This window comes from Sceloporus occidentalis, unplaced genomic scaffold (genome assembly GCF_023333645.1).
Source record: "Sceloporus occidentalis isolate IW3139 unplaced genomic scaffold, rSceOcc1.0.p SCAF_13, whole genome shotgun sequence".
Classification (NCBI taxonomy): domain Eukaryota; kingdom Metazoa; phylum Chordata; class Lepidosauria; order Squamata; family Phrynosomatidae; genus Sceloporus; species Sceloporus occidentalis.
The window spans coordinates 14,255,556-14,310,966 of NW_028316993.1; the positions used below are offsets into that span (position 1 = coordinate 14,255,556).

The window sequence follows — 55,411 nt, forward strand, 5'->3', positions numbered from 1 at the left end:
TGGTACAATACACTGTAGGCTAGTCTGCTGCCCTTAGCTATGGTGCAGGACACAATTCTCTGCCCACAGTAGTAAATAAGGTTCAAGTCGGGTGGAAGGGCCAGCCTTCCTATTATACTGATTAATAGATAATAGTATACATAATAGATAAATAACAGTACTTTGAGGGTTTGACTTGGATTCTGCGAAATCAGAGTTCGAGTCCTGGCTCATTCATTGAAGCTTCCTGGGTGACTTTGGATGAATCACACTCTCTCAGCCTCAAAGGAAGATAAAGGCAACCTTCCCCCCCCCCCCCCCCCCCGCCATGAAATATCTTCCAAAGAAAATCCTGTGATCGGTTCACTTTAGAGTTGCCATAAGTTGGAAATGACTCGAAGGCACATAACAACAACAACGACAACAAATTGGAACAAAGGGTGTATTTCAAATAAAGGAATGCAAAGGCACTCTATTTACATAATCCTTTGCCTATTTTCATATCTTTTGTAGAGGTGGAAAAAACACAACAATGCACATGACAGTTCGGCATTTAATGTAAATTAATATTAATAGATCCAGAGTCTTCTTTCTGTACAAACATATACAAATAAGGAAAACATGTCAACTTTTCATATTTACAACATAATTAAGTTATTTTAATTAATTAGCTCTTTATATATATACAAATATATATATATAAATTATATATATATATATATATAAAAAAAACCCAGCAATACCACAGGATGCTTTCTACATTAGTTGTGTCTTACTTACAGGGAAAAAAAAATACAGTACGAGGTTGTGTTTGGTAAGTTCATGCCACAGGTGTAATGTACACCTGGAAGCACCATCAGGGTCCATGGTAAGATAAAATAAAAAACAAAACAACACATGCACACAGACACACACTCAAAGAAAACGCAACAGTACTGCGAAGCCTTGCCCCGCACTCCGTGCCAGTGGTACCAGGTGAAGTGGCGACAGATAGCGCACATCCAAATAATGTCATGGCTCAAAATGAATTTTGCAAACTGATTCTGGCAGGAGATGCACTAAGTTGGGTGCTGATTGCACCCAAAGGTAGGTTCCTCTAGTACCAAATACTGTGTGTACATAACGGCCCAGTGCTCCATGGATCCCCAATAAGGCACAACGTTTCCCGGTATTTGCTTTCCAGAGCAATCTGGAAGGATGTCATCGAGCGCTCCCTCAAAGGAGCAAGTAAGAATCCCTCTTGCATGGTGGACACCATGTCAGCTCCATTCCCCATTTCTTCTATGGATCCCAGTGCATGAAAAGTGAACCAAGGCAAGCCGGGGTCAAACAATGCTGGCCAGTTCTGTGGAGTCCGACTCACTACTGCTGTTGCTTTCTTCGTCCCTGGGGAAGCAAAGGAGTTGCAAAGTAAGCAAATGGTGTGAATATATGTCTAAAACAGTAAAAAAGACTGCTTCCAGACTTTGGAATTCCCTCCCAAGAGAGGCCAGGATGGCTCCATTCTTGCTCTCCTACAGCTCTCAAGTTAAAACATTTTTATGCCACCAGGCTTTTAGAAATTAACTGGGCTGGACTTCTAATGCTTTGCAGCATAGTTTTTAATGTTTGTAGAGCATTATAGTTAGAATCACCCAAGTCATAGTATTCCCCATCACCATGCATGGATGCGAGAGCTGGACAGTGAAAAGAGTGGCTAAAAAGAAAATCAACTCATTTAAGATGTGATGCTGGAGAAGAAGGCTGAGGATACTGTGGACGGCCAAAAAGACAAACAAATGGGTCCTAGAACAGATCAAGCCTGAACTCTCCCTGGAAGCCAAGATGACAAAACTGAGGCTGTCATACTTTGGCCACATCATGAGAAGGAACAACTCATTGGAAAAGACGATAAGGCAGAGGGAAGCAGAAAGAGAGGAAGACTGTATGCCACCAAAGAGGTCATGGTTATGAATCTACAAGATCTAAGCAAAGCAGTGGAGAATAGGGAGGCTTGGAGATGTCACCTTCAGGCCATCATGAGGTGAGGTTGTCTTGAGGGCAAGTAACAACATACAGGCTTTTAATGTTTTCAACTTTATAAGGAGAAACTGCGTGGTGTAGTGGTTTGAACAATGGATTACAACTCTTCAGATCAAGGTTTGAATCCCTACTCAACCATGGAAACCCACTTTGGGCAAGTCATGTGCTCTCAGCTTTAAGGGATGGCAAAGGCAAACCCCTTCTGAACAAATCCTGCCAAGAAAAACCCTGTCTTAGGTTCACCATAAGTCAGAAACGCCTTGAAGGCACACAACGACAATAACAACATAACTTGTTCGGCTGAAAAGAGGGGAAATATCAAAGGACTCAAGCCAGCAGGCAGGATCACTCAGCATTTTATATTTAGCTCTCCAACTTCCCCGCTCACCCACAGAGTGCCACATCAGAGAAACTAGATACTCGGTTGTCTCAGGGCCACACCTTCACTAATTTAAGCTGAAGTAATAAAATCAGGATGTCATCTAATGCAAATGTCCACCTCTCCTTGCAAGATTTGTATCTGCTGCCACACAAGGCAATGGCGGTGGGGGAAACCTAAAAGTGCTCTTTCTTCCTGGATATTTACTAGTGTTGAAGTCATGGTTGAGAGAATAAAACATTTTATTGCTGCACCTGAAGTGCTGCTTCAAGTGATATAGACTTCTGAAGCCTTTGCTAGCCAGTCCAAAAAACTATGGGGTGGATGGCCACTGTTCAAAAGAATTCAGGGCTGCTTATGGTGCTGGATCCTGAACTGACTGCACACCTGTACATGAATGCTCTCCTGCACTGCCAATCCAGTTACCACCGATAAAGAAATCCCAGCCACCCATTCCAGACTTGTCAATTGTTCATCCTTCTTGTGGTCCCTTGTGCTTTCCCTGCTTCAAGTGACAGAACCAGGGTTCTCACCTTAACTCTTGCAGGGCTTTCTTATTTTCCCTCCGCTTTTCTTCATCGATGGGGTACAGCTTGAAGAGGAGGAGACCAAGGACTATCAGAACCACAGGAGCCGCCGATACCAGCATCTTCAATGTGAAGTTCACTTCTTCTGGTTGGGAGCAGCCGCGGGTCTTATAGCCAGCAAAGCTGTGAAGGCAGCAAAAGAGTTATGGAACAGCAGAGTCAAGCTTTCGGTGCTCAGCAATTCAGTGGCTTCCTCCTTTTGATTTCATTAGATGAACAGATAATGCAAAAATAGGAGAAAACATGCAAGTGGACTCATTTCTTAAGGGACACTCAAAGGATGAAAGGACTGTTCTTTCCAGTAAGGTAAGCAGGAAAGGCTCTGCTTATGGAGCTACTACTCCTGGCAGGGCTTTCTTAGTGGTGGTACCATGGTTATAGAAGTTCCCTCCATTGGAGACCCAATTGTCCTTTACGCTCCTGTCTTTCAGGCACGAGTTAAAATAAATATCCAACCCTACAAGCCTTTGGAGGCTTGGTTTATCTTGCACAGCCGTTTATTCATTTTGTTTCCGCTATATTTCAACAGGCATTTATTACTTAAATAGTTGCAATCTGTGATTTAAACCATATTTATTATACATAATGTTAGCCGCCCTGAGCTCTTAAGAGAAAGGGGTGGGTATGAATCAAATGATATTCTGATTTATTACTTCGGTTATTTTAGCAAGAACAGCAACAAAACTTTATATAGCTTGTAAGAACTTTTTCTGAGGCAGAAATCTGGACTGTCTGGACACGATAATTCTGATATTCCTTTTGGCCTGCAGCAGAAGCAGCCCTGCTCTGGTCCTCATTTTAACTCCCAACCGCCTGGTGACTGATGTCAACACGCCCATTTTAGAGATACTGAGCTGCAACCGGGAGAGATAAGAAGCGCTGCCTAGGGCAGTTCTCAAGCAAATGGAATCCGTGACAAGGCAGTGACTCGATCCCTCATCTTCGGGGCATTCTCCTCATTCCAGCCTGTTTCCTTATTAGCACCTCCGGTATCAGCTAGCAACAATTCATCAGCAGATTTGTCAGCGGAACACTTTCTTTTTTAAAAAACGAAATACAAGTAATTCAAGACCTGCATGTTGCAACACCCACAAGAAGATGGGATATTCATTCTTCTACAAATGCTACCAGTCCTCAAGGGAGTGTCAGCGTCGGGGAAGAGACTTACTCTAAACTGAGTGTGGAAATCCCCAGAGACACTCCAGACGCAAACTTGGTGAAGAAGACATAGAAGGAGAAGAAAATGGCTTCGTGGCCGCCGGAATCTGGGTGCTGGAGGTTGAAGTCGTCAATGACATCTGGCAACATGGACCTAAGTGGCGGCAACAAAAGAGGAGCAAGCCTATTAATTGTGTTTCAGTTTCCCCAGTGATCCTCACCTTCCAAACTGGAGTTGGAAAAAAAAAGAGAGAACATACCCAATTGCAAAAAACAAAACACAGTTGGCCCTCCTCATTTGTGGCTTTGACTTTTGCAGATTTGGTTATTCATGGATTTGATTGATAGGAATTTCTAAGTCCTCCCGTGTGACTTTATTGGCAACTTCTGCCAAAAGCCACACTGGAGGGTCTAGAGATTCCTAGAGAGAACACTTCTCTAGGCCTTTGTAGGTCTATTTCAGCACAATTTCATGGTCAACTTCTGGAAGATCTTGACCACAGAATTGACCCGGAGAACCTAGAGATTCCTAGAGAGGTGTTTTCTCAAGTCCTGTGCCCCTCACCATTGCCAATGTGGAGGGTCCACTGTAAAACAAAAACCCATCCTCCTGAAAACTAAAGAAAATTGCAGAACACACCACATTCAGTCCATGATTTGGAAATATACATTTTGTAGCACTTGGACTAACTGCCAGTGAGCTTCTGATGCCATTTCAAAATGTTAGTGTTATCCTTTAAGGCCCTAAAAAGTCCACAACATCTGGAGGACCAAAGTTTGGAAACCACTGGTTTAATAGCTTTTTAATGGTATTATCTGGTGGGTATATTGGTTTTTAAGTTGCTGTGCCCTTGGTTGCTCCCAAGCCACATGGCATAGTGGTTGGGAAATATGTATACCTCCTGATGAGAGGCAGGATACAAATAATAATAACAACTATTATTATTATGCTGGATTGAAACTCACAGCATTCTTCACTATTGGCTATGCTGGCTGGAGCTGCTGGGACTTGCAGTTCAGAAACATCTGGAGGGCCTTAGAATTCCCACCCTTTGGGCAGAACCTCATCATGAAAACTAGTATTAGAAAAGCTAGAATAAGTTAAAATAGATCATATGATTGTGTTAATGGTAAGGTTACTATGCAACTATTATTAGATCCCTCAGATAGGATAAAAAAAACCCTCCTATCTAAACAAATATTCCACCCGCAAAATGTAACAAACCAGGTGGAAAGTTAAAAAACCTGCCATTTATATCTTTTTAGGAGGGGATACGGAGAAGAGAGAATGTTTAGTAGTGAAAATAGAGACTCAGATAAGCAAGAAACAAAACAAAACAAAAACACCCCACATGTTTTGGAGGGATACCATCATTTCCCAACCACATTTTATAAGAGGTGGAGAGCTTCAGCATACTATTATAGGAATTTTAAATAGACACAACTATAATCAGTGATCTGTACCAAAATAAATAGTGCTGGAAAATCGACTTACCAGGGTAGAAGGAAGGCTGCAGCAACGCTCATCCCGGCCGCAACAGCCACTACGTAGGTGACAATAAGGTTGCTTTCCATAATGACTACCAAGATGAGGAAAGGAGCAGCAGACTGTGGAATCGGAGAGGAAGGGAGGTGATCAGAACAGAGGAGTACCGATAATAAATGTGATTTTCAAAAAAATTAAGAGCTTGATCAAATTGTGAGTTGGTTTGTCATCGTGGTTGGAATTCTGTTGCTCACTATCAGCAACTGCAGACCCATCAAACCAACACATAAGTAAAACCACCAATTCAGTGGCTCTAACTGGGACACGTTTGACACCACTTTAACTGCCACAATTCAATGCTACGGCTATTCTGGCAATTGTAGTTTGCTGTGGCACCTAAGCAGAGCTACACAACAAACCACACTTCCCAGAACTGCATAGCATTGAGCCATGGCAGTTAAAGTGATGTCAAACCAGATTATTTCTGCAGTGTGGATGCAGCTGTAGTTTATCCCAAGACCTCCACTACATCTTGTCGCAGTTGAGGCTGCTACAAGATTGTGTTGGTTTCTCACTGCTGTGGGCCTGGTAGATCTCAAGTTAAAGAAGGATGTTTGAAACCCTTCCAGTGTCCTTTCAGGATGGCACATTTTTGCACTTTCTCTCTGTGAGATATTTTACTCACTGATATTCCAATGTAGACGGCGGTCTTCTTTCCGAAGCGCGTTAGGAACCATTGCCAGAATGGGATGGTCAAAGTGGCAGAGAGCTGCAAGAGAACAACAAGGAAGGAACAGAAAGAGCAATTAGTTACTTAAGTCATCTTCAGCCTTTGCGACCCTCTCTGATCTCCATGGCTGCCTCAAATGCATATTTAAGACTTCATGCCTACATGCAGCATTGGTTCACCTGGAGTAATAATACTTCCATACCATTGAACTGGGAAGTATTATTATTACATCTCTGTGTAATCCTGCTCATGACTTTCATTTTCCCAGCTCTTCCATCCTCAGTGATATTCTTTTCCAAAACAAGCCTCCTCATTCTCCTTCCCTATTATTGTCTGGAAATCTCTTTCCAGAACATCTGCCTGTGAAAAAACCATCGCCTAGCTGCTAAATCTCATAACCCCCTTATCTTTTCGGACCTACCACCTTCCATCTTCACCCTCGAAGTTCCTTTAGCTTTGCTTCTCTCTCAGTTTCTCTTCCTCCATAAAATCTACATTGCAGGCTTTCTAAGGCAGGGACTCTTGGGAAGGCGAGTATGAAATTCTTTGAGATATCTCTGCAGTATTTCATTTACTCATGAATGTAAAATATTTATTTATATAAGTGGGCCCTATATATAGAGCAAAAGATTGCAGGGTGGTGGTGCCCAATAAAATCAGCTTGACTTCTTTTAAAACAGTCAAAGATGATTTGTACTGATTAAGAATGTATTCAAGCAATTCGACAAGTTAAAACAAGACAATCTGAAAACAGTTAAAACAGCGCTGTTGCCAACTGAGACTCTATGGAGTATTTTAAAACCAGGCTGCCACGGCACAGAGAAGGTCTCCTTTTGCACACCTTCCCATAGTGCATGGACACCAAAGAGAGCCCATCCAGAAGACCCCAATCCTTGAGTTGGTATATATAGAGAGAAGAGAGACATTTCTTCATATATGGACATCTGCGACACACTACAGAGCTAGCATGGTGTATTGGTTTGAGTGTTGGACTATGACTTTGGAGATCAGTGTTCAAATCCTTGCTCAGCCATGGAAGCCCACTGAGTGATCTTAGTCAAGTCTCAAATTCTAAGCCCCAGAAAACCCCATGATAGGTTCATCTTAGGGTCATCATAAGTTGGAAATGACTTGAAGGCACATAACAACATAGTACTTGGATGGGAGACCATCAACCAATAGTAAGGTTTAATGGTAGAGACCACCAATAAATAGTAGGCTCAACTTCAGGGGAAGGAACTGGCAAAAACACCTCTGAGTATCCTTTGCCTAAGAAGACCCTATAAAATTTTGGGGGCTGCTGTACGTCAAAGATGACCTGAAGGTATATACGCACACAAGACAGCTGCTATTTTCCTTCTGGAAATTAAATAGAGGCTTCTTTGTTTCTACTCCTTTGTTCCTCCTTGAAGAACAAAGGAATCAGGCCTGAGAAAACAGTCCAAACAAGGAATCCCTGGAAACATTGCAACTTCTGCAACAAAAAGTACCGACTTCTCCACAATAAGTTCAGTCAACACTGCGTTCCTTCCTCCTCCCCATTCTCAAGGCAGTGGCTCTGACCTCGCTTGGTCCCAGATCAAGATAGGAATGTGCTTATGGCATGAGCAAAAAAAAACCCTCTCTTCCTCCTTGGTTAGGAAGGGGAGAGGGAGGGAAGAATGTCTGTTACATAACTGAGGTTGGCAGAAGTTTTTGATTCTGGAGGAAAACTGGACAACACATTGCCAAGAAAAGCTTGGATCAGGCTATGAAAAAATGCTCCACAGCCTTTGCCACCTGCAACAAGTCATGGTCAGTCTCAGCATCTAGCAAAGTTAAGCATCTGTACTGGAGTGCGTATGTGCGTATTCATGGCTTCCTCATTCAAGCTTCAAATCCAGCACAAATCCTGCCTTACCCAACCTGGATTAGTTTCTGGATGTTTTGGCCTCTAACTTCCATCATCTCCAAGCCATGTGGCAAATGATTAAGGATGATGGAGGCTGTGGTCTAACACAACCAGAGGGCAGCCAGGTTGGGGAGGTTTCCTAATCTATGCCCCATATTCTTCTCTCAGCAATCGTGGCCCTTGAGGTCTCTTCCAACTCTAGGATTCTATAATTGATTTGAAATGTGGTGCTGGTAAAGAGTTCTGTGAACACAGCGGACTCCCACAACAAGACTGACACATGGATCCTAGAATAAACCAGGCCTCAACCTTTCAGGTGATTGTACCTTAGGCATATCATGAGATATAACTCACTCACATAACTCACTGAGAAGATGACAGAATTCAAAGATATGTTAGTCGTGTTGGTCTGTAGAATCAGTATGTAGAGAGATCTTGCAACACGTTTGAGATTTATTGAAAGAAGGACCTTGGCAGCATGAGCTTTCATAGATTAAAGTGCATCTGAGGAAGCAGCCTTTAGTCTACGAAAGCTCATGCTGCCATCTTCCTTCTTTAAGTGAGTCTCAAAGGTGCTACATACTGAGAAGATGACAATTTATTTTAGCAAAGGGAGGACTGCACTACAGACATGGTGGCCCTGAGTTTGCAAGTCCTAAGCAAGGGTGTTGATGATCAGGATTCTTGGTGCACTCTCATTCCTAGAACTGCTGTTAAGTCAAAGCTGGTTTGGCAGGAAATAACAACAACAAGAGAAGTCCCAAAAAGTAGCATTGCCAAGATCTGTCCTGCTTAAGCAGCAAACTGCTGATGCTTGAGCCTATACGTACGCCTGGTGCGTGCAGAGGATGGCATCTCCGCTCTTTTGTCCAGAGAGAGAAGCCAAGTAGGACTTCTTGGCTTGTCTTGCTACAGGTTGAATTACTTCTCTAAATGCATGCAGAAGGAAGGGTGGGTGGTGGGATTTCCCGTCTCTCTCCCCCTCCATCCTGCAACAACTTTCCAAGCTTGGCTGTGTATTTCACGACCCAATGCCCCCTACTGCTTGCTCCTCGCACCATTCCCCCCTCCGTCCCTTGTTCAGGATGCAAAAGCTTTCCCAGACAAATCGGCTCCATTCCTTTCATTCAATGCCTTTCTCCGATAAACACTTCAGCCTCCCTTTTTCTCATGATTAAGGGCTGGGGGGATGGTGTCGGAGAAGAAAAATGGCACAACTTGGACAAAAGGCTCACACGGCTCCGATTCTTCTACCTCTTTTCATGGCTGGCTTCAAATGCAGACAAAGACGGCACTGTTCTCCGCCAACCGGCTCGATCTTTTCAGGAGCCACCACGTTAAGTAACTGCTCTTTCCTTCTTTCAGGCGGCCCATCCCTTCAGCGCCTTCCAGTTTCCTCGCAATGTCAGACAGTCTAAGTACATCTATTGTGGTTGTTTGGGAGTCTGTGCCTTCTTGCTGTACAGTTCGCATAACCCCACATGTCTATTCACGCACTGCAGCAGTTCAAAAATCTCACAGGGTGGGAGAAGTGAGCCACAGGAGGGTAGCATTGTGGCCAAGGTTTTGGGGTCGGGATCCAAACCGTAGCACCTGTGAGACTATCAATGGAATAGTTGGGAGAAAATGCTCCCAGGCCTGTAATGTTCAGGATCTCCATGCTATTTCAGGTGCTGCATACCTGACGCATGATCGTCTTGTACAATAATTCTGATTGTAGTTTGGATGCAGGACTCAGGACACTGTAGAAATAATGCAGTCTGACACCACTTTAAGTGCTGTAGCTCCATCTATATTGCAAGCAGTTCTAAGCTGTGATGAAACTACATTTTTGTAAGTAGTGAGTATTTGAAGGGAAATAATGTGTGCTCCCATCAACAAAACTTGTAAAGAATTCCCCTCTCCCAGATCTGGATTGCTACATAATAAGTACAGGCCAGGGACATATGCATCTGAGGACTCCAGTCTAGGACAGCTCATGCTACCAACTTCTATCTTTCAGTTAGTCTCAAAGGTGCTGCAAGATTTCTTTGTAAACTGATCAGAAAAGGAGCAAGAAAGAGGGTGAAGAATAAGCCATACGTACCATGATAGCAAGTAAAATGTTCTGGAACTCGTTGCGGAATCCTAAGGTATAGGTACAGAACAAGGCAAAGTTGCCTTCCAGCAGCTGGAAAAGAGGAAGAGAATCAAACAACATTAAGATTTCTCTACATTCACTTTTAGAGTATAGATGTTTGTCTTGGTTGTATCACCACAATCTGCAATGGGCTGCTCTTTTATTTGGGGTAAATAAATACAACAACACCTCTCCCTGCACATAGAAAACTAGCATGTCAGAGAAGAGGTTAGACTACTAGCCTTCTGGGTGTGGGGAATTTTTGTATATATCCTCCCCACTGTATGTCGGAAGAAACATGGGCCAGAACACTGTCTTGTGGCTTTGGCAAGAATGAATCCATAGAAAATATTTGTTTTCAAGATACAGGAAAATGCATTTAGGTTCAGCATTTAGAGCAAGGACAGGCAAACACTTGGGGTCACAAGTGTCGTGAAGCAGACTTCGGAGACCTGACCCCCTCCACCACAATATCCTCTTAAGTGTTAAGACCTTCAAGGGAGGACATTCAGCAAATGTCCATTCTAGAATAGATTTATCATATGCAAGACTTACAAACACAATGGAAGGGCTAAGTGAATGTGGGCAAAGGAAAGGTGGCTGGGAATTGTGATTTTATTTTTTCCTCGTCAGAATAAAACAATAGGACAGTATCACTTTGAGCATCAGGAAAGTGAAAGGATATTGCCTCTGGCACTAAATACAAGTTGAGTCTCCCTTATCAGAAATGCTTGGGACCAGAGGTGTTTTGGATTTTGGAATTTTCTTTTAAATGTTGGAATCCTTGTATTTCCATATAGATACATAATGCGTTATCTTGAAGATTGGACCCAAGTCTAGACACAAAATTCATTTTATGTTTCATATACACCTTATACAAAAAAAACCTGAAGACAATTTTATACGTTTTAAATAATTTTGCGCATGAAACAGCATTTGTGTGCACTGACCCATCAGAAAGCAAAAGTGTCACTATCTCAGTGATACATGAAAAAAAAAGTTTTGATTTTTGGAATTCCAGATAAGGGAGACTCAGTGTGTAATAACTCTGTATCTGTAATAAACAGGTATCTCTGGTGGGTGGAGAGAAGAAGAAAAAATTCCTTACCATGAAAGCCAAGGAGGTAAAGAGGAAACCAGCAATTAGCTTGATGTAGGGGCCATGCTTCATCACCAGCTTCAGGCCCTCAAAGAAGGACGCTTGCTCAGCTGACTGCAGCTCCGAAGACTCTGAGGAGCAAAGCAGAAACAGCAGATAAAGATAATTTCCCAGTCAACCTATTTTGGGTTTTTATTTTTAAGATAAGATTTTGTTGTTGTTACCCGACTCATGATGGATGAGACATCTCCAATGCTCTGGTTAGGTCCTGCAAATTCATACTTGCAACCTCCCTAACTGAGTCTAGCCATCTAACTTGCAGTCTTCCCCTCTTTCTACTTTCCTCTACCTTTCCCAGCATAATTGTCTTTTCCAATGATTCATGCCTTCTCCTGATGTGACCAAAGTATGACAGCCTCACATAGATTATCTTGGCTTTCAGGGAGATTTCAGGCTAGATCTGTTCAAGAACCCATTAAGATTCGGTACACAGCTAACCTGCCTCAAGCTCCATGGGAAGCTATGGAGCTTTTGATGCTCCTTAAGGCATGAGAAGGAACAGGTCTGTTGGTCCATAGAGAGACCAGGGCTTCTAGAGGAGCGCCAACCATGTTGTCTTAAATATCCCTTCCAAGAGGGTTCAGGTATCGGTCAGATTCCTTATATCTCTAGGCATTCCCAACCTCTGAAACGGAAGCCCACCACTGTCTCCTCAAATTTTGGTAAAAAGCATTTCATCTGTGACCATGGGCTTTGCAATCCATGCAGAGGAAAAGTTTTTATCTCATATAAACAGATGCTGATCGGAGATAAGAGCAGGTGCTGGTTGGAGATAAGAGCTTTTACTGGCACTATATGGGAAGAAAATGTCTGTTTCCTAAGTCTTAGATGGGAAAAGCTAACAGGCAGCGTGCCGCACATAGGAAAGAGAGCACATTCTTTCTCCATGAGCATTCCTCTGCTTTTGTATGTGGGGTATGTGTGCAATTGTGGGTCTGACAATATGAGTGAATGTTTCTGAGGGAGAACATGATGGTGGTGGGACAGGAGAGGGTCAACATCACCCTCAGACTGAAGAATTTCTCCACCAAATTTAGGTGAACAAAGCTGACTGACAACTTCTCCAAGGGGCCCTTCATTAAGGCTGGACAAAACAAAAACAAGGATGCAGGCAAACCTTTCAGAACAAGGGATGGGAGAAACCTTCCTCTTGCCAACAAAACCTCCTCTTTCAGCTAAGCTGATGGATTGCGAAGTTCTTGGCAGGGCTTCTCCTTCAAAGCAAGCAAATGACCCATTCTTGGCTTTGGTGTGTTTGTGCTAAATTGTACCGAAGTGACAATATTTGCTAGCAGGGAGAGCTGGAGCGTGGCCTCCAACACACCCCTTGGGTTTGCACAGATCACAATGGGGCAGCTCAAGAGGAACTCAAGCCACAACGGGGCCGGTTCAGAGCAGACGATGCAAAGAAAAGGCAACCAGGACCAGCCTCTCCACAGTGGCTGGTTGGAACCAGACAGTTGGGGCTTTCCAAGAAGAGGCCGAAGTCTGGTGAGGCTGGCTTTATGCAAAGTGTCATTCCTGTCCTGCTTGACCACTTACTTCCTTGGGGTCAAACCATTTATTAAGCGGGAGTGGCCACATGAAGGACATCACAAAAGGCAAGAAGGAGGAAGAGTTGTAGGTGATCAACAAAGGAACCAGTAGGAAGAAACAGATTGCAAGCCACCTGTACCCATCACAAAAGGGACAGGGATCTCAAGTCAGTTATTAGTAACTGACAGCAATTATATGACATTTGTTGTTGTTGTTACTGACTTAAGGAGACCCTAAGGCGACCCTATCATTGGGTTTTCCTGGCAAGATTTGTTTCGAAGGAGGTTTGCCATTGCCTTCCCTTAAGGCTGAGCGTGTCTAAAATACTTCACCTAAGTGAGCAGGATGGTTTGCTTGCTTGACCAAAATTGAGTCTCTCTCACATCCAAACATCTGAATGAATTGGAAAAAGGAGAAAGGAGATGGAAGCCAAAACTGTTCCCAACATTTTAGCCACGGTTGGGCCATTATACATGAAATGGGCCCATGAAGGTCATAGGAGAGTCTGTAACTAAATGGAAGGGAACCTGGTTTGAATGGAGATGGTCATGGGTTCATTCCTTGGCCGCATTTGCACTGCAGAAATAATCCAGTTTGACACCACTTTAAATGTCATGGCTCAATGCTACGGAATCCTTAGATTTGTAGTTTGTTATGACACCAGAGCTCCCTGACAGAGAAGGCTAATGTCTCACTAAACTACAACCCCCCATAATTCCACAGCATTCAGTCATGGCAGCTAAAGCAATGATAAGCTGCATTATTTCTGCAGTGCAGATGCAGCCCTTGTCTCTTGGTAGCAAACTGGGGAAATAAAAACCTACCCGATCCCTTGGAGAGATGCTGCCAGTCAGAACAGCAAAGGGAACCTAAGTGCTACTATTGAAGTAACCAACGTTTTTGCTCAGACCCAGCCTTTTCAAGAATTTGGAAAAGGTACTTTTGGGGATTACAACTCCCTGAACCAGCATGGTTTCAAAGTAACTTTTCCAAGCTCTGCTCTTTCCCTTTCCAAGCCTCCCCTCCGCCGCACAGTTGTTTAGGCTGTATGGTGCTGATGTGGGCTGCTTACCTCGTCTTTCCCGAACACCCGAACACAAGACGACAGCACAGAGAATGTATATGCCACCAATGACCCCGGCAGCTATCATGTATGCATTCCTCTGGAAGAAAGATGGGAAAGGCAAGAGGGGTTCAAATGAGATGCAAGTTTTCAAATGGTGACAATTCAGCTGGCAACAGAGGAGACCGAATAGCTCCCAAATGGCTTTAAGGCGTTCTGCATACCGTGTCTGTGAGTGAGCCGGTGTCATGGGTGATGTTGACCTCCTCCATGGCCACCGAAGAAGAGTTCTCAATGTTCAACAGAAGCGGGTCTGCAATGCATGGCGTGTTGACTTTGCCCACAATCTGCCCCTGGATGGCGGTTCCCAGGACGGTCCCAAGCACTTCCACCGTCATGCCTGTTGGAAAGAGAGACATAGACACGCCACGGTCAGGCGAACAAGTACAGGCATAACTCAGTGAACAAAGCAGATTTGTATATTAGTAAATTTGGCACCAGAGGCAATAAATCATATGGAAAAAAATACAGATAAATTCCTACATGACACACAATAAACTGGAGAGCGGTACAACCTGTGATAGCAAAAATGTTGTTCCAGACAAACATGCACATTAGAAATTAAATAAGTCTAGGTAAGCCATGCATAAGCAGATACATTTTTCTTGAACCTTTTGGAGAACTTCTGAAGGTTTTGGACAGGTGACGCCTTTCACTAGCTTCCATGTTTCTTATAACAAACCTATAGATCTGTGCTTTTTAACATATTGAGAGTAGATGGTGTGGAAGGCTCATCTGCTCTCCATTTTTGCCTTCTGTTATGCTGTTCATGCAAGGGATTATGGATGCAGCTGGTGTCTATCTTGCCTTTTATAGGTAGGCACCCATGGCTATAGTAAAGATTAGCTAGAGCAGAACCCTGCTCTATCCCACCTCAAGCTTTTTTAAAATGGTATTGTTTACTGTAAATATACTGCTGCAACTTGACACGAAAAGCCTGTTTTTCTCTAGCCCTCCTTCATTGTCCTCCTAATGCTACTAAAAAACTTCCAGTAAGACAGAGGAAGGAAAGGGGGGGCCAAGTGGACTTAAAAAGGCTTTGCAAAAAGGGAGATTCACTGTCTAGATATACCTTGATATTAAGCAATCCTCACCAGCAAGGATATATGTAATAATAATAATAATAATAATAATAATAATAATAATAATAGTTGTCTTAGTGGTCACTTAAATCCCTTTCTGGTTTAACTGTCTAGTGATAGATAAATATTCTCAAGGACCAGTGAAGAATATTTGCCCTTTTCTCCTATTTCCTAGGTACTCAACAGTTTCACAACCCATTAAAAGATGGAGCAATGAAGGCAGAACCACTAACCACAAGAGAAAAGAAGCAAGACTGCTTGCGAAACAGCAAACTCTTACAAACTTTTAGAATGAATCTATGCCTGGGTTTCTGCTCTGAAGGGAGAAAAAAAGCTGTCGTGCTCATTGCAAAATAGGATGGAGTGTGGGACTTATAAATAGGACTGTCGGGTTGGATGACTCTTAGGTAAGGGGCTGGAAAACTTGTCCCATGTGAGCATTAAACAGGAGGCCAAAAATCCTGTATTGTTGGGTACTGATAGAGCACACTGTCCTTAAATTAAACACCCAATGGTTACATAAGATTGCCTTGTGTGTCCTGTCAATTCTTGCTATTTTGGAAATGTGGCAACTCTAGACACAAAACAAGAGGGTAGTCTGTATTGTATTGTAGGCAGCATTCTGCTGACACAGAGTTGCATGGGAGGACCTAGAAATTCCTAGAGAAAACACATCTCTAGGCATTTGTAGGTCCTCCAGCATGATTCTTTGGTCAAATTCTGGCAGATGTTGACCACAGAGGTATACTGGAGGACCTGGAGATTCCTATACTGGAGATTCCTAGAGAGGCGTTCTCTTAGGTAAAAAGAATAGTGTTTTTTCATTTGTGGGTTTTCCATATTCACAGGGGTCCTTCCCCCCTAACCCTAGTGAATGTGGAGGGACCACTGTATTGGTCTCTGAAGCAGAAGACTCCCAGAAACACATATCCCTTGGTTTAAACCAGAGTTGTAAGAAATGAAATACTGTACTCATATATTTGCCACTTTTCCATGGTAGCCCAAAATCAGCTGCAATCCAGTGGTAGAGCCAGCCTTGGTGTGTACATTAAAAAAACCTTCTGAAGCAAAAAGTGAACAATGGATAGAACGACTTAGAAAGTATAATGGTATATAGCTCCTTGCATGTGTTAACACCTACATGCCATCATCTGCATACTGATAAGACTCCCAAGTGTAGCGTCCAGAGTCATCTGCCCAAACTCTCCAGCCTAGGCATGCAGGTGAGTTGGGCATAGGAACAGGGTTCATCATGCTCTCCTTCCAGATGTGAGCCCCGTGAGACCACTTTTGCTCCGAAAGAGATGGAAGAAGGGGAAGGAGGACACAGGGTGGCAAAAAAGAGGATAGGAAGCATATGGCGGCAGGTTTGAGGAGAGGGATTGGCACAAAGAGGGCAAAGGTCCTTACGGTAGGCTGTGGCAGAGTCCCGCTCGCTTTGCTCCCTGCTTATGAACATGGTGAGGGCCGAGTATGGAACATGAAAGCACTGCAGGAGAGAACAGAAAATAGGGATGGTTGAGGCAAGAGACTTACTTTCTGGTATTTCACCTGCAATTGAAAGATATAAAAGAATATACACTGATGCTCAGAAGATGTATTTCTCCCCCAGAGCACCAGAAAATACATTGTGCAAGGGTTGTATCCAGATCATGGTTGCACCAGCAGCATTCTGCTCTCAATATGTTCTCCCTAGGAATCACCAGTTTCTCCTGAGAAATTCTGTGGGAAATTGACCACAGTGTTGCATGGGAAGGCCTAGATATTCCTAGAGAAAACATTTCTCTAGGCATTTGTACATCCTCCAGCATAATTCAACTTCTGGCAAAATGTTGACCTGGAGTTGCACTGGAGGACCTGGAGATTCCTAGAGGTTGCACTTTTAAAGATATTGCACAAGTGTGCCCGTCAAATTCACCATTGGAACTAACATCCGTCGCACAACAGTTGCGTCAGCCTGGTGCAAGTTATGCCATTGGTTGCACCACGGTGTAACCCAGTATACTGGTAGCATAGCATAAATGTATGTTCCACCAACCCTCTATTGGATTTTGGCCCCCCAAAATCAAAAGCAGCAGTGCAGGAGGCAGACTCACCGTCACAAGGGTCTGGAAAATACAGTAGAAGAAAAGATACCACATCATTTGTCCCCTCGAGATGTCAGGCACAAACCAAATCAGGAAGTAGGAGATCACAGCAAAGGGAGTAGAAAACATAATCCTGTTGGAAGAAAGGGGAAAATGAGGGCAATACATATACTTTGGACTTTGGAGAAAAAGAAAGACAAAATGTTTTATGCAGTGGGCCCTTGGTATCCGCTGGGATTTGTTTCAGGACCCCCCATAGATATCAACATCAGTGGATGCTCAAGTCTTATTAAATACAATGGCATAATAAAAATGGTGCCCCTTATATATCAAGGTTTGCTATTTGGAATTTATACATTTTCTGAATATTTGCAAGCCGTGAGTGCTTGAATCCATGGTATTCATCTGTGAGATGTTAGAAGCTGTCACACAGGCAGAAAAAAAAGGGATTTCCATTAAGGAAGGAAATGTCTTAAGTTTAGAAAAATTTGTTTCTGGAGAGTTGTATTTCCCAGAATCCCCCAGCCAGCATGCTGGTGGAGGGCTTCTGGAAGCAATCCAGAAATCTCTTTTCCAAGCACTGAAAATACAGGCAACCATGCCACCCCAAGTTCTTGGGCTGACTTAAAACCCTGTCACCCATTATTGTTATTCCAACATGCTGTTGCAATGTGTCTTACAGTTGCAACCGTTTCTACACCAAAGGGATTAAATGACCTTCAGATTCAACTTCCAACCTTAACAAGTTTCTAATGCCAGGCCCATCAGAGCTCATGTGTATGTTGTGTATCTCTGTGGGGGAAAGAGGCAACGTTCCAGAGAGCATAAAAACCCAAGTAAGGTTTGTGGAGCGAGGCTTTGATCACAGGGAGCAAATCCCTGAGCTTAAAAACCTGTTTGGGAGCATCAAAGGAGAGGCTTGGCAAAGGTTGCTTTGACTACTCCAGGAGGAGATAAAAACTGAGAGGGGGAGGCAGGGAAAGTTTGCATGCCGTGTAAAATGTGAAACGAGGAAATAAAGCCTCCACCCACAAAGGAGGGAGCGTGACTAGCATTATTTAACCTTTCTTTCTTTTGGACACGCACTTCACACACGTCAATACCTGCCTGGTCCCTTCAATGACTATGTAGGTGACCAGCTAGAGAAACTTAACCAAAATGAGTTCCATTTCTTTTCAGCCACAAGAAATGAACACGGACACATGTGCACACAGGGCAGGTGGCAGAAGAAAAGTTATCCGTGCATTTGCTATCACCGACAGAGTTGGGCAGAAAAATATTTAACATTTTTACCAGCCAGCGTGGTGTAGTGGTTTGAGTATTGGACTAGGACTCTGTAGAATAGGATTCAATTTCCAGCTCAACCATGAAAACCCACTCAGGGACCTTGGGCAAGCCACACTCTCTCAGCCTCAGGGGAATGCAATGGCAAGCCTTCTCTGAACAAACCTTGCCAAGAAAACCCCCTGATGGGGTCACCATAAGTCAGAAATGACTTGAAGGCACACAACAATGGCAGCAAATACTCTTAAAGGCATCAGATCTCATCTGATCTTAGATGCCAAGCATGGTCAGCTCTGGTTAGTACTTGGATGGGGAGGCCATGAACATATGCCAGGTGTTGCAGGCTATATTTCAATTGAAAGAACTAGCAAAACCACCTCTGAATATTCCTTGTCTTAGGAAACCATGTGAAATTCATGGGGCTGCCATAAGTCAACAGGCAACTTGAAGGTATGTAGATGCATGTGTGCAACACAGAAAATGCCCTGATATCAGTATACATAAAACATAGCTTATTCTCCAAGCTCATAAGTATGAAGGATCCTGTGAAGGATGTGGTCCAAACAACACACATTCTACATACATAGGGTAACAACAAGTATGGAAAGGGTCAATGTTCAACCAAAAAATGAAAATTGATCAGCACATTCTCTCTTTTCATCTTCTTGCTAATGACCAAGAAGCAAAACGGGGAGGCGCAATAGTTAACATGTGCACAAAAGCTCACACATAAAATTATGATGGTTTTGTTGCAACATCAGTACCACTTCAGAATTTGTTCACATGTCTGCATACATACACATCTGCAAAAAGCTACACTCAAAACTGTTGGCAACACTAAATGCTGTTAAGCGGGAAAAGTGTGTGTGAATCTGATCTGAAAGCACAATTCACAGGGAGGTTCTCATGCAGAAGCCTCACTGAAATGTACAGGGGTTGCTGCACATGGGGAACGCTGCTCCGTTCTTGCACAACATCTGTGCACAACACCTTTGTGGGTTGTGCCACATATTAAAGTTGCTGGGTGCTGCCTTTCGGATTGTCTGCCTCAGGCAACAAAACGTCCAGTAGGCCTTTATGAACAGCTCCTGTGCAGAGTTGCCACATCATAAGAAGATGCCACCTCCAAAGCAGAGCTGTCTGGTGTGATGTGGATCGGAAGCACTCTGGAGCTGAGACAGCTCCACTGTCCTATTCTCTCTGTTGCTAAAAGAACATGCAATAAAAGGAGGGCTGTAAAAATTGTGAAGATTTGAGGACGGTTTCTAGGGAACAAGAAGTGAAAAGTTCATCGCTTATTTCTGGGCTCCAGCCACGTGGCTGAGATTTTTAAATTTCTCTCTCTTGGGAGCACTAGAGAGCTCTTTCCTGTATAGGCAGAGCAAGGCAAAGCAGGAAGGAGGAGGGGGAAAGAACATTTTTTCCCCAGAAGACACGTGGACATTTTTCTCCCAGTTTGTCATTTCCATGATAGGGAAAGCAAGGATGACGTGTCTCGGAAAGAGAGGAAATCATGCGACGCCTAAACAGAGCCTCTAACCTGCACCATGCTCCCTTCTTACGACTGTTTCTGGCATAGCAAATGCTTCAGGTTACTCAGTATTTCCACAACAATTTTTTCTCTCTCCACTCCCAGCCCAGCTGAGTCACAACTTGTCCTTCTCCCACATTACATCCATTTCGCTCAGAAAACCAATGAGGCCAGTGTAGGAAATTACCAACTTTTGGAGCAATCCTTTTGTATGGATATCTAGTTGGTACTGAGAGGCAGGACAGTGGGTTGCCAGGTTGAAAACAGGAGAGGGCTCCTGTATATATTAATAGTTGAGCTGGACAGTAAAGAAAGTTGATAGGAAGAAAAGAAATTAAAGTGAGACGTGGTGCTGGAGAAGAGTGCTGAGGACACTGTGGATGGCCAAAAAGACAAACAAGTGGGTCCCCGAACAGACCAAGCCTGAAATCTACCTGAAAGCCAAGATGATCAAATTGAAGTTGCTGTACTTTGGTCGCATGTACTTTGGGAAGGCATGGATTACTGGAAAAGATAACAACGCTAGGGAAGGTAGAAGGCAATAGAAAGAAAAGACGACCGCATGCCAGATGGATTAACTCCATCAGGGAGTTCATGGGATTGAATTTGCAGGACCTTTGCAGAACAATTGAGGACAAGGGGTCCTGGAGATGTTTCATCCACAGGGTTGCCATGAGTGGTGGTCAACTCAAGGCCAGTTAGCAACAACAACCCAGAAAAGGGAATGTCAGAAGGACTACATGTTGACATTCTCTCTTTTATATAACCAGTAAAGATACAGGAGCCCTTTCCAACGTTCAGCATGGCAACTATAGGTACAGAGGTAACTAGCGAGGTAGTCGACAAAATGAGAGCATTACTCCCCCAAAACCAAATTCTGTCCCCCTTGAATAATAATAATAATAATAATAATAATAATAATAATGGAAACCGATTGGATAACTTTGGGCAAATCACATGCTCTCAGCCTCAAAGGATTGCAATGGCAAATCTCCTCTGAACAAATCTTGTAAAGAAAACCTGATAGGTTTGCTTTAGGGTTGCCGTAAGTCGGAAACAACTTGAGGTCACGCAACAACAAATCCAATGAGCACAAGAAAGTAAAGTGATCTAGGGGAACATAAACATACGCACGATTTTTAATATCTCACTCGCTGCAATACTAGGAATTTGGGCACCAAAGGAACATTTCTGGGTGAGGGCATGACTCTTATTGGGGACACAATACCCTCAATTTTCATAGCTACGGCATACCCCTTCCCAAAGTAGTATCTACTTTGATGGACTGGGAACCTCATGTCTCAAGAAAATATCATTTCCAGCCTTGCTTTCTGAACGCTTTTCCCTTACAGAAAGGATGAGGAACCTATGGTCTTCCAGATACTTTTTGGATTCCAATTCCCATCATTTCCAAACAGCAGAGCCAAAGGTTAGGGACAATCTGAGGAGACCCTCTGCATCAAATGCCAAACAGCAGAGACAAGAGTGCTAGGTGTGGACGATGCCCAAGGGCTCACTCTCTGCATCAAATGCCAACACAGCAGAGACAAGAGTGCTAGATGTGGATGATGGCCAAGGGCTCACTCTCCGCCATATAAGTACAGTGGGCCCTTGGCATCCGCTGGGGTTTTGTTCCAGGACCTCCCTGTAGATACTAAAACCCATGGATGCTCAAGTCCCACTAAATACATTGGTGTGGGGCAGTGTTTCCCAAACTTTTGTCTTCCAGATGTTTTGGACTTCAGCTTCCAGAATTCCTTACAGATGGCTAGGCTAGCCTTTGCTCATGGGAGTTGAAGTCCCAAACACCTGGAGGACCAAAGTTTGGGAAACACTGGTGTAGGGAATTGATGCTCCATATATAAAATAGCAAAATCAAGGTTTGCTTTTTGGAATTTATATCTTTTGGGAATATTTTCAAGCCATGGATGGTTAAATGCGTAGATAAAGAATCTGTGGCTACGGAGGGCTGGCTGTAATTTGAAAATTGCAGGAGCATTTCACTGTTGGGGGCAGATTTTTTTTGCAGGGGGGGCAATGTCTTCATCTTAACCTCCCTTTAACTACTCTCCCAGGACAAAGAGTGTTGCATCGGTCAAGCTGAGCCACCAAGGCTTTGCTCCATCCGCTCATCGGGTGACTACATCTTCCCAACAGCATGACTCTTAGTAACCTCCGACCTGAGGCATGCCAAGGCGTAGTGTGCTCAACAGAGAGATACGAAACAGGCTAGACGGGAGGCACACACCCTGCCCATCCATTGGCTGAGCCGAGATGGTGTGTTCTGGTGCAAACGCCCACTATGCCCTGGACAACGTTGCTTTAACCGTTTCCTCGGCGGGTGCAAAAGCAGCTTCCTTCCACCAGAGATGCTCTTGAGCAGAAAGGAAGGAAAGTGGCTTGAGTGACCTTAGCACCAAGCAAAAAATAAAAATTGGAAATTACAGGCTGGGCTAAACTCAGCCTCAGAGGAAGAGGCCATGGCAAACCTCCTGTGAACAGATCTTGCCAAAGAAAACCCCGTGATAGGTTCGCCTTAGGGTTGCCATACGTTGGAAACAAATTGAAAGCACGCGACACCCACAAAAAATAAAATAGAAATCTCTCGCCACTACCTCGAGTTGCATTTGAAAATGGGAAAGTTAATTTTGGAAATTCGTTTCCCACATCGGATCCCCTACAGTTTACAGTCGGCCCTCTGCCTCAACCGATTCCTTGTCCCCTGATTCCACCATCCACGGCTTGAAAATATTAAAAGAAATATAAAATTCCAAAAAACAAACCTTGATTTTGCCATTTTACATATGAGACACCATTTCACCACCCCATTGTGCTGAATAGGACTTGAGCATCCATGGATCTTGGTATCCATTGGGTGGGATGAGGGGGTCCTGGAAGCAAACCCAAACAGATACCAAGGTCCTACTGTATCTCTAAAATTAAGCACGATCACAAAAACACTGCTTTTTAAGGAACATGGACCCATCTACTGAGAGCTAATGTGACACAGTGGTTTTAATGTTGGACTAGGACACTGGGAGATCAGAGTGCAAATCCATCATTTACAGAAACCTATGGGGTGACCTTGGACAAGTCACACTCTCTCAGTCATCACAAGAGGAGAAACAGATGATAAATACAGGAATTGCAAGCCAATATGCTGCAGATACGTTTTGGAAGCCTACACAGGCTTTCCTGGGAGTAAGTCCTACTTAACATGGAGGGTCTTGCTTTTGCGTAATCATGCACAGGCGTACATTGGTGGACCAACTCAAAGATATAGCCTTGTCAGTCTGCAGAATCAGTATGTAGAGAGATCTTGAAGTACCTTTGAGATTAACTGAAAGAAAGAAGTTGGCAGCATAAGCTTTCATAGACTAAAGTCTACTTCCTCAGATGCATTTCATGGACCAAGTCATTCATCTTGGATGAAAAGGGGAGGGGGGATATAAATTAAATAAATAAATTCCATGAGATCTTTGCAGGGACAGGAAAGACATGCACGAAGACGGGGCCAATTTTAGAAAGATAGTGACTGACTCAGTTTCATTTTAGGACATGACCTCAACCTTGCAAACCATCTGCTCCAGATGCATCTTGCATCAGAAATTGCTAAGCTTAACCGCTCGGTGCCAAGATAACCATTCCAAGACTCCGATACTTCCATAGGAAGCCATTTTTCAACTAGCTACCCAGAATATAAAAGGAAGCAGCAGCAGTAGTTTGGAGGAAGTTGGGTTTTGTTTAAATACACACCCTCACATACACACCCTTTGATCCTATTCCGTTTGGAACAAGACCCAAGGAAGTCTTAGAAGTGCAATGCATTGCCAGGCAAATAACAGTAAGACAGAGTTCAGGTCCATCTTGACCATGAATTATGTGCCTGCCTTTCATAGCCAAGAAAGGGCATTCAATTTTGCAATAAGCCTGCTTACAAAAGATTTCCTAAGGATTATTTAGAAGTAGATGAAGTCAGAATCATTGCTACACTTCCATGACACAGTCCAGACACTAGTATTCCTTTCTTCTCATCTCCTTATAAAAGAAGGTGTGGGAGAGTTGAGACATACAATAGCCGTTGTTACCATTCCCTTTGGACTAACATTGCCGTGACTAATTCCAACCTGGTATTCAGAGCACCTAAAACACTCTAGTTAACAGCGGAAATCTCTTATCTCCCAAGAATAGCACAGCTTTGCCACCGTATCTGACAATCTTACATATAGGCCAGGTTAGTGGGTCAATAAAATTGTGGTCTAATCCAATAAAACAACAGCTAGATGCAAAACCCAATGTATGTCAGAAGATGGTTTTACAAGTTTCTAGACCTTATGAACGGAGAGGAAAATGAAAGTGTGCATCTAGTCAGCATAATCCAGACAAGCACAGTAGCCCAAATATGGCAAAATTTCCCACCTTGACTCAACAAACTGTGTGTGTGTGTGTGTGTGTGTGTGTGTGTGTGTGTATGCAAATATACATAGTCTTCCTCCTTTCACTCCCATCTCATTTCCTCGCAGTCGCTAGGAGTGGTCAAGCTGGCATAAGTTATTATTAGGTTATTCCATGCAAGCTAAGAGATGCTGCAGCAATTTGCTTTTGCCTGAGCCATCTGGGAAGATCAAGACTTCAGCCCTGCTGTCTCTCCAGCTGAGTCAAATGAGTACAACTAATTTTTGCATTTTGAACTCAAGATTGCACCCACGGAAGTAAGCTGAGGACAGAGGGAGAAAGTGGGAGGAGAAAAGATAAACGAACATTTCCAAACCAGCTCAAAAAGTGGATGGCAGAAGGTTAACTGGGACTATCCCCACCAAACTGGGACAGCTGGATGGTATGGGATTCTGGGAGACGTACTAACATTTCCAAACTTCTTGCCGTTCTGCAAACACATCCAGCTGCAGGCCACAGACGTCTGTGTTTCAGACCAAGGAAACACTAGTTAGGGAGACACCCAACTGATCTAATCCTAGTGTGCAAGCAAGGCAAGGAGCCAAGAAGAAGGGAGGATCTACTCAAAGCTTATTCTATGAGCCTTGTTTGTATGAACGATGACAGAAGAAAAAAGACACCAAGCCAACTACTCCTAGTCCTTTTAAGAAACCAAGGATGGAGTGGAAGGTATTATCATGCCTTGGAAGAAAAGGCTGTCTCTAATTTCTCTTTGGACTACTCCTCTCCCACTAACCCATTTTCATATTTTAGCCAATCCATCCTTGGCTACTAAGTAATGCATCCTGGGCAAAGGAAGCAAGGCTTTCCTAGACATAAGGGCTAGCTGCTATTGTAATTCAACCATGACCTTTTCCAAAGGCTATTGCTGATGCCAGTCAAAGAGGACCCAGAGGCTTCGGGCACAGCCACCTGCTTTCTATGATGATGTTTTCTACAAAAGGCAGACGGTACCCAAATCTCACAAAACATAGGCAGATTCCAAGACTGTGTGAATGATCTAATTTGGGTAATTGTCACTGGCAAACATGGATGCTGTGCTGACGTTTTAATGTATGTCATTTTGGCCATGGCTTGGGGTAATCCCTTCTTTTTTGGTCCTCACTCAGTTTTTTGGTCACTTATCATGAGACAAATAAATAAATAAATAAATAAATAAATAAATAAAATGCTCCAATGCTGCCAATATATAAAGTAGTTTCCTACATTTGGTGGCAATCTGATAGGAACAAGCAGTGCAATCCAGGATGGAAATACATTGATATGAACTGGCGCGATAGCTATGGATGCAATGGACAGGACAGGATTAATTGTCATTGTAGCAGTGCTCTTGAACGCTCCTCTTTAATTTTTATGATGTTGCTGTAATCACAGTTCACTGTTATTATTAATGAATTAATCAGCCTATTTATATCCTATGTATCTCTTAACAAGGGACCCTAGGCAGTTTACATGAATGTGATACAAAACCCTAATTAACCGAGCCGTCATATAAAAACATTCATAATTTAAAGGATCAAATCATTTAAAAGACTGAATAAAGGTAAAAATGTAGTCGGCACACAAGCAATGCAAAGCCTTTTGCATCTGTCAAGCAAAAATGATGTAACTAAGGGCACTGAGCACCAAACTACCTGGAGGTCAAATCAGAGACACCTTCGCTCCATTCACATCTTCACACAAATGCTCTCACATCCCATCGTACTATTTTGTGTTCTCCCTGGATTTCAATAAGACAAACTTACCAGGGCATCAGGCGTCCAAACCGACTCCATGATGTTTTACTGATAAAGAATCCAACCAGGGGATCGGTAATAGCATCCCATGCGCGGCCCACGAAAAGAATGATGGATGCATAGAAAGGATCCAGCTGGGATGAGGAAAGAAAAGGGAAGAATGATGTCAGCTTGAGCAACTTAAAGCTGGAGGTGCTGAATTCCATGACCACACAATAAAATAGCATTGATTATGCTTTGGAAACACACTATTCTCAACACAGTGGCTGTTCTTTGTGCTCAGTGAAATGTCACATAAGAGAAGAAAACCATCGGTACATGATGTGCCAGCTGAAGGGAACACCAGGTTTTTCATCTTAAAACACGGCACTTGGTCAGATGTGTGCACATTTCATTTTAAAATATGTCTCTCTCATAGGTACAGAAATGTATTTAGAACCTTGAAAGTGGTCAACGCATTGGATTTGATTCTTCACACCAGGTTAGCAGCAATGAAAATGGGGCATGCACCTTGCCCTTTCTGGAAGGGGCACCATGACATTCAGACAGGAAGAAAAAAACGATAATCCCACAACAGACAGAACCATAAGGCTGTTTCATATTACACAATTATAGTACTATGATTCCACTTTAAACTGCTGTGGCAACGTGCTATGAAATCCTGGGACTAGAGGTCTGGTGGCACTAGTGCTTTCTGGAAGAGAATTTCAAGACTTCAAATTCCATGTTATCATGATGTTGTCATGGTAGTTAAAGTGGAATCATACCGCTATAACTGTGCAGTGTGAAAGGGTCCAAAGAACAGTTTGGTGCAGCAGGAGAGATTAGATGTGCAGTCACCACAGTAGTTATGCTAACATTTATGCGGCAGGGATGGCTCCTCTTACCATATCAAGTACAAAAACCATCTGGACTTCCACCAGCTCTGGTGATATAGCCCAATACCCTCTCCTTTGCAATATGTGGCTACAGGTTCTATGTTGTCCATTCCTGGTGAAAATTAATTCAACAAGTAATATTGCAGCCAGACTAATGGCAACCTCCCAGAGGATGTTCTCCACTGCTGCTTCCAGACTATGGAACGCCTTGCCGGAGGAGGTCTGTCAAATGACCAGCCTAGACAGCTTCAAAAAAGCTGTCAAGACGGATCTCTTCCGGCAGGCCTTCCCAAAATAGTTCAATCTAATTTCTCTACTCTCCCTACTTTATGTAACCACTGACTCTTTATTGAAAGTATGTATTATTCCAACATATTCTAGTCATGTAAGCCGCCTTCACTGCTGCAGCAGAAAGGCGGGGTATAAGAATAAAGTTTATTTATTAATTATTTATTAATACAATTCTGCCACTGTTTGCTTTTTCTAAGAGCAAGTGTGCAACTGGCGAGTCTTACCTGTGCTACATCTAGCAAGTAGATCTGCAGGAAGAAACCTAAGGCGCAGCCAGTGATCTGGTAGGGCGCTCCGCCGATAGCGTAACAGACTTTGTTGCATATCGAGAGCTTTCCTTTGCTTTCTCTCTGGAAAAGGAGCAAAGCAGAGACATATTAATTTGCTATCATTGACCCCAAAGCAATCAGAAAAGTATTACAAGGGATAGTTGATAAAACTTTGACATAAATCCACTGCTAGGCCCAAGCAGAGAGGATGCATTGAATCGTTAACAGGTTGTCATTGATTCAGTGGCTTCAATGTACTTGGGAGTGAGGGAAAAAAAGATTTAGACTAGTGTGTCTTTAAAAAAATAATCAATCAGGCAATCTCCCTCTTTCTTTATTATGAATATTATAGATATTCAATCGATTGGTAACATTCATCCAAATTATTTGGAGCTGGGAGAAGCTGTTCACATCTACTACATAACTATTTGGACACATCACAGAAAACAAATTCCTCATCTTTCAGGAACTGTTAAAGACACAATGCAAAAGCAGAAGTATGCCAAGGCAGACTACTAGCCAGTAGTAAGGATGTAGCTACTGGAGGTGGGCAAAAAGACAATTGCTCCCTCTCACAAAGTAAGAATTCTGCCACTGCATGAGATTTGTCTTCAGTCCTCAAATATCTAGCACTGCAGATAAATTTCATTTGGGAGGCAAAATGCTTATTTGGCCCTCATCCACACCTATGGCTACATACTTGGCCAAGAGTATCTGCTTTGATGAGTAGGGAACCCCGAAAGCAGTGGCTCTCAACCTCCGGTCCTCCAGATGTTTTACTACCTGGCTTCCCAGAATCCCTGCCCATTGCCTATACGGTTGGACCTTCTGGGAGTTGGAAACATCTGGAAGCCAAAGGGTGAGAACGATTCCTCTAAAGCCTCAAGAAATGATCATAAGCATGCCTTGCTAGCTGAAAATCTTTTAACCCAAGAGGGCAAGGACCCTGTTGTCCTCAAAAAATTTGTAGACTCCATTTCCCAAAAACGTGAAACGGCATGGTCAATGGTGAGGGACAATCAGATTTCTAAATCAGAAACCATGTTGATGGGACCAGGATTTCCATATGGTTATTCTATGTAGACAGCACAGAGTTCAAGGAGGTGGGGAAAAAGTCATAGATCAATAACATAGCATCTCTTCTTCCATGCAGAATCCCAGATTGAGTCTCAGAAATCTCCAGCAGGTGAGCATAAGGTGTAGCCTTCTATATGGACTAGCGCAGAGCTAGGCAAAGGTAGTCCTTGGAGAACATGAGCTCTCCTAGTCAAGTTCACCCTGACTAAGGAAGTAAGACCATTTCTGTTACAGCAATTACTTCCAAATGTGCATCTATGCGTACATGGCAGCTCAGGCAAAGTTTATGCAAATGCTTGCCTTCTTTGACCCTCTTTCTCCCAGTAGTGTATAAACAGCCATCCCAATGCTCCTGCAGCATATTCTGGCTGTGTCCCTTGACTAGAAAGCAGCAAGCCTTGGACAGCGACCCATTAAGTGAGACCATGGGTATCACACCTTAAGAAGATCATTCTATTGCATTTCTGTATCAGGAGTGATTAGATGCTCCAACTGTGTTTGTTTGACTGCACCAAGATAGCCCAGTTCCAGCCAGATAAGTGGGCTTTGGCTGGATTTGCAAAAGCCTTTCTTCCAAGATCAAATCCTTCTCTCGCAGCAATCTATTGTAATGTTGCATCCTCTCAACACACTACTTGTAGGAAGGCTGGCCTATAGGTTATCCCTTGTGCTACCTTACTCCATGCAATTTAAATCGATTCCAAATCGATTCCCAAGTGGGGAATCATAATGGTTTAAACTGGGTCGTGATTCGACACAATCCGGTTTAAACCATAGTGGGAATGGGCCCTTGTTTTGCAGTCCAATCCAGGATTTAATGGTTTGGGAACCCTGTTTAACTTCCCAAATCGAACACAACTTGGTGCATTCCAAAATCATCATTACCAGCATTATCTTTCCTAGAAACACACAACCAACAACATTTTGCAAAATCACAGAATACACAGAGTTGGAAGAAACCTTAAGGGACGTCAAGTCCAGTCCCCTGCCAAAAAGAAAATATTCCTTTCATAACGCTGAAGTTAAAACCATGGCCTGTTACAGACTGCCAAAATAAAGCTGCTTCAGGTCTCTTTGGAGGTATGCTGTTTAAATGATGCATGCATCCAAAGAATCCAGAAGCTGCACTCCAGTGCTTAGGAATGGAGTGTGGCTTTGGCGCGACCTCCGGACTCTTAGGACCCATGCATCATTTAAATAGCATACCTCCAAAGAGACTCGAAGCAGCTTTATTTTGGCAGTCTGTAACAGGGCCATCAGCCTAACTGTGAATCCCATTGTTTCTGGGATTCCTGCAAAATCAGCTCCGACTGCCTCAATATAAGTTCCCTTTCAGTCTTACAAACTAAATCTCTCCACATTGTAAGTTACTAGGCCTAGCTTCCCATGCCAAGATGTCCATTAAATGAGCAACATCCCATTGGGGCCTTTCTAAATTAAACAAGAAAAGACATTTGAGTGGATACCTTATACAAAGCATTGCTGTTGTTGGGTACCTTCGAGTCATTTGTGATTTATGGCATCATCAAAGCAAACCTATCATTTCTTGGCAAGGTTTGTTCAGAGGGGTTTTTTTGTCTTTGTCTCCCTGTGAGGCTGAGAGTGTGTAATTTGGTCACACAGTGAGTTTCCATGGCAGAGCAGGGATTCGAACCCTGATCTAGAGTTGTAGCCCAATGCTCAAACCACAGTGACTCAGTATACAAAGTGGGCCTCCCATACAAATCCATGTGCAAATGTTTGCTTAATACATACGAATACTACAGACTATTTAATTTAAGATCCCCACCCCATCCTGGCCACAGAATATACAATCTCATAGCGCTGGCTGTGACAACTGTGTGAAGCCTCTTCATTGTATTCCATAGCTGTTTCCTGATAAGAATTGTTTAGTGAGGTCTAGGCAACTATTATTTTGAACACAAAGGAAGAGGATTGGAACACCTTTGCCTCTTCTCCTTCCTACTCTTTTCAGTTGTGTGTTGTATTATAGCAACTAAAAACTATAATCCCAGACCATTGAGATCTTTGGTCCAATCCGGTTGGACATCACTTTAACTGCCCTGGCTGAATGCTTTGGAATTCTGGGAATTGTAGTTGGCAGTGGCACTGGTGCCATAACTCTGTAGTGGATACACTACAGTTGGGAGATGTAGGTTCAGACTGTTGGGTGATCTTTGGCCAATCATATTCTTTCAGACTAAGCAACCTCATAGGGTTGTTGTTTATCGAGTGAGCTCAAGCCTACTTGATCCTCACAACAACCCTGCAAGGTAAACCAGATAAAGAGAAGATCCTCCAAACTCACCCTGAGTGGAGACTTGAACCCAGACCACACAATTCTAAATTGATCAACAGTACAAATCAAGTGTCACACTTTTGACTTTCTTTTCCCAGCCAATGAATATTTTAACCCATCAAGGCTCAAAAAATGCTACCTTCCAGGCTTAGGTCCAATACTGGGGCTGCATCCGCCCAAGTTTGACACCACTTTAACTGCCATGGCTCAATGCAATGGGATTCTGGGACTGGTAGTTTTTTGAGACGTTTACCCTTCTCTATCAGAGAGATCTGGTGCCCCAACAAAATACAAAGCCCCATAGGATAAAGGCATGGGAATTAAAGCAGTGTCAAACTGCATTAATTCCACACTGCAGATGCAACCTGGGATAAAAAATTGCAAGCGGCATCTCTAGCCAGCTGCAAGAGTACGGCTTACAATGTGGTTTCCTTTCACAAATGCACGGCTACACACAACCCGTCGGTTTGTTAAGTGCCGCCACCACAAATATTGCTGCTATTGAGTCGCATCCCTTTGCCAAGAATCACATCTGTCTCTACCACCTGCTTCATTTGCAGTCACTCATGAGAAACTAAGGTAAAAAAAGGAATTCCCAGAATCCCCACCCATTTCTTATTAGGATCTACTGGTCGCTCCATAATCCACAAATCCTCCAGCTGGTTTGCAAGTTCCGCCACAAATATTGCTGCTATTGAGTCTCACTTCTCCAAGAATCGCATCTGTCTCCACCACCTGCTTCATGTATAGTCACACACTCTCATCAGAGATGAAGGGGGAAAGAAACTCCCAGAATCCCCAACTACTTCTGGTTAGGACTTACTGGCAGATCCATCCTCCACAAATCAATCCACGCCCCCTTTTGTTGCATCTTGCATCCTATGCACAAAGAACCAGCAGCAACAAATAATACGTATATAATCCGAATTGCAAAGCTTACAACCAAAGGATGAAGCCCACTCTCCACATGGCCAGCCTGGCAGTCCCATCACTCCCTGACCAATAAAATAACTGGGAAGGGAGGGATCAGAACCATATTGAACCTCCTTTTCCAAGAGAAGTGTCCCCAAAGTGATAGAGAAGTGTCCCGAAAGCTGGAAAATGGGGAGGAACAGGGACAGTGTTGCAAAGTGTGGGCTGGTTGAAGGGTGCAAAGAGATCGAGTCAGCAAGCCCAGCTGCGTTTTTGCAGAAGGAGAACATCTGGGGAGGTTTCTTCAGAAGCTGGGTGGGAAGGAAAAAGGTGGGTCGGGCAAAGGAGAGAGACACTATTGCAACACCGCTGGTGCACACGTGCCCAAAGTGTGCATTGTACTATAGGCTGAGTTTCCCTTCTTTGAAATGCTTGGGAGGAGATGTGTTAGGGATTTTGATGGTTTCTTTTGCAACATTTGCATGTATATAAGGTTGAATAGCATCGTGGTTTGAGCGTTGTTGGACTACGATTCTGGAGACTGAGGTTCGATTCCCAACTTGGCCATGAAAGCCACTGGTTAACCTTGGGTGAGTCACACTCTCTCAGCCTCAGGAATGGCAAATCTCATCGGAACAACTCTGGCCAAGAAAGCCCCATGCTAGGCTCATCTTAATGACACCATCAGCCAGAAATGACTTATATGCACACAATACACACAACCTTGGGCAAGTCAGACTCTCTCAGCCTCGTGGGCAGACGATGCCAAGCCTCCTCTGAACAAACCTTGCCAAGAAAACCCCATGATGGGTTGGCCTTAGGGTTGTCGTAAGGCAGAATGACTCGAAGGCACACAACCGCAACACAACGGAGTTTCCATTTTATTCCCTAGAGACTTTAAGACTCTTTGTCTCCCAGGAAAAAGGGAAGCCAGCACTGGGGCCATGTGGTATTCCTCCTCCTCTCCCAGGAAGCAAGGCTGCACATGCCCCAATGGCTTGCAACTAGTTTCCAGTTCTTTGCAACTGTGTTATTTGTAAATAGCTGAGTTGAGTTCTTTGTAACTTGTAGTTGGTTACATCTGAGCTCTATTATGAAATGAATGAAGTTGCTTGCATTGCGGTCAAAAAGAGGAGCTTGCAAAAACTACACATCCCAAGAGGAGGGTAATATAGTATTATGGAGTTGCAGCACTTAAAGCGGTATGAAAGCACATCAGGTCCACAGTGCAGATGCAGGAGGAGAGGCCCTCTGCTGGTGAAACATAGAATAAAAAAGATCCTCCCAAAAGGGAAACCCACCAGAAAAGGGGAAGCGGCTCCTTTAAGCCAAGTTTGCCCTTCCTTTGAGAATGAATGAACTTGAGGGCTGACACGTGTCGTCGCCAGGAACGTCAGGATGCGGGGAGACTCCCGTGCAAGACCCAACTTCCCCACTCAGGGCTGGAAAGGAAAAGGGGGAGCCCTCCATGCCGGATTTGGTTGCCCCCCCCAACCCTTTCCAGCCCCATTCACACGTGACACCCGTGCAAACCTTGATGGAAGCCAGTGGGAGCCGCCAGAACGCGTGTCAAGGCCTCTGAGCCTTCCTTCCCAACTTTTATAAGGAGCTAAGGCGGCGAGAGGGAGGACCTTCGCGTTGAGCCCGCATCGGCCGCATTCACACGTTACGATCCGGGTTCAGAGGGAGGGAAAGGGAAAGCGATCCCCTTCCAAGGGCTCTCCTCCTTCCGAAAGAAAGAAAGGCCTTTCTTCCTTCCTGATCCGGATCCACGAGGTTCAGAGGACTCCCGTGTATGGGCTGCACGTGGGAACAGCAAACCACGGGCTGACACGAGAGTTATACGCCTCTTCCCCCCAATTGTGTGTGGGGGGAGACGAATCATGGATTAATCCGAATTGGAAGCGGGCCAGATCTCCTTGGCAGTTTTCTCCTACTCAGTCTTTGGAAAAGGGCCCCTTACTATTACTACTACTACTACTATTAAAGTTTAAGTCCTCAAGTCCTTTCTCACGTCCGTTTTAATACACGTCTCTCTCTCTCTATATATATATACACACACACACACACACACATAGTCATACAGAATATATACTCAGGCACACAGGGAAATATGTATTTCCACCATATATACACTCACACATATGTATATATACACATACACATTTTAGATACACACATACACACATATTTGTGTCTATATTTTGTGTGTGTATTTCACTGTGTGTGTAAACATATGTATTTATATATACACATACAAACACACATATGTATACACACACACACACAAAGATATATATATATATATAGAGAGAGAGACACACACATATGTTTATATCCCCACACACATTCCAACTCACATACACACACACACACACATATATATATATATATAAATTATATACAGTATATATATATATATACACACACACACATTCCAATACACACACAAACATATATATATATACATACACACTCATTCAAAGACACACACACATATCTATAGAGACAAAAGTATATACAATGTGTATATATATATATATATATCCACACACATTCAAACACACACACATACAAAGATATATATATATATATATATATATATCCCCCACCCACATTCCAATACCCACCCATACACACACACACACACACACGGATATAGACCCAAATGCACATGTAGATACCTATAAACCAATGTATAGATAGATAGCTAGATGGAGAGGCAAATGTATCCCCCCAAGTGGCTCCTCCTCCTCTTCCAGGGTTACCTTGGGGTTCCTCCGGAGCTCCTCCTGCCTGAGGATGCTGGGCTGCAAAAGCCCCGCCGAGGCCACGCTTTCGGCTCCTTCGCCTTTGGCCATGAATGGGAGACAAGACTGCAACAAGAACAACACAACTCCCTGCCTTCCTTGGCCTTCCTTGGCCTCTTTGTCTGTTTGTGGCGGGAAGAAGCCCGTTTCCGTCCCGCAGCGGCAACAAGGGCGCCTCCAATCGTCGCCGTTGCTAAGTTCCAATGCCTTCCTGCGACCGCCGCCCGAAGAACCAGAAGAATGAATGAACGGCTCGCTGGCTCAGGATCGCACCTCATTGGCCCGCGGGCGACCAAGGCCACGCCCCTCCACTCTGCTGGGAGGCACCCCGCCCCAAAAATACTTTAGCCAATCGGAAGCTTCGAGGCGCAACACCCCCGACGTACCCACCTGGGTAGCGTCACCTCATTGGCTCCGCGCCTAAGGGGGCGGGGCCTGGCAAATCCTCCTCGCCCCGCCCCCTCTGAGTTAAGCCTTTTCTGCTCCAGACAGAGTTTGGAGCAGCTGGGTTTTGGTCCTGGACTGCAACTCCCAGTATCCCCACTCAAACAGCATGGCATTGCTTAGGAAAGATACTGTCCTGAATGGCAACTCCCAGCATAATGGGCTTTAATGAAGTTATTTTTTTGGATTGCAACTCCCAGTATCCCCACTTAGAAAGCAAGGCAGAGTTTAGGAATAGTAATGTTCTGAATGGCAACTCCCACCACGATGGGCTTTATTTTTTTCTGAACTGCAACTCCCAGTATTCCCACCCAGACAGCATGGCAGAGCTTAGGAAAGGGACTGTTCTGAATGGCAACTCCCAGAATCCTGCACCCAGTGCAATAGACTGTAAGGAAGTTATTGTTTTTTGGACTGCAGCTCCAAGTATCCTCTGCCCAGACTTACAAAAGTTACTTTTTTTCCTGGATGGTACCTTCCAACATTCTGCACCCAGCACAATAGACTTCGAGGAAGTAAATTTATTGGACTACAACCCCCAGTATCCCCACTCCAGCCAGCATGGCAAAGTCTCAAAGGTGCTACAAAATCCCTTTGCAGACATTGCTTAGGACATTTATTTTTTTCTGGATGGCAGCTCCCAGCACAATGGACTTTGAGGGAGTTATTTTTCTGGACTGCAGCTCCCAGTATCCCCTCCCTCCAGCCAGCAAGGCAAGATCCCTTTGCAGGCAGAGCTTTTCTTTCCTGCCTCAAACACACACAAAAGTAGGTCTGACCCTTACCTTTGGGCAGGGATGAGGTCGCCTCTGGTTGCTCTGTGTTCGAAAGGTGGCCTGACTATCAATTGAATTGGTCAATGCTGGCTATAAAGGTGATAATCCTTATCTCACCTGAGGGACAGGTGGCAGTTTTAGAGGGGCAAAGGTAACTCAGAGGAATCAAGGACAAGATGCGTGGCGCTTTTTGCTCTTTGGGACCTGTCACCCGAGGCAGCCGCCTCACTCTGGCTGTATCTGCACTGCAGAACTGATGCCGTTTGACCCCGCTTTAATTGCTCTAAGGAATCCTGGGATGTGTAGTTTGCTGTGGCACCAGAGCTCTCTCACAGAGGATGCTGCAACACTGCAAGATTAATGCACTTCGATCCCACTTTAATTGTCGTGGGTCCATGCTAAGGAATGCTGGGATTTGTAGTTTGTTCTTCCGGCAACCTGCAGAATTAATGCAACTTTTGACGCCGCCTTAACGTCCGTGGCTCAATGCTATGGAATCCTGGGATTTGTAGTTTGCTGCAGCGCCAGAACTCTCCGGAATGGAGCGGAGCCACAACAAACTACAGCAACCCAGAATTTAAAACGTCTCACTAAAATGCAAATCTGGAAAGTCCATAGGACAGAACTATGGCACTTATAGTCTCTCACTGAGTAGCAGGTTGAAAGGTCTGGCTGCCAGTTCCTAATGATATTGACTATGGATTGCAAAGGCGATCTGTCGTCGTAGGCTTCGTCCGCAAGGCGGAAATAACGCGGTTTGACACCACTTTAAATGCCACGGCTCAATGCTATGGAATTTTAGGAATGTGTAGCATCAGAGCATAGGCATAGCCTTCTGGCTCCTGCTTCTCCGTATGGATTATCCTCTCCGAATTATGGCCAGCGTAATATATCCATGCGTATTCTCCATGTAGAGAAATCGGACACCTTAGAAGGTGGTTAAACGCAGGAACTAGGATTTCCATGACAGCTGGATCTGAGCGTAAGAATTTCTTAGGGAGAAAACAATTTGGGGGGTATCTTTGGGGCATTATTCTTTGGGGACGTGGCGATCGCATTCGGCGCTCTTTGCACCTGTTGGGGCTTAGAGGGCACATTCTTGCTCGCGTTTGGTTGCATCGGCGTCTTTCTGAGTTTCCATTGGGTGTCACGCTTTTTCACCCGCATGGAAGCTCTAGTTCTTTAGCAGTTGTTCCATTGTCTCATGGTCTTTATTTCATTTCATTTTTAATTTTAGGTATAGTGGTATCTGCCTGGCGTTTGGTTCCAGGACCCTGCGTGGAGAGCTAAATTTGTGGATGCCCGTGTTCCCATGCCACAGTAAAATGGTGTCCCGTCTATAAAATGGCAAAAATGAAGGTCTGCTTTTTGGAATTTATATGTTTGGGAATATTTTCAAACTGCGGAGACTTAATAAAATCCATGGATTAAAAAATCCATTATTATTATTATTATTATTATTATGTTTATTTATAAAGCACCACAGGTTTACAAGGCACCGTATATACCAAACAAAAATGTACAAGTAAAAGCCTGCCAAGGGCACACAGTCGAACAAGAGGAAAATTTTAAGACTGGCGACGTATCATTAACCTAATAGTAAAACAATATACAATAAAACAATAGACAAAGTATCCTATGAAACTTAAAGATAGTCTGTTTGTATCAGACCTTTATCCTATATATCTTTTCATTCTTTATATATACTTTATGTATATAATGTTATAAAACTATAATGTTTTATTTTCCTCTTTTACTGTTATCTCAATCTTATTAATGGGAAATAATAATAATAATAATAATAATAATAATATCTTTGGAATAGCGGTATCTAAATAAAACAAATTATTATTATTATTATTATTATTATTAATAATTACTACTACTACTACTACAGTGGAGTTTTGATATCTGTTGGCTTTTTGTTCCAGGACCTTCCGTAGATACAAAAATCTGTGGATGCTCAAGTCCCATTAAATAGAACGGCCTAGTAAAATGGTGTCGCTTATATAAAATGGCGAAATCAAGGTTTGCTTTTGAGAATTTATATATATTTAAAATAGGTTCAAGCTATGGATGCTTGAATCTGTGGATAAAAATATCTGTGGATATGGAGGGCCGACTATATTTCATTTACATGCCGCCTTTCTCCCAAAGAGGTTGCTGTGGATCTAAGTGTTTCTCCAGCCAAGGAATGCACTGACCAGCAGCCTCTCCAAGAAGATATTTGATACAGAGAACATGGATTTATTGCTAAGTGACGCTGAACAGAAAGGGAAGGAAGTGGAAGGGAAGGAACACAGAAGTGAGCCAAACTAAACTAGGTTTTGCTTCCTCTGTACTCTGGAAACTTCCCATCACTTCCGGCTCTCCTGATTCTGACCGCAGACGTCACCCAGTCCTAGCAATACAGGAAAGAACAGATTTCCCCATCAGCACATATCTGATAATCTGTTTCCGTGTAGATGGTTACGGGAAGTCTAGATAGGAAGAACGCTGCGTAAGAGACACACATAGATACATATATGGCACAGTGGTTTGAGTGGTGGACTGTGTCTCAGGGTTCGAATCCCAGCTCAGCCATGGAAACCCACTGGAAGACTTTGGACAAGTCACACACTCTCAGCTGCAGGGGATGGCAACAGCAAACACCCTCTGAACACATCTTGTTAAGAAAATGATAGGTTCGCTTTAGGGTTGCCATGAGTCGTAAACTCCTTGAAGGCACACAACCAATATATGTATATATTTACATTCATTTCCCACAATTTTAGCTATTTTTGAAGAGCTAGTTTAGAAGTAGCTAATGGAACTCTCTTGTTTCCTGTTGCAAAAGCCAATGCATGCAGCACTTTTGCAGAACTCAAGAAGAGAGGTCTTGATGTAATATTGTTGCCTTCAAGCCTGGGACGAACTGATCACAGGGTTTTCTTGGCAAGTTTCTTCAGTGGGGGTTTGCCATTGCCATTCCCTGAGGCTGAGAAAATGTGACATGCTCAAGGTCACCCAATAGGTTTCCATGACCAAGCCAGGATTTGAACCCTGTTCTCAGAGTCAAAGTCCAACACTCAAACCACTCCTGGCTCTACCAGTGAATTATTTGGCAGAGGAACAGCTTTGCCTCTGGAAGGAAAACAGAGCCAATGCTCAAGACGTTAAACCCCTTCAATAAAGGTCAGGTTAGTATATATGCCAAAGGTATTGGAGTACAAAAAGAGAAAGTCTTTGCCTGCCAGTGGAAGGACAACAGAGAGAAGAGGGCAACCAAAGTTTCCTGATGGAGCGAGGTGCAGATTAGAAACTTAAACTGCAGGAGAATTTGTCACAACATGTTCTAGTAAGAGAAGAAGTGACACCTCAACCATTTGGACCAGAGTGCGGAAACTCCTGAGGGCTGAAAGGTCATCCAGCAAGACTTTTAGTCCCATAAGGTTGCCAGGTCTCTGGGTGCAAGCTGCACTCTTAAAGAATAGCCCTACATCTTTAGGGGTCTGGTTGTTGTTTTGTTGTGAACCACCCCCAAGTTGATCTTGACCCATGGCAACCGCAAGGATGAGACATCGCCACCACTCCCTGCGCTCCACTGCTCTGCTTAGCTCCTGAAAATTCATACCCATGACCTGCTGAATATAGTCCATCCATCTAGCATGTGGCCTTGCATGCGTACATTGTGATGGGGAATGCAATGTGTCATATAATTCTGACTTTTGTGCCCAGTTGCATATCTTTGCTCTTCAAGACTCTGGCCTGTGCAGCAAATCTCAAGGTGAAATGTACTAAAGGAGAAGAAAGTTTGATTTTTGTTAGTGGTTAGTCTTTAAAGCTTGGGTATCCATCTCCATCTATGCCCAGGTGGGGCCTGGGCCCACTGGGTCAACACAAAAGCGTTTGCATACATGTTGCTCTTCCTTACACATCAACGTACCAGAAAGCCAGGAACATGCAGGAGAGGGCTGGCGGATGCATACATCTGTCCATTTAGACCCAAGCAATAAAGGCATCATGGTTGGGGTAAGGTGGGCCTTTGGTATCCACTGGGGTTTGGAACCAAAATCCATGGATGCTCAAGTCTCATTATATACAACTGCTTAGTAAAATAGTTTGTTGTTGTTGCGTGCCTTTAGGTTGGTTCCAACTTATGGTGACCCTAAGGCGACCATATCATGGGGTTTTCTTGGCAAGATTTGCTCAGAGGAGGTTCACTGTTTTCTTTCCCTGAGGCTGAGAGTGTGTGACTTACCCAAGTTCGCCCATTGCGTTTCCAGGGCTGAGCTGGGAATCAAACCCTGGTCTTCAGAGTTGTAGTCCAATACTCAAACCCTGCTGATGGCAAGATCATGGTTTGCTTTCGGGGATTTATTTTTGAAATGTTTTGAAATATTCTCAAACCGTGGGTGGTTGAATCTGTGGATGCAGAATCCATGGATATGGAGACCCGACTGTACATATTGGACTAGAACTATGGAAAGCCAGGTTTCAGATCCCTGCAGAAATCCATTGGATGTCTTTGGGCCTACTCTCCGTTTCGGAGAATAAAAACCTATCCTGAATAAATCTCGCCAAGAAAACCTTAGGGCAGAATCACCGTAAGATGGAGACAACTTGAAGGCCCATAAGAGCAGCAATGGGAGCAGATGAGAGTTGCATGAATCATGAGCCTCCTCTTACAAGGGCCCTAGAAGGGATGAAACCATGGCGGTTAAAGTGGTGTCAGACTCCATCCATTCTGCTGTGTGGAAGCACCCTTAGTTTGTGTGTTCTTCCTCCTTAATAACTTTTGCAGTCTTGACCCCGCTGTGAGGTTACTTGGCCAAACATGTCCTGGTTTTCCTCTGTGAATTGTTAGAGGGTGTGCAGTTTCATCCGAGCTTTTCACTTGATAGTTTCCCTGATCGTGAATGCACCAGACATTTACTCCTCCTTTTTTTCATGCAATATTTTCCAGTGGCTTTTCTCATTTGATCATTTTACTCTTTTCACCAACAGGTTGTATTCTATTTGCTTTTACCGTAAACCATTCTGAGATATATATATATTTCTTTTAAAAAAACTGGAAACAGGTATAGGCTGCATCTGCACTGCAGAAATATTCCAGTTTAACTGCCAATGCCCAAAGCTCTGGAATTTTGAGATCTGTAGTATTGTGAGAGAGTTCACCTTCTTTGTCAAGAGAGCACTCGTGTTTCAACAAACTACAATTCCCAGGATTCCATAGTGTTGCGCCGTGGCAATTAAAACGGTGTCAGATTGGATTATTTCTGCAGCACAGAGGTAGCCATAGAGATGTTCTGAAATTAAATATACAAATAATTTTAAAAATAAAGTTAAAGTTAATAAAACAAGTTAGGCCCAATATATATGGGCCAACAACCTCTTTGGTACAAGAAGGCTCCTTTTGTAATGCTTGAAAAAGGACTTACTCTTGCATGAGCCTTGGTTAAGATAGCATAAGTCGCCGAGAGAATTCCAGCCATGATCACCATTTTCATGTTTTTCCCTCTTTAATTTGTTTAAAAAATTAAAATAAAAGCAGATAAGGGGGGACAATATGGGGAAATGTTGCAATGGAAGATAGGGTGAGGTCGGGTAGGGAGAGAAAGCATTCCTTAACTTTACCCTCCTTGCTTTTTTGTCTGCTCAGAATTACTCCTACGCTCAACCAATTTAATTCTTTAACAATAGGGATTACAAGGAAATCTCCGTCTCAGCAGCTTGAAGGCTTAGGGTGGGGTTGTTGAGAACTTTATTTGAATAATAATAATAATAATAATAATAATAATAATAATAATAATCCCTTGGTAGCAAAAAAGAATTAGCAATGTGGGTAGCAAAAAAGAATTAGCAATGTGGGAAGCCAAGCCTCTCTAGTAACAGCATTCCATATTTCTAAGGATTTGCTCTTCCAGGTGTGACGGCTTATGAACCCATGAGATCCATTCTTGCTGCGTTCCCACGTGGTGGAAATTGTTGAGGAAGCCAATACTGAGCACTCATCTCTTGCAATGATGAAGCAAAGGAGGAACAGGCGAGTCTTTGTCGATGCACTGATGCCGTCATACAACCCCCGCAGCATTCTTGGCATGGCAAGACTCTCAAGGTCTAGACTCTTGCAGGAGAAGAGAAAACCATCAGGAGTCTTGTGGCACCTTAAAAGGCTAACCAGTTTTATTGTGGTGTGAGTTTTCTTGGACACAACCCAGCTTTCTTGGAGTGTTACCTTAACTTGGCAGAGTTGTGTGTGCACATGCTTTGGTGGATGGATTGCGTAAATAGTGGTGTCAGAGGGGTACGAAATGCGCGCGCGCACACACTCAGAGAGAGAGAGAGAGAGAGAAAGAATTGGTTATTCAAATAAGTAAAACAATAGTTGGGTTATAACACAATCATACTTAGGACTTTATCACATGGGACGGATCCCGTGCAGAAACTGGATTTAAAGTGAAATTCAGTTAAAGTTTCACACAATGTTCGGGGTTAACCTGAACAGAAAGTAAAAATAACCCACGAAAGCAGGTAGTTTTTCAGACGATGTTAGCATCAGTAGAAAATAACGCGACATTAATCTGAATGCAAAGTCGACAAAACCCACTCATTTATATTTTCGGGGAACTTCCGAAAGTAAAAAGGAAGGGGTTTTGTCGACTTTCTGTTTGGATTAATGTCACATTATTTCTCATTGACATCAACGTGTCTGAATGTTTTGCGGACTTTTAAATCCCGTTTCTGCATGGGATTTAACCAGTTTGCCCCCAGTTTGCCTGTGTGTGATAAAGTCCTTAGACTGGCCAACTGATTAACACAAGTAGTGTGTTCACACCCAGAAGATAGCATTGAGCCTTCTGGATACCACTGGATACCACTGGATAGTATTCACACCTAGATTGTAGTGTTGTTGTGCCATTTTAACTAGTTCTGTCCTATGGAGTGCTGGGATTGACAGTTTATTTTAAGAATAGTTTAGTTTAAGAATATTTTAAAAACCCAGCCAGAGCACTTTCATGGCTCAGCCAATTGCAAACCCCAGGATTCCATAGGATGGAACCATGGCGGCTAACATGGAAACATAGGCTGCTGCCGCACTGCAGAATTAACGCAGTTTGACACTGTTTTAACTGTTGTGGCTTCATCCTATGGAATACTGGAATGAGTAGTGTGTTGTAGCACCGGAACTCCCAGACAGAGAAGGCTAAATGTCTCACAGAACTACAGATCCCAGGATTTCATAGCCTTGAGCCATGGCAATTCAAGAGGAGTCAAACTGCATTAATTCTGCAATGTAGATGCTATAAGTATGTTGCTTGAATGAGCCCCAAATAGGATTCTGAACAGAGATTGGGAAAGGTACTTTTCTGGGCTCCCAAAAATCCCAGGACAAACTGCCCACATGCTCTTGTTCTGAATGGTTTAGCTTCCTGTTAATGAATCTTTCTTTCTTTCTTTCTTTCTTTCTTTCTTTCTTTCTTTCTTTCTTTCTTTCTGCACATTCCAAACCCTCCTTCTTCTCAAGATATTCTAGAAAGGCATGTAGGCAATGCCAGCCAATAACTCAGAAGCCAGTAGGTTGGCAGAACAAAGATTTCAGGGGGTTGTTGGGTAAGACTTCTTGTGACTTTACAGCAAAGGTGGGAATTATGTAACCCACCAGATGTTGTTGGATTGCAGTTCCCAGCATTCCTCATCACTGGCTATGCTGGCTAGGGCTACTGGAAGTTGCACTCCAACCAAATCTGAAGGGTCAAGTGATTTCCAGTGATTGGGGTTCTTTAGCCAAGCCATTTTTTATCCACAGATTCAATTGTCTACAGCTTCAAAATATTGCATGTGTATATATATATATATATATATGTGTGTGTGTGTGTGTGTGTGTATTCCAAAAAGCAAACATTGATTTTGCCCCATTGATATGGAAGCCGTCGTCCGTTGCTAAATCATTGCTCCAGGTTTTACAGACCTCAGGCTAGCACCACCCAGACTGCATTATGGTACTCCTGCATGGTGGATACCACTTGAACAAATCACCTTTATGGGTTGCAGTTCCCAGCATGGCTACTGGTTATGGTGGCTTGGACTTTGGGAGTTGTAGTCCCCAAGACCTAACTTTTCCATGCTCTGGTGTTGGGCATTGGGAAGTTGGTTGCAAGCAAGGCCATTTCATGCTCCTCAACACTTTGCCTGGCAGAATCACATGCGACACACAAAGGTTTCTGCCAGAGAGGGCCATTTATCTTAGTACTTGACCCGGCAAATATCCTACACGACCAAGTGGTGTCCTATATATCCAGTCTCCAATAGATACAGTATCAGGAGCAGCTGCAACTGGATGCCAATGAGAAGGAAATCAGTTGTGAAACTGCATACGAACCAGCTGCAGTTTCTGTGCCAAGTGGATGGTTAAATGTGTCCCAGGGGTGACTCATGCATCCATTTGAAAAGTCATTGCTCTGTGATGAAACCACCATGATGAGCCACCAAGCACTACGGGGGAGTTAAATACTCCCAGATATGTTGCAAACACAAATCTTTTTTCCTTCTTGTCACCGTTGAGTGCTTTCAAGTCATTTCTGACGCACGGAGACCCTAAGGCGATCATGGGGTTTTCTTGGACGGTTTTGATTGAAAGGAGGTTTTTGTTTGCATTCCTCTAAGGCTGAGAGAGCGCAACATGCCCAAGGTTACCTAGTGGGATTTGATGGCCAAGCAAAGTTTCAAACCCTGGTCTCTCTGAGTCCAGTACTCAGACCACCAGACCACATAGGCTCTTCATCCTTTCCTTGTTGTAGAAGAGTTTATTCCTGACATTTTGCCAGCATCTGTGGCTGGCATCTTCGGAGAAGGTTTGCAAGTTCTCTGAAGATGCCAGCCACAGATGCTGGAGAAACATCAGGAATAAACTCTAGAACACGGCCACAAAAAACTCACAAAAAACTATGGATGCTGGCCACGAAAGCCTTCGACTTCACCTTGGATGGCTATCTCTTGGAAGTGCTTTCGTTGTATCTTCCTGCACAATACAGGGTTGGATGAGATGGTGCTTGTGGTCCCTTCCAACTGTATGATTCCATGATTTCTGTCCCCCAAAGTCCTGCCCTGATGCACCAAACTCTGTGGATGAACGAGAATCATAGCCATTGCCTTGTGAGCTTCCAAAGATGGCTAGTTATTGGGAAAGAGAATATTGAACTTAACTGGGTCTTGGGTCTCAGTCACCCCTCTGATCCATACTCTTCTGTTGTATAATCTTCAAGGTTCACTTATTGGAATTTCCTTGGAAACTTTTCAAGCCTTGAATCCATCGATGCAGCATCAGTGGACGTTGTTGCTGTGGTTGTGTGCCTTCAAGTAGTTTTGGACTTATGGAGACCCTAAGGCTGACCCCGTGATGGGGGTTTCTTGGCAGGTTTCTTCAGAGGTGGTTTGCCATTGCCTTCCTCTGAGGCTGAGAGTGTGTGACTTGCCCAAGGTCTCTCAGTGGGTTTCCACAGAGGACCCACTCTCTGCCTAAGAGGAAGGCAATGGCAAACATCCTCTGGATCAAATCTTGGCAAGAAAACCCTATGATTTGGTTGGCATAAGTCGGATTCAACTCGAAGGCACAGATTTAGGGCATCACACAAAGAGTAAACATATTGAAACCAATGGGAATTATGTACCCAGCAACAAACAATCCCTGTTTATTTTGATCGGCCTGCTTTAGCTGGCCTTAACCCACTAAGTCTTCTCAATTTATGAAAAGCTGCAAGATAATATGTGTTCACTGATAGTCTAGATAAGATAAAGGGTTCGAATCAGGCTCTAGTTCCCTCTATCTTTTCTATCGCTCTGTGTCTGTCTGTTGCTCTTTCTCTCACACAGATACTCACACAAACAAATGCACACTTCATGATCCAATCATCTTCTGTATTTTGTTTTTGCTTTACTGATTGTCCTTAAACCTTTCTGAAACCTCATTACTGACAGCCAACATAAACCCTGTTTGAAAGGGCTTTGCGCCTCTGTGATTCCATCAAGGTGTTGCCACATCCAGGATGGTTTTGCAAACAGAAAATAATTAAGGACCTTGAGTTTATGGCTTAAACTTTAAAGACAGCATTAAAGAAGGGCAAGGCTACACAACCAGTAGTATCTTTTCCTGAACTGCTTCAAGCAAAAAGTGAACCAATATAGCTGGCATGCATGACGGACGATTCATACATTTTTACTTTTCTGCATTTGTAGTTGTAGTTGTTGTGTGCTTTCAAATCGCTTCTGACTCATGGGAACCCAAAGGTGAACCTATTACAGAGTTTTCCTAGCATGATTTATTCCAATTCCCAAACTTTGGTCCTCCAGGTGTTTTGGACTCCAATTCCCAGCAGCTTGGCCAGCAATCAAAGATTCTGGGAGTTGGAGTCCAAAACATCTGGAGGACCAAATCACTGCCTTAGAGCAAATGGACACACCGCTGCCATCTGACACCACCTTAAGTGCCATCGCTCCATCCTATAGAGTCCTGGGATTTGTAGTTTCACAGGCCTGTTACAGACAGGCCAAAATAAAACTGCTTCGAGTCACTTTGGAGGTATGGTATTTCAATGATGTATGAGTCCTAAGAGTCCAAAAGCCACACCAAAGCTGCACTCCAGTCCTTAGGTCTGGACCGTGGCTTTGGTGCGGCTTTTAGACTCTTAGGATACATGCATCATTGAAATACCATACCTCCAAAGTGACTCGAGGCAGCTTTATTTTGGCCTGTCTGTAACAGGCCACAGTGTATTTTGCCTTCTTAGCACAAGAAGGCTGGTGCTTCACAAAATGACAAATCCCAGGATTTTGTACGATGGAGCCGTGGCAGTTAAAGTGGTGTCAAACTGCATTATTTCTGTGGCATGCATGATATCATCTGGAATCCCATTCAACCATTAGGCAAGTTGAGGCAGCTGCCTCAGCCTGCAGATTTAGGGCATCTCACACGGGAAAAACTGCCAGCTATTTATTTTATTTTGCTTTATTTTATTGCCAGGAAGGAGGACAGATGCTTGTAAGGGGTCCCTCCACTGGATTTCAAAACACTTTGGCTGGCCTTGGGCATTATGCACCTTGACTTTGGCGCACCATTTGCCATTCTGCTTCAGGCAGCAAAATATCATGAGCTGGCTTTACACTCTGGTTCCCCCCCTTTCATCCAGCCATGAAGATGATTTCAAGGAATCCAGGTTGTCCTGCCAAAAGAGACAGAGTATATTGATTTTTGTGTCAGGTCAGGTCAAAACACCTAATTCTGATAAGATTAAATAAGTGCAGTGTGTGTATGTGTGGATATAGGATTTTGGCAGATGAGTTGAAACGGGTTCATTTTGTGAGTCCGCGTCAGCAGTGGGGTAAAATCCATTTTGGGGTTTAGTCCAAACTTTAGAGATCCCATCCTTGAAGTCACTTTGAATTGCTCTTTCAGACCAAAAACTGGAGGAGATTCACACCTCCACTGACATGGAAGCTACCATCCGGTTATGGCCTCCATTTCTTTATAAATGACATCCTGCACATATTTCTCTTCTATTGTCCAAAAGCAAAGGTTGTTGTGTTGGTGCAACATCTCAAAACCCATACAAAACCTTTTAGTCAGGTAGGTTACTTACTTATACACTGTGAAACATCTCGCCTGAGGGAGTTTAGATAAAACGCAGAGGCTTGGGCTGCTGTCACACTGCAGAAATAATCCACTTTGACACCGCTTTAACTGTCATGGGTCCTTGCTATGGAATCCTGGGATTTGGCTTTTGTTGTGGCAACCAGACCTCTCTGACAGAGAAGGCTAAATAGCTCACCAAACTACAGATCCCAGAACTTTTTAACATTGAGCCACGGCAGTTAAAGTGGTGTCAAACTGGATTGATTCTGCCATCTTGTAGAGTTATTTTGGTATCTCGCAATTTTGGCCCAACAAAAAATTCCTTTAATATCAATTCCAGGAATGCTTCCTAGCAAGTGTATTTTGAAGTGATGCCGTTGGAAGAGATGCTTGATATTGAAGGCTATATAAGTCAGAAAATTCCAGAATTGGGCATAATATGATCCGATAGCTGGAACGCATCATGTAAGTTCAATGCTGGTATATGCAGCATCCAGCTAGGAAGGGTGAATGGAGAAATATTATGTGTTGACAATGTTAACAGTACAGTACAGTGTGTGAATGAATTGTATTGAACCAGGGCTTCAAAGTTCATCCATGTTGGCAAGTTGTGGTCAAAGGCCACCGGAAATGTTTGGCCTCCGTTTTTCCAAATGGAGTGACCTCTCTCATAACAGCAGGCTGGCACTCTTGTAGGTTTTGTGGAGTCCTTTCATTTGGGTCGGACTACAATTCCCATCATCTTGCAACCAAATCATTTGGCTAATGGGGCGTGGCGATTACATTATGATCATGATGATGATGCTGGTAATAATAATATTTATTTCTTACTCCCCTCTCCCTATGAGGAACAACAATTAACAGACAAACCACATCAGTTAAAACACATCTGTTAAAACACACATCCATTAAAGACAAATAAGAAGTACACTTATTAAAACTATCCACGTTTCAAATTCGTCATTTCAGATTCGCAATTTAAAATCATCTGGATAAGCCTGCCACAAGAGATTGGTTTTCAACACCATTTTGAATTCAGATTTGAGTTTGGTAAAAGTCTTACCCAAAGTAAGCCTTATACCAAGAACCACAACCTAAGCCTGCCACTCCCTTCTTAAATAATGTGCTTTTAAACAAGTTAACCGCTCCTTTATTAGGTGTGTATCATTGATTCTATTAACCCACCCCGCTCTGTTTTAAAAGCAAGAAGGAGTTCTTAAAGATATGTTAGTTGTTCTTGTGTACCTTCTAGGCTTTAAATCCATGTTCAGTCATGGGAGCCCATTGGGTGACCTCAGCAAAGTCAAACACTCTCAGCCTCAAAGGCAAGCACCTCTCTGAACAAATCTTGCCAGGAAAAACCCATCATAGATTCACATTAGGGTCGCCATAAGTCAGAAATGACTGGAAGGCGCACAACAACACTAACAACTAGTTCCTTCATAGCTGGCCATCCCATTCATAGGAGTTTATCACATGAAGGAGATCAGAAGTTTATCATATGAATATTCCAGGAAAATTGTGTAATTGCGTGAAATGGTTTCACACGACGTTGCACAAAACCCGCCATTAAATTGGTCATAAAGAAGCATTAATGTGCATCTCTTTACTTTCAGCATTTCAGCGACGATGCATTTCCGATATCACTTTATTTGTGCAATTGCATGTGATAATCGTTTGCGCAATTGCTTGCCATTTTTGCTTTATTTGCGGGATGCTTTAAATGTGCTTTAATCTTTCTTTAACACCAAAATGAGCCCCAGTGTGATAAACTCCCTAGTCTTCTTATTATCCCCCAGGATTTTGTAGGATGGGACCAAGGCTGTTAAAGGGATGTCAAACTGCGTTACAGTATTTCCATTGTGTAGACCCCCCCCCCCGAGATAGCAAGAAACCCATATTGTGGTGCGTGGGATGATAAGAGGAGCAACGTTCCATGAAACGAAGCACATCTGAGCTGCAAATACTTTGCATTTTAATCAGGGACTGAGCCAAATTAGAAAGAGGCAGACTGTACCTTCTTGAATTGTTCACGACGCATGTCCCAAAGGTGGCCACTTTGAACAGCAGATCTAGCTCCTAGCTTAGTGTGAGCCAATGCTCAGCCAGCATTGTGTCCTGACTCACTTTCAGCCAATGAAAGGTAGTCACGGCTCCTGTGCAAAGTGTTCCAGGTCAGGGCTACCTTACCTCTTGCTGAAACCGAGAAAAGAGCGAGGGAGGGAGAGGAACAGCAAATGTTTGCTCATCTTTTTGAAACAGTGAAGCACCACCAACAAAGGGCTGATGGGCTTTGCACTCATCTGGAGTGCACTCAGGGCAAATGTTTGCAAACAAGTAGCGTTGGCACTCCTAAAGATGGACCCAGAGCACTTCAGATGAGGAACTTCTCGACATTGCAAGGCTGGAGGGTTAAACCATGCGCACACTCACATGTGTGCCAATTTTGACTACCCTTGCAGAGGAAAAATAAAAACCGCTTTGAGGAGAAAGCTAGCACAGCAAGAATTTATGGATGAACTTTTCGCTCATGGGCTAGTTTTCTATCTGTAGAGGTTTTGCTGAGCATCGAATACTGGAGCTCAACAGTAGGTTGAGAGGCAAGGGGCATTCCAGGCTTTCGGATCCCGACTTTCACTTTATACGCTTCCTATTTTTGGCTCAGCAGGATGTTCAAATGATATACACCCTTCCCACTGTTTTGGACCAAAATTATATTGAAAAAACTAAGAAACAAACTCATTTTTGGTGGTTTTTTGGGCTATGTGGCCATGTTCTAGAAAAGTTTATTCCTGACGTTTTGCCTGCATCTGTGGCTGGCATCCTCAGAGAATGCTGGCATGGAAGAGATTTGGATATATATATCCTCTCTCTCTGGCTTTTCTTCGCGAACGAAGATTCAGGAAGGACTCATCCCGCGCTTTGTACAAGTGCGTTGGTGACTAAAAAGGCCAATTCGGGATAAACAGATCCGGTTGCAGAATATATACTGTGTGGCAGTATATGCCAGCCACAGATGCTGGCAAAACATCAGGAATAAACTCTTCTAGAACATGGCCACAGCCCCAAAAAACCCATAAAAACTATGGATATCCATGAAAGCTTTCGACTTCACAAAGAAACCTTTCCTTGCAGATGGAAAGCTAACCCTCAAGGATGGCTTTTAGCCCAGCCTGTTCCCTTTTGTGCTAGTTTTCTAATTGCAGGGAAGTGAGTTTTAAATTATTGTTTTTTATTTGAACTCCACCTCTACATTCAGTGAGAAGTGTTGGACCGTGCCATCCGATCCCCTCTGCTGTATAGTCACTTTTCTATTTTGAATCCCAGCGCCGTGGCTCAGCAGGATTGAGGTTACTGAACTCTATGCCTCCAGAAATAAGCGAGCGGGAGTGCGAGATTCTGCCCGACTCAGCTGGTACAGTAAAGGCCTCGCATGCTTTCTGGGATGACTCTCAAAATAGACTATACTTGGCAATGGCTTGTTCTTTTGGTCTCTGGTTGGCAGTGGACTTTTTCCTTTCTCTCCGGAGCAATGTAGTCCCTAGTCATGTGTATGTCCTTGCTTATCTCTCCGGTCTTTTTTCTGCATGGCATGCCAAAGGTTATGTTGCTGTACAGAGTCATACATAAAATAAAAGGGACCTACGTTGGTCTTTCCAGGTGCAGGGCTCTTGGAACAAGGTGTCAAAAGCTGTGTTTATTCTCGGACTCTGCTCAAAGCGGGTGGGAGAGAAACACGTGGCAGAGAATCTGACCCAAACAATGCAAAGACAGCTGGCTTGGAGGGAGCAAATTCCAAAGTAAAGTTGTTGGAGGAGGCAGGCGGCTGGAGACGCCCCCATCTCACCCCTGAAATAAGATAATTTTAGACCCCAGATTTCATGGCTATGGAGCCTTCCATTCAGCGAGGCCACGCAATTCCACAATTACAAAAGGTGACGGAAAAGTTAGCATCACACCGCCAAGGGAATGAAGTTATCTCTTGTTACATTGCAGTCCAACATGTGACCTAGGAGTTTATCACACGAAGGCGATCAGGAGTTTATCCCATGAATAGCCTGGAAAAATTGCGCAATTACGCGAGACGGTTTCACACGACGTCGCAGTAAACCCGCCATTAAAGTGGTCATAAAGAAGCATTAACGCACATCTTTTTACTTTTGGGATTTCAGTGATAATGCCTTTCCGATTTCACTTTATTTGCACAATTGTGTGTGATAATCATTCACACAGTTATTCGCCATTTCCGCTTTATTTGCAGGGTGCTTTAAATGTGCTTTAATTTTGCTTTAATGCTGACATTAGCCCCAGTGTGATAAACTCCCTAGTGTTTTGTTGCCTTCATGATTCCAAAAAAGGAGTGAATTGCAACCAATTTTCGATTCTTTGCAACTTGTTCTTTGTAAAAATAGCACAGTATTTACAAATGACAGTTGCAAAGAATTGAAAACTAGTTGCACATCATTTCTTTTTGCAAGCATGTAAGCAACGCTAGGTCACATCCTGACTGCAACCTAACAAGGAATATCTTTATTCTTTTTGCAAGGTGATGCTAACGTTTTAGTTATTTTTGCCATTGTGGGATGTGTGGCCTTGGTCAATGGAAGAGGAGGAGGAATACCACATGGCCCCAGTGCTGGCTTCCCTTGTTCCTGGGAGACAAAGAGTCTTAAAGTCTCTAGGGAATAAAATGGAAACTCCGTTGTGTTGCGGTTGTGTGCCTTCAAGTCATTCTGATTTATGACAACCCTAAGGCCAACCCATTGTGGGGTTTTCTTAGCAAGGTTTGTTCAGAGGGGGTTTGCCATTGCCATTGCCATCCTCTGAGGCTGAGAGAGTGTGACTTGCAGTAGGGCACCCAGCAGGTTTTATGGCCAAGCTGGGAATCAAACCCTGCTCCCCAGAGTCATAGTCCAACACTCAAACCATTATGCCATTTTGGTTATAGCAACACAAAAATATACTCCTTTGAGATCCAGGCTGCACCTGTCCTTTTTGTGCTAGTTTTCTAACTGCAGGGTATTGGATTTAAATTGTGTTGTTGTTGTAAGCCTTCAAATCATCCTTGTTGTTGTTGTTGTTGTTGCTGTATGTCTTCAAATCATTTCCAACTGATAGCTATCCGCGCCTTTATTGGGAAGAGAACATTGGATTTTTCAAGAACATTGTTTAGGTAAGCTGGCCAAATGTAGTCCCAATTAAAGAGCGTTTTACTTTTGTTGGAGGCAGAACAAGTGGGGATCAAATTGCTACAATTGTGTAATGTGAAAGAGAAGAAAGGAACAGCCGTCAAGAGTGACATTTAAACTGAAAGGTTTCAAGGGGCAGGTTGTCTTTGCTCTTGAATGTATACCATAGTGCCAAGGACTCTTGAGGAATTTTGCCTTAAGGACTCCTTAGGCCCAAGAGAGCAATAACAGTGACCTCTCTTTCCCCATAAGACCACAAAGCTGGCAGGAACAGTGCGTTTCGCTTAAGAGAGGGTCATTGTATGTCTGAGTCGACTGGAAGGTTGTGGTTGTTGTGTGCCTTTGAGTCGTTTCCGACTTATGGCGACCCTAAAGCCATGGGGTTTTCTTGGCAGGATTTGTTCAGAGGGGAGACCAGCGTTCGAATCCTGGCACGGACATGTAAACCAAGTCACACTTTCTCAGCCTCAGAGGATGGCAATGGCAAACCCAATCAGAAGAAACTTCCCAAGAAGGAGAGCTGTGCACACTGCCTTTAGCTTGTTGGAGGAAAAGTAGGATATACATATAGCAAATAAATAAAAGGAAATAATATCTAGCATCGCCCCACTTGTTGAAAGACTATCCAAAGCCAATAATCTGCAAATGTACAGTCTGAGGCGCCTCCTGCTGATCAGTTTTAAAATGTGCAATCCCCATTTTCACAATCTTTCCATATTTCCAAAGTCAAGCAATTTTGTTTTGGAGAAACTTGTGGTTGGTGCAAAGCCAGCAGCTGGGCACCAATGAGAGACTTAAAGCAACAAGGGCTTTCTAAGGATTTCACTCTCTAGAACTTCTTGATTCCCCCCCCCCCATAATTTTTAAAATTATGGTTCCATATATATACAATGACACAATAATAATACGATATTTCACGTCCTATAGTTATTTAGTTTTGCCAATTTGTCTTCCTTCTTTCTTCCTCCTCCCCTTCTTTTGGACTTTAACTCTTATTGTCACATCCAATGCCAGCCATTCAATTTATCAATATTCTTCCTTTGTTTACATTCTAATACTAAATCATCTAGGACTTATGTGCAATGAAAACAACAACAACCCTATTGCAGTGCCAATATAAGCCAATGGATACTAACTGCAATAAAAGCGATCCACCAAAACGTTAGGAAGAACTTCCTTATGGTAAGAGTAGTTTGTTACTATTTCATATTCGTGATCATTACCTAGCCACAATTATCATGATCGTAGTTCGTCTCGCCAATCTATTTTCCTGGGCACCACCTGCATGGGAAGAAAGAAGTCCATTCTGCTGATGATTGGAGCATGGCTGAATGTTGTTTCCATTGGGTTTGGAGGAATTAAGCCAGGAGAAGTTACAGAGTTAAGTACTCAGTTAAGTATGAGAAGATAAAAGATTCTGGAACTGGATATGAAAGTCTTATAAGAAATAACAGATAAGAGGAAATGGGAAGTTGCTGAAAATTAAAATCAACTTGCAAGTCCCATTTCAAGAATCTTACTGCTGCTGGTGTAGCTTCGCAAACAACTTTTGCAAGTGATCCCAGTGGTTGGTGAAACAGAAATGAAAATGCCAACATTTAAAAATTTTAATGTAATGATTTTAATTGTTCGAACTGTTTACAGTCGCCCTTTGTTTTCGCGGGGGATTCCATTCCCGGCGAAAATGGAAATCTGCTGATATTCAAGCCTATCTGCTTGAATAGTGGCGTGCCCCTATGGGCACCTGTGGATGCGCACTATGGGCGCGCACCCCATTTTAAGTCCCTCCGTTTGCCCCTTGCAAGTAAGCGAGAGACGCGGATTCAAAGTCTGCACAAACGGAGGGACAGCTGTAATCGTTTTTTTAAACTTTGTATTTTTAATGTTTTGTACTGTTTTAACTTAGACTGTTTTAAATCTGTTAGCAGCCTTGAGTGAGTGGTCACCCTGGACATAGTGTTATTACATTTGAGTAAGCAAGGGGCAAATGGAGGGACTTAAAATGGGGTGCGCACCTATGTACTGTGAGGATATAAACAGAACAACAACAACAATATAGGAAGGTTGGCGTGTTTGGTTTTCTTGAGCAAAGATGGTGGCAATGCCTATTGGATTTCTACCCTTCAGCCTAAGACTAGTGATCTCTTATGATGAGATAGTTTACAGAGCCATTAAAAGACTCCAGAATGTTTGCATTCAGCTCAATCCGTCTTAACTGTCTTTGGTGATAAGGGAGTATTCCACTTCATTGCAGAGATAATGATGGACAATTTGTCAGAATTTACTGACACAATCCCAATGATGGGAAGCTTTCCTGGCTCCAAAGTTGTTTTGCTTGCCCTCGAAAAATACCTAAACAGCATCAAAACTGAAGGACCCTTTGCTAAACTCAGCACATTTGGGCTGAATGTTGTGGCATTGGATATAAATTCTTTATCTTATCAGAAATAACAGATAAGAGGAAATGGGATGTTTCTGGAAATAAAAGTCAACTTGCAAGTCCCATTGCAAAAA

The 55,411-nt window shown here is 43.4% G+C and overlaps 1 protein-coding gene across 2 annotated transcripts; it reads right to left on the reverse strand.

Annotated features, from left to right (window-relative positions):
* Nucleotides 1–518: 518 nt before the first annotated feature.
* MFSD2A (MFSD2 lysolipid transporter A, lysophospholipid) lies at nucleotides 519–35,107 on the reverse strand. Of its 2 annotated transcripts, none has more exons than XM_089478168.1 (14): nucleotides 34,839–35,107; nucleotides 27,738–27,863; nucleotides 26,354–26,478; nucleotides 17,348–17,471; nucleotides 16,662–16,740; nucleotides 14,334–14,509; nucleotides 14,119–14,209; nucleotides 11,460–11,581; nucleotides 10,319–10,402; nucleotides 6,297–6,380; nucleotides 5,621–5,733; nucleotides 4,136–4,279; nucleotides 2,914–3,090; nucleotides 519–1,365 (listed from the first exon to the last, which is right to left on the reverse strand). In XM_089478168.1, exons 1-14 carry the CDS (start codon nucleotides 34,929–34,931, stop codon nucleotides 1,305–1,307), a joined length of 1,599 nt encoding a protein of 532 aa, XP_089334294.1. In that variant the 5' UTR covers nucleotides 34,932–35,107; the 3' UTR covers nucleotides 519–1,304. The 2 variants fall into 2 exon arrangements, with proteins under 2 accessions (XP_089334294.1, XP_089334295.1); XM_089478169.1 differs by lacking the exon at nucleotides 34,839–35,107 and adding an exon at nucleotides 32,099–32,119.
* Between the last annotated feature and the right edge of the window lie 20,304 nt (nucleotides 35,108–55,411).

What these genes read in the sequence shown, in the direction of transcription:
- MFSD2A (XM_089478168.1), bottom strand. Translation starts at nt 34,931, where the DNA reads ATGGCCAAAGGCGAAGGAGCCGAAAGCGTGGCCTCGGCGGGGCTTTTG. An exon ending in AGCTCCGGAGGAACCCCAAG is followed by an intron (nt 27,864 to 34,838) that starts GTAACCCTGGAA and finishes CTCCTTTTCCAG; the next exon opens with AGAGAAAGCAAAGGAAAGCT. An exon ending in ACTTGCTAGATGTAGCACAG is followed by an intron (nt 26,479 to 27,737) that starts GTAAGACTCGCC and finishes TCCTCATCCCAG; the next exon opens with CTGGATCCTTTCTATGCATC.